The sequence below is a fragment of the Anopheles ziemanni genome, chromosome 2 (genome assembly GCF_943734765.1).
Source record: "Anopheles ziemanni chromosome 2, idAnoZiCoDA_A2_x.2, whole genome shotgun sequence".
NCBI classification, from domain to species: Eukaryota; Metazoa; Arthropoda; class Insecta; order Diptera; family Culicidae; genus Anopheles; species Anopheles ziemanni.
Window position 1 is genome coordinate 25,697,512 of NC_080705.1, and position 70,877 is coordinate 25,768,388.

At 43.5% G+C, this 70,877-nt stretch overlaps 6 protein-coding genes across 9 annotated transcripts; 4 read left to right on the plus strand and 2 right to left on the minus strand.

The window, feature by feature from the left end:
* Positions 1-3,447: 3,447 nt before the first annotated feature.
* Positions 3,448-4,467, plus strand: LOC131293282 (nucleosome assembly protein 1-like 1). Its single transcript, XM_058321363.1, has one exon. The coding sequence runs from the start codon at positions 3,448-3,450 to the stop codon at positions 4,465-4,467; it is 1,020 nt and encodes a 339-aa protein (XP_058177346.1).
* A 2,327-nt stretch (positions 4,468-6,794) lies between these two features.
* Positions 6,795-21,026, plus strand: LOC131282952 (kelch-like protein 17). Its single transcript, XM_058312504.1, has 8 exons — positions 6,795-6,820; positions 12,712-12,904; positions 13,336-13,432; positions 13,633-13,754; positions 15,019-15,133; positions 17,339-17,445; positions 19,765-20,753; positions 20,816-21,026. Exons 1-8 carry the CDS (start codon positions 6,795-6,797, stop codon positions 21,024-21,026), a joined length of 1,860 nt encoding a protein of 619 aa, XP_058168487.1.
* A 2,373-nt stretch (positions 21,027-23,399) lies between these two features.
* LOC131282743 (prohibitin-2) lies at positions 23,400-26,536 on the minus strand. 3 transcript variants are annotated; one of them, XM_058312278.1, is made up of 4 exons: positions 26,382-26,536; positions 25,390-26,048; positions 25,209-25,305; positions 23,400-23,800 (listed from the first exon to the last, which is right to left on the minus strand). In XM_058312278.1, the coding sequence occupies exons 1-4, from the start codon at positions 26,512-26,514 to the stop codon at positions 23,598-23,600; spliced, it is 1,092 nt and encodes a 363-aa protein (XP_058168261.1). In that variant the 5' UTR covers positions 26,515-26,536; the 3' UTR covers positions 23,400-23,597. The 3 variants fall into 3 exon arrangements, with proteins under 3 accessions (XP_058168261.1, XP_058168264.1, XP_058168263.1); XM_058312281.1 differs by lacking the exon at positions 23,400-23,800 and adding an exon at positions 24,036-24,689; XM_058312280.1 differs by lacking the exon at positions 23,400-23,800 and having other exon boundaries at positions 25,198-25,305.
* An 803-nt stretch (positions 26,537-27,339) lies between these two features.
* On the plus strand, positions 27,340-38,112 carry LOC131282676 (protein diaphanous). The gene is made up of 2 exons (XM_058312203.1): positions 27,340-27,799; positions 35,047-38,112. The coding sequence occupies exons 1-2, from the start codon at positions 27,436-27,438 to the stop codon at positions 38,025-38,027; spliced, it is 3,345 nt and encodes a 1,114-aa protein (XP_058168186.1). The 5' UTR covers positions 27,340-27,435; the 3' UTR covers positions 38,028-38,112.
* A 5,051-nt stretch (positions 38,113-43,163) lies between these two features.
* LOC131281376 (probable DNA-directed RNA polymerases I and III subunit RPAC2) lies at positions 43,164-43,621 on the plus strand. Its single transcript, XM_058310703.1, has 3 exons — positions 43,164-43,181; positions 43,256-43,356; positions 43,421-43,621. Exons 1-3 carry the CDS (start codon positions 43,164-43,166, stop codon positions 43,611-43,613), a joined length of 312 nt encoding a protein of 103 aa, XP_058166686.1. The 3' UTR covers positions 43,614-43,621.
* Positions 43,622-45,123: 1,502 nt separating this feature from the next.
* Positions 45,124-47,746, minus strand: LOC131286023 (apoptosis inhibitor 5 homolog). 2 transcript variants are annotated; one of them, XM_058314884.1, is made up of 9 exons: positions 47,618-47,746; positions 47,365-47,526; positions 47,124-47,276; positions 46,875-47,048; positions 46,602-46,805; positions 46,318-46,518; positions 46,055-46,251; positions 45,778-45,973; positions 45,124-45,697 (listed from the first exon to the last, which is right to left on the minus strand). In XM_058314884.1, exons 1-9 carry the CDS (start codon positions 47,696-47,698, stop codon positions 45,338-45,340), a joined length of 1,728 nt encoding a protein of 575 aa, XP_058170867.1. In that variant the 5' UTR covers positions 47,699-47,746; the 3' UTR covers positions 45,124-45,337. The 2 variants fall into 2 exon arrangements, with proteins under 2 accessions (XP_058170867.1, XP_058170875.1); XM_058314892.1 differs by having other exon boundaries at positions 45,124-45,666; positions 45,765-45,973.
* Positions 47,747-70,877: the final 23,131 nt, after the last annotated feature.

Sequence of the window (70,877 nt, forward strand, 5' to 3'; positions counted from 1 at the left end):
CAAAACGTTGGCTGCAATATACCGTTTTAGTCATTGATATAGCTGCAGCACGAAAGTTTAACGAATGTTTCATGGAAGCTAATCAACGAAGAGCATTAAACGATCACTCTACAGACCCGAACGTGACTTGTTATGTGGAGCAGTTTAATGAATATAACTATCTTATGCAAAGCAACAGTTAATTTGTGGATATATAGTAGATTTTAACGTAACATATTTTGGCATGCATCTAATGGTACTGTCTCGAAAAATGAACAATTTGTTATATAGTAGTTTTTGTGTACCAGTTTTTTGTATCCCGTAAGTTTAAACAGTGGTTTTAAACATTTTATGTGCCAAAAATTATTTATTCGTTATACTTTTTTTTGTCCAAATTTCTACATTTCTGTTACATACGTTGCAGAGGTATCCTCACATTGATGTAGGGGGTATCATTTTGATAATTCGATGATTATAAGAACATTTTCAATTTAAGTTATCCACAAAGGTGTTGTTATATAAGCGAAAATATGATAATGATAATAAATGAAAAAATAATCATCGGAGAATAATCACTTATCTTTACTTCAGCTTGGACTAATTTGGTCAACTCAGCATTTTATTAACCATCCATGAAATACAACGGTTTTAATAAATAAAAGTAACAATAAGGTAGCACAAGAAAACCTTTTTTCAAATCTATTTGTTTTACATCGTTCTTTTAAAATGCTTTTTATCTTTTAAACAATAAAAACAAACTACTTTTGTCATCCAAGTAAACCAAGTAATTTCTTTTGGCAAATTTCGTTGACATAAAAGCTATACCGACTATAAAAAAGTGGGTTCCGTTTTAGTTGGTTTGGGTAACGAAACAGAGTTGGACAACAAGTACGTGAGATAATAAAACCGAAGGAAAACTTAAAGCTTAATCACATTGCTGTGGGCACCGCGGGACTTCGTTTATGGTTAGGGAAAATCGCGAAATTAATTCCAACCCTCGGGGCAACACCTGCGTTCTGTTACGAAACGGTGCCAAGAACTGCAAGTACCATCCAGTTAGGTATTCATGGTTGGTATTGCCGACATATTTTCGTTTGTTTTCCCCGCACAATCCAAGTCCTCACTTGGTTGGCGAGCGTGGCGAATAAATTATAATTACGCCCCGGAAAGGGAAAACTTTCTCCGTGCATTTGCGCTTTTAGCGCGATGCACATTGCTCCGAAAGGTGAGGAATTCATAGTGCATTCAGTCATGCGAATGCTTGTTGCACGCCAAAACTCGTTAAATTAAGTGGAATTACTTGAGTGGACCCGTCTTTTGCTGTTGAGAAAGAGTTCTTTTCGTGCTTTAATTTTTAGTGGCTGTTAAAGTACAGTCTGCAAAATACCTTCGTTGAAAGAGTTTTCACAAGATATCCCTGGTGGTTAATTGATTTAACACTCTAAAAGAAAAGTTTGGTTTCAAATGTTTCACCTCACACTGAACCACGAAATCAATGCCCCCCTCTTCGATACATTGAACTACTTCCGTGCCCTCCTGCACGTGCTTCCTGAACACAGCGTTGCTCCAGGAGAAATCAATAGAAACTGACCCGATCCCTTTTGCCCAACTAGCGGTTAGCCCGAGCCCGTGCTCCGTGGCCTAACAAAACTTCCTCGGGAAAACCAGCCTCGAATGTGCGGGGGAAAACAATAAATAAAAGTGGCCCCGGGTTCTCCTATTACCTTCAGGCGGTGCTGCGAGGAAAATAGATGGTAGTTTGTTGCCAACCGAAAACCGACACTGGGAGGTTTTCCTGCCCTTTCTTTCATCCTTCCTTATGCTTTTCCGTCCCACCATCAGCCGTGAGGGTTCCCGAATTACGCCGAGCTTCGCATTAGGCCGCCGCTCATTACTCTATGACGATGTAAATACGGTCCCTTAAAGGGTGCGGGCGAGAGGTAAGGTTGGGGCAGTTGGTCGGGAATCGATAGGGACACGAAACGCATGAGCCACCCACCCACCGTTTTCCACCAGCTCACCAGCCGGCGCATTACATAATACCTCGCTGCGAGTATTACACCATGCTCCGGAACACGCCGGGTTTTCCACAGCACGTTGGTGGATGGAAAGGCCCGGACCCGAACGATGACGCCAATGGAACCACTCACACACACACACAGACAGCGTGGACAGGGAAAGTGAAAGTGAAAAACAAGGTGAAAATTACTCCATCCCGCCACGCAGTTCTTTTCCGGTTGGCGGCCAAAAGGATACCACCTTTCGTGCTGGGCCACTGGAAACCGGGGTCTGGTTCGGTGGTTAGAACGGAAATAGAACCACGGGGCGAATGTTGCCAGGGATGGATACACCTGGATCCATTGCAAAACTGGTTGGCCTTGGTCGGTTTGGACTCTCGCTCTCTTTTGCCTTACCTTACCCCACCGTCCTGGAAACAGGACGTCTGGGCTGCAAACCGCCAGCCTGGTCTCGAGGACGGACACTTTCGCTCCGTTTGCCCAGCCCGATACGGATCTCGCATTCATCTTCGCCGGGCAGACACCATTATCGGTGTGGTTGTCTCGTGGGTTTTCCATTCGATTTCCTTCGCGCCGCTGCGGAACCGTGTGCACGGAAAGAAGTTGCAAGAAACTCCCAGTGCGCGAGGGAAAAGTCGAAGCACGGCGGAAAAAAGACACCCTACCGTTTTGGGGAGGGTCGTTAAATTATACGACCGTTCGCCCGGAAACCGCAAATTCGGCAACATTGACCTACTTTCTGGAAGGATAAGGCGTTTTTTCTCGTTTTATAACAAAGTCCACCATGTACAGCTATTCTCCAGGACGCAGAAGGCTTCCTTATTCCTTTCCCACTCGCTTCCAGGAAAATGTATGTATGTATGTCAAACGGTGGTTTAAAGGGGAAGTTCTGCGATATCCTGCTGGAAACCGTGTCCCACACTCTCAGCATTCGTAACGCGCAAAAAAACCCGACAATTCTGATGCGTAGCTTGAGACGGCTCATTCATATTCCTGCTCCGTGCTGGCAAACAGGCACGCACGTGCGGAAAACATTCGAACCGGGCTTACTTCTTGCCGCTAGGTCCTTGAAATTGACGTGTTGCGCATCAAACCATCGTATCCATATTTGATGATCCTAATATTGTTGTTGGGGCGCAGGACGTTTAAGGGAAAATTGGACGAATTATGATAGGTTGTATCTAAGCATTTTCTATCGCCAAGTAACGGAGCGATTTTATTACCGAGGAACTTGTTTCTAGAAGTTAGTTTTAATTCAATATTTTACCTAAAATCTTAGTAAAGGGTGCCTAAACTTGTCAAATCGAATCGACAGCGTTGCTACATGTTTAACATATTCTACCCCAATTGATCATAGTAGTCCTGTAAGTTTATCGATACACCAGTTCACTAAAAGATTCTGTCAAGTCAAGTCCATTGTGGTACCTTCGATTAGAAGCACACTTCAGAGATGGATTCCGCAAGTGCTGCCGGGGACGAACTGAACGCGCCTTCCAAACCGGCGCCACCACAAGATTTAACCTCCGAAGCGACGCTGTTGGAGCAAATCTCGGACATCGAGCGTCGCATCAAGCAGATAGAGACGGGCCTGGACAAACCGGCCCCCATTCCCGCTGGCATCCGGGCCAAGGTGCACGCGTTGCGTAAATGGCAGATGCAGATTATCCACAAGGAGGCCGACTTCCACAAGAAGGCGCACGCGATGGAGGTCGCGTTCCAGGACGAGTTCAACCAGTGTCACGGTGCAATTTCGCGCCTTGTGAATGGGCTCGAGGTGCCCGAACCGGACGGCGGTGCCGGTGCCGATGCCGCCGACCAACCGTCGGGCATCCCGGAGTTCTGGCTGGCGGTGCTGAAGGCGAGCCTGTTGGAGGGTTTCATCCGAGAAGCGGACGAACCGGCACTGAAGTCGCTCACGGACATCCGGTGCGTGTTGAAAAACGAGCCCGAACCGAGCTTCTTGCTCGAGTTCCAATTCGCTAGCGACAATGCCTACTTTACCAACGAGGTGCTAACGAAGGAGTACATCCTGCGGTGCGCACCGGACGAGAGCGATCCGGCGAGTTTCGAAGGGTTCGTAATACACCGCAGCGTTGGGTGCGAGATCGATTGGAAGTCGGGACACAATCTCGTCGAGAAGGCAGCCTCGGAGCCGCCGGAGGACGATGCGGGTGGATCGTTTTTTGAGTTTTTCCAACCGGAAAAGCAGATGCGCGAGATCGACGATCCGGATCTGCAGTACGCGCTGGCGCATAATGACTTCCAGCAGGGGTACTACATCAAGGAGAAGATCATTCCGCGGGCAGTTTTCCTCTTCCTGGGTGAATACGTGAGCTTTCACGATTGCGATAACTGTTGCCTCTGGGCTCAGAACGACTGTGAACCTATGGAGCTGGATGACGAAGACACTAAACAGGAGGCAACAGAACCGGATGCAGTAGAAGAATCGAAAACCAATGCAGACGAATGAAGCTTTCTAAAAAAGTATTGTTTTTCTTTCGGTGACCATTTCCAAATTGGACGCTCCAAGAACTAACTAACTTCGGAGCGTAGATCTGTCGATAATATACTCAGGTGTCTTTCTTTTTAGAGCCAGATTTTATTTATCATTTATTGATATTCGACATAGCAATCACAAATAATTATCTTCACCCCTTCAGAAATAAACGTTGTGTTGACGATGAAATTGCAATCAAGCTGTGGGCAGCGAAGCATTCAGTCCCGCTGCCGGAGGTTCACACGCCACTGTTCGAGCACCGGCGTGACGTGCAACATGTGTTCGTGCCCTCCACCTCCCCTTCCGAAACATTCTACCGGTCGGTACCGGCTCGTGTGTGGAGGGGAAAACTGCACACACAATCGTCCCGAATGCAAATGTAGGCCATTGGGCCACACCGCGCCCTCCCGAATGCACCCGCCGTTTGAAGCTGAGCAACCATAATCCCATTTGTTGACAGTCCGATGCACATACCGGCATGGACAACGACCCGGCATGGGTGTGTCCGAAGACGCTTGTTGCTTCCTGGCCTAATTTGCCAGCCGGTCAAACCGGGAAGCCTCGGCGCACGCACTGCATAAGCGAGGCTTTTATTTTGCAATCGCCTCGGTACGGAAGCCAGAAGCCGCGGAGTGCAGCAGCCCAACCCACACGAAAGCCATTTGGATTCGACCTGGTTTAGTTCAGAAATCCGAAAGGTGTGGCTGCCTTGATTGTGGTATTTATGACCATGGTTGTGGAAAGCATTCTTTAAATACTATTTTGTAAAAAGCTAGTTAATGGCATTACGAGCAGGTTCATGGGATGAATTAAAATATTTAAAAATCGTTTATTCGCCAAACATAGTTTTAACCATCAACTTAAATCTAGGGAATAATTAATTTAAAAAAAGTTATATTTTCTTTTCGTTTGATTTTTCATGTTCGGAAATTTTTATCCTGTCCATTCACCGCTAAGATAAATCCATAAAACTCATTTAATTTGAAATCAGAAGAAATTGATAAAACAGAAACATTTTCCGCCTGGTTGAATTTCGTGTGCAAAAGAATCTCACGTAAACACAATGATTTCATTCAGTTTGCTATCTTTCTCGACATTTTATCGTACGAACGGTTCACCTCTGTTTAATTTAACTGATATTGCTGTGCTCCTATCCCACCCCGTTTACAAAGGGTCGTATGTTAAACATTTAATCAGTATCTTCAGCAACGGAATATATGTGTTTTCGGAGCCCAACATTCGTCCGTCGACAGTCGGACACGAATGTTTTGCGCCGGAGTGAGCTGAATAATTTATCGCGGTCGGTTCTCGGATAAGCCGTTTTAATGAACCATGTAGCGATGGGTTGGCGAGCAGTTTATCATTCCACCATCACGCACATGAACGATACTTAGTTATTCAGATGGTGCTGCCTTTCGCCGGACCGATGGTGTCTGGGAAATTTTATTCATTCTTTTCCTTTCGCTTGATTTTCTTTCCAGAATCCATCATTATACATCGTGAGGCGTTGGTGAATGTTGGCTTTATCTGGATGCATGCCAACGTAGGATAGATCCGGTTAACCACCGAGTGCAAGTCGAAAGGATATGTTAAACTGTGTCGTACGGATTTAAGCAAGGACTTCCGGTGCCAGTTGTGAGTGTTCAGAAAAATCCCCGCTCCTCTCGGGGAAAGTTGTGCCCGTGCGGGTAACTGTGGTAAAAGTGGATCGTTCCTGTGCACGATCGCCCACCGCGTCGGGTTCGTCCGCTTCCCTCAACAGCTGCGCGAAGTTGATCCGATGCTCGCGATCCGCCGAGCCGACGGACGAGCCGGACCAAGCCCTGCCGAAACCAGCCGCCTCATCGCAGCAGCCTAAGCTTGCCATCGCCCGGCTCGCGTCGCTTGCTTCGATCCATGCAACCACTCACTCCGCTGCTGCTGCCGCTGCTGCTGTTGCTGCCTCCGCCTCAGCCTCGCCACAGGTGATAACCACCACCGTAGCCGACATCAGCGACAGTGCGACCTTCGACTTGGGCGACCCAAGTGGGCCCAGCCATTTCGAGCTCCTCTCGTGTAACGCCAGTGCCGACGGTTCCGACGATCCGACGCCAGCAGGCCCCTCGAAGCAAGGCCATTCGGAGTGTTCAGATCCGACAGCTTCCGGCGGCCCGAACGCGCAGCGTGCCAACACTACCGGCTCCACCTCTGAAGAGCCCTCCACTTCGACGGCCGTCGCGGCGCCTCGCCGAATATGCACGCTGAAAGTGAAAATCTTTCTCATCAAGCATCTCTCTAAGCTGGTCGCGTGCAACAAAAAAATGTTCTTGCCCGTCAAATCCAACACGTAAGTTTAATGTGTCGTAAATAGGGTGAGGTGGAAGCGGACAGAAAACCGGGGATATGGTGTGAGCCTGTGGCGTTTCTCGACCTTAGGAGGTGGCGTCTAGACATACTGGAGTAGTTGTCGATGACGGGTACTAGAGCACTCGAAGGCAAGAGACTTCAAAGAGATTCGATGATAGTATGTCTGCTTTGCTTCACTTTTTTTTGCGCTTCAGCCACGATTTTGATACTGAATTCATTACAAGATACTCGACCATCGCCCATCGTTGAAGTTGATGATGGCTGGAGGCTGGCTGACATGGAGTATTATTTTTTATAAAATGTGATTCGTATGAATCCATGAAAAGATAACTACTTTGAACAATAGCAACATGAACTATTTGACCTTGTAATATGTTTATTTTTTCAAAAACTCTTATCAAACTAAATTCATTCAAATCTATACAAATTAATTCCATAATCAGTAGAATAAGTTCAGCTTTAAAGAACTACGGTTTAATTTACTATTACAAAAACAGAATTTTTTAAAAAAGCTATATCTTCTATGTTAATTTTAATAAATAAAAAAAATGTATTTCAATCTTTTATTTTAGATTATGAACCTCGATAATAAGCTCCAGATTGCTCTAAACGTCCACTGTTATTTGTTTATCAAAACACACTACCATTTTATTTCATTTAAATTAGGTATTTTATTTAAGTTGTATTTGTTTGTCTCTCAATCATCTTAGTGATTGGTTGCAAATTAATTGGACTTTTGTGGGATGATGCTGATTTAAAAAGCGTGAAAAAAACACCTTAGCGGTTGATTGCACAAAGACTACTTATATGAACTTTCGTAAACATCGCCATATAAACCAAACTCGTACCATACCATACAAGTTTAAATTATTACAACCTTGGAATCCTAAATTGATTTTCATCAGACTACTGAAAAGTATGAGTTCAGAGTTAAAAAATGTTACATAATAATATCAAACCTAGCTATTGAAATTAAAACTGCATCACCATATTAACTCCAAAATATACCATTAAACAAGAATTACAACAAAAAAGCATCCTAAGGAATAATAATTAAAAATAACTCAAGAAGATTTTGATGCCTTACTTTTTAACAGAGAATGGAAAATATAAAAAGAGATTAGATGAAAAACAATAAAGCCACTGTATTCTACTGGAAACCTGCTGGCAAGGAATCAATCAGGAATGCAGACTTTCATTTTGATTCCATACTCTGCAGCACGGCCAAATAGGAATAGGACAGCTTCATGATCTTGATAAATGAGATAGCAATTGTGATTTTTATAGTCAGGAATTAAGATAATCTCTTTTGAAACGATCGTTACCTGAAGAAAAGTGTGCAGGTTTAATGTGACTTTCAACACGGTTCCCACTTTAATGTGCACGTCCTTCATGGTCCTGTTCGAAATAAGAAAAACATTTATTCATCTTTCTCTCTCCCTCTCTCACTCTCTGTTGATTGCATACATTTGCATGAAAAATACAATTGCCTTGCCGGTCGCTTTATCAAACTTGAAGTAATCGGAAAATCCGACAAACTCCGTGAACTGATTGGTCTGTAAAAAAGAATGTTAGAATAACAATGAAAACGAATAAACCCTCCGATGTGTTCGCTCCGGAATCCGGTCCGCCGGTTGTACGGACCGCGTATGAAATTTCATTTCCGACGTAGCAGAAGATGAAAATCTGCGACGTCATCACCAGCAGATACAGCGCACAGGACAGCAGCTCTGCCATCGTCGTGTCGTCCCCCGTGGCCTGCAGCAGCGTCATGCAAAGTATTATAACGGAGGCGCACACTTGGGCAAAGATCGACGGGTGGAAAATGTCCTGCACCTCATCGATGAAGCTGTGCGGAAACGATGATAAAATTCAGACAACGATCTCTTTTAATCGGCCCCGAATGGGGGCAAATCTCGGGCGCTTTTCCTACCTCAGAATATTCTTGTGGAACAGCACACATTCGATTACCTCGGAGTATGTTTTTCCTTGCGTTTTCGAATGGTGTTCGATTCTCGCCCGTATTGCTTTCCACTCGTCATCACATTTGTACGGTTGGATCGCTCCTTCACGTTCCCTCGGCTCTTCGTGACCTAACTAAAGATGAAACACACGAAATGATATAGTCACACTTTATTACCTTGTTACGGCATTTCCCTAAACCACCGCGCACCTTCTGCACCATACTCCCGAGCCGCTCGATTTGTCCCTTCAGGTGCAGCATCAGACCGGAGAACATGGTGTCGGTGGAAAAGTTGTACGTGGCGCTCATGACGATGCCGATCGTTTGATACAGGAACAGCAGGGCGTACGTCGTGCTGGAGCGTTGATAGTCGAAGGGAAACCAGGCCGGCACCGGCAGCCGCCGCTCGTTGTCAAAGGCCGGCGATACCGTCCACCCGACGATGGTGAAAATGGCGAGGAACATCAGAAAGATCATCAACCAGAATACTTCGCTCATGGATTGAAGCGCGGGCCTTCGAGAGGGGGGAGGTGGAAGATATGGAAAAAGAGCAAAACCAGCTGTAAATTTCTCAACGTTCAAGTGCCCACGGCCATTTCCTTGTAGTACCTGTACTCCACTTGAGATTTAGGATGATAGAGCGTACAGTTGAGCTTCCTCAGGCACGCCTGAATCCGGCCGATATTATAGTTAAACTTCTCCAACTTGAAGGCCAGCGTCACTTGCGTCATCAGCACGAACAATGCGTTCGCGATGTCCTATAAAAAACCAAACAAACACGCACTAAATCCTGTCAGAGATTGATCCCTAATACCGCGTATATCGCGACTTACGTTTATATCCTTCACATCCTTGAAGTACAACACCTGGGTCACGACGTACATGTGAAGAAACACGACCCGCAACGCCCAACCGTACACGATGTAGCGTTGACGGGTTTGCTCGTCCGAATTTTCCGGTGGCCACAGGCCGAGATACTTCAGGCAAACGAGCTGCAACCGAAACGAATCACGCCGATCGTGCACGTTCCACCGGGGGCTCAGTTTTATCAGACTAAGCATGATCCCCAACCAGATGGCAACTCTAGCTGCCTCCGAAAGCCGACTGCAACTGTGGTCCAGCGATCACAGGGAACTTATTTTATAAATGCCCACCACGACTCTCGAATGAAAAATTTAAATCTATCATTAAAAGTTGAAAAAGCTTGCAATGGTTTATTTCCCCTTGGGTGTTGGAAACGGTTGATCGTACCAGAAAGGTTCGTTAGGCTAATGAGCATTCGGGTGCTCTGTTCTATAGTTGACCCGAAACAAGCCGCAAATTAAGACTAACTTTATAAGTACTGTCGAAGCTTCTGAATCGTAATTATAGTTCGTTTGAAAAGTTGAAACCCGCAAGGGAATCAAACCCGGTTGTATGACATGGGTTTCTAGGTTTAGATCAGGTTTAGATAAAATATGGTCTTATGAACTATTTCTAAAAATTTTATTTTCCAGTAGAACCAGTATAGCAAGGCAGACCATTATTATGCATCCATTTTTTCTAAAACTAACAAACCACTCCAGTTTACATTTTTTTTACTTACAAAAAAACCTTCTACGCTCTAACTTTTCTAAGGAATAACGAAGGACTATCTATTATGTCTAAAAACAAACCGGCAAGCTGGCATTTGCTTCCAGTAAACCAACCAGTCACTCCGTTTTGCGACGGACCTTTTTGGATTTTGTGCCAACGCAGGGCCCTCTCGAAAGTTAGCCTGATGGCGCCTACCAAGCGCCCATGACAAACAGATTTGAGGTTAGAGGCTCTGGCAAGGAATGAAAGGAATACAGCAAAAATCGCTCACGAAAGACAGAAAACCCCAATGTAAAACGGTGCTCCAAGCCAATGCTCCGCCGTATCCTATCTTTCGTCGGTTTTGCAGAGTGGTTTCCGGTGTCCTTTACAACACCCGCGCCTTATTGGATCATCCGACACGGGAAACATGCTATCGATTTGAAAAGGACACACGCTCTCTCCGCTCTGGTTGGCGCCCTATGTGTGCCTTCCTCAAGGCGACCGGAATTCCGCAGGGTGGTATACGTTTTACAACTGTCGCAGTTGATTTGGCATGCGGCAGTTTTTGTTTCCACTCGCACTCCGGCAATCCATCTTCGCAGTAAAGTTTCGAGTGGGATGGCTTTTATCTCGAGAGCTTTCCTACGGCGGTTCCAGCGGTGTATGCAAATAGGCAGGACGGGAAATGCTTGCTAATGGGAAAAAGAAAGTATGGTGGTCCACTAGATAATAGAAATTTACTGGCGACAGATGTTCTCGGGTGAATTACTGACGAAAAGGATAAACTATCTTCTTCAACTGATACTCTAAAAGTGTTCTTTTTCGTACGTCTGATTCTAAAGGATGAGTAATATCATACATGAGACAATCGTTTACATTTTGTAAAAATTAAAGGATGCAACTATCTAAAAAGGTTGAATTGTATGTTTGATTTTTGTATAAATACCTAAATAACGTTTGCATTAAAAAAATAGGCAAATTTTAACAACTTTCCATGAAAAACCGGAAAATGCTAGCAACTTTCTGTTAAAGGCAAATCAACGAGTAGCATTTCTCTTAAATTTAGATCAAGTTTGACAACTGTATCATTTCAATTGAATCCGCCGTGGTCATTAAACCATCTACGTTCGATTGTGTATTAAAACATCCAGATTTATCGCGGACCACGTGACCAAAGATTATTTAAAGCCAGATAGCAACAAGTGGTAAAAAAACACTGGTACTTTATGTTGCTTTTGAAGCTTGTTACAGTATATTTAAAATGTGTTGAGATCCCTTAACTCCCATAGAACGCCATATCGTGGCTGAAAACCAGCGAGAAGAATTTGCACAAAGTCGCTGTTCTTCTTATCAAGACTTCCAGCGTACGAAGAAGGAATTATGCAACTTTATCAGATAACATCATAAAGAGTACGATTCAGTGGGTCTGACATACCTGGTCACAATAAATCATGCGCAAAGAGCATCGGAGGAGTCGAACGGGTCAAATATAATTGAAATACCCCACACTACAAACCCTCCGTATGCCTATCAACTACAACCAAACAAAAAACATTTTAAAACCTTCAAAGCAGGACATATTCCAACATTTTAAAGTCCAAACGTAGTACCATTAGATTATGAATGCCTCACAATAACTGAAAAACTTTCTTACACGACTGGTTTTGTCGGCTATGGCTAAAGTTTCGGCCAAAGACCTTAAGGACGGCTGGCCGTCGCAATATTTTTTGGAAGTACTTCATAAATGTAACATTACAATAAAATTTACTTCATTCAATTAGCTTGGTTAACTTTTTTCCTATCACCGATGAAAATTTGTCTATTTTTTTTTAATACAAACGTTAGTAGAAAAAACGAGAATAAACGGTGTAATAGTGAGGCCAAACACTCCAAAAATTAGAACTTTCAATAAAAATTAATTTAAATATAAAAGATCATAAAAACGTTTAAAAGTGTGGGATAATTTACCAAATAATTGGCGACATTTAAGATACGTAAAGTATTTAAAATACATACCTAAATACTTGAGATATTCCATTCGAAAATGTCTTAGTTGTGAAAATATAAGCAGGATCTGGGAAAGACTGCACTTAAAATATCATGAAAGATATTCAAAAAGACCTTACTTAAGAACAGAATTCATTCTAGACCTAGGTCCTCTTTAACTGCTCAAACTTAAACCTTATATTTGGATCTCATTCGTATCAACAAATCCCACGATAAGCGTTTGTGTCAAACATATAACTCCATCAATTTGAAACAGAATTTGTGTTTCCCCCCACATTCCCAATACAACATAGTTGCATACATAACAAACTCTCCCCCCCTTTCGGTTCTCCCCATTCCGGCAGGTCCCCGGTAGGCACGGAAACGGCAAACGGGGAGGATGTCACCACTGTAACATGCAACTCTACGCAAACACCGAGCGATCTCAGCCCACCGAACATGTCGAACGACGACATACTGCCCCAGGCCCACCACCAGAACCCGGGCCACTGCATAGCGTCCTTTTCCGCCATCAACCGGATGCGCCAGAACACGCAGGTGAGAAACCAAAACCAATTCACAAAATCCCCAGCCCGGCCAGACATCGTTTGCACTTTGGTTGCCCGAAGCTTGGGTCGCAATCCCCCACGCAATGCCGGCCAACAGGTTCAACAGTCAAATTATGGCAATCAAATTTCCGTACCACCCTCCGGTAGGGGGGTGGGTGGTTGGGAGCCGCTAAACTGCACGCATACGCGGTGCTGCAATATTTGTCAAAGGTTTCGCCAGGCAACGCCCCGGTTGAGTTGGTGACGGTGGTCAGATGAAACATAAAACCCCACACGGAACCCGATCCTCAGCTCAACAGGATTTACCATTTCGGACAAACTCCGTCTCCTGCGTTGTTCGTTTTCGAGAATGTGTTGGGTCCACTCCATTGGTCCAGTGTTAACATTATCCTTTTTTTTCCCTCCCCTTGCTCGTTGCAGCTCTGCGATGTCACGCTCGAAGTTGGAGGCGAAACGATCAATGCACACAAAGTGATACTGGCCTCCGTTTCGCCGTACTTCTACGCCATGTTCAACGGTAGGTGTTCCCGGGCCTGAGCCGCCACCATGCGGGGCAACAACTCCACCTCTGGTCTTGTTACAGCCAGTGGACCGAAAAAGCGCTCCGGTACGGTGAAAATCACCGTCACCGGTAGTGAATTCAATTATCGGATTCCCCCGAACACGTTTCTCCGGCCGACTGTTAATGTTTGGAATATTGAATATCTTTCTCTCTAGATGACATGCTCGAACGGAACTGCGACGTGGTCACGCTGCACGACATTGACCCGTCCTCGCTGAAGCAGCTCATCGAGTATGCCTACAGCGGGGAGATTACCATTACCGAGGATAACGTTCAGGTGAGTCGAGTGGCGTATTCTAGTTAACACCCAGCGAGGGGAGATTAAGTAAGCTTAGGAACGAGGTTCTTGTCCTCGAAGAAATTAACTAAAGGCTTTCGAGGAAATCTAGCGAGAAAATAGTCGCTTTGAGTTAACACGTTGGCCGCACGTCATCCAATTATTGTGTGTCGGATATATATTCTGATTAGGCCACGTCATCCAAATAATGGGTGACATGTTTCCCACCGAACAGCAGAAGCGGATCATTCCGTTCGGGGGCCCCAAGCGGTTGGATAAACGGGGCCCTCCATACATTTCGATTGCTCTAAATGTTTCTATACCTATGGCCAAAATTGGATTCATTTTTTACAACAGCTTGCAATCCTTTATACATATTTTCAGCATATAGTCTCTATGAATTTTTATAGGTACAAATTCTATACATCTTTTCGTTATTATCCATAACTGCGTCACATATCTTATAGTAAATATTAATTCAAAGAATCTAAAATAAATCCACATCCTAACATCCTAAACCAAACCGACCTATTGAAAACTATTCATTTTAATATTTTTCTGCTGTAAATGTCATGTTTTTCTTTTTTTTTAAGTAAATGCAAATGTAGATCACTTTTCACAGATGTTTTTTATGTGTGCTAAATAGCAATAGGGTTTTTTTAAATCGCTCTCAAATTATCAAATCTTTTTATCAGTTTTAACAGCGACGACGAAAACAATTTAAAAGGGTAGCAATGGAGACTTTTATTAGTAGACCGTAAATTGAGAGCATTTTAAGTCAAACGGACATTATTAGATGAGAAAGAAGATTCATGAAAACATATTCTGGCAATAACTTTGATCAAATATGTATACCACTGCGAGAATAAATAAAATCGGTAGTTATTTTTGCGATCTGGGGTTTTCATCACGGGGCCCCCTTAAGCTCGGGGGCCCCGCGGCCGCTCAGTCCGCTCATAGGTAGATCCGCCTCTGCCGAACAGAACAACGTTGTATTTGTTAGCATTTGGAAGACTCTTTAAGGAAGATTAGAATCGCATCTAGCTCTCACAGAAATTTGCTGGAGACTTTCAAGAAAATCTGGATAGACTTATAACTTTCATTTCTTCAAATTGGTATGTGAAACAATCTTTCTATTAGAGGACTAAGAGATCTACTTGAATTCTTCATTTGGTTCATTAAGATATTTTTCCCTACATTACATTGAACTGTCATAACCAATTTAATCCTAATTTCCTTTTGTATACACGGTCCTTAATTACAGGTACTTCTGCCCGCTTCCAGCCTGCTTCAGATACAGTCCGTACGGGAGGCGTGCTGCAAGTTTTTGCTTCGCCAACTGCATCCCTCAAACTGTCTGGGAATCCGAAGTTTCGCAGGTGAGTCGAGCACACTTTCATGCTACGGCGCTCATCGGGTAGTTCAGTAGCCCTTGGCCACGGTTTGATTGGTTCGCAACCACAAACCTACCCACCGCCGGCCAAAATTAGGCAACGTCCAACCACCATCCCAATCCTATTTGTTCGCTGATCTGATCCGGTCAAAGCACCCATCGACGGACCGTTGGCCTGACCACCTTATGCTTCTCGAAACACCTTTACCACCGTTATCCAAGCAACCAGTGAGCAACCTTCTCTTTGGCGTTCTTGGGAAAGTACTTTCCCTTCCTTCCCCATCGGTGGCTTATCCTTCGTCGAAATGATTTACGAACGCGCGGTGCGTGTAGCCATGTGGGGCGGTCCTTTTTGTGGTACTTAATTGCCACTTTCCGTTGGCACCGAAGCGGCACAGCCGTAGACAGGGCGACGACATGTGTAGAACACGTGTTGCAAGTGCAACGTTCCTTATTGTTACCGTAATCGTCCATCGTCCGGCGCGAGTACGTTTGTACGTGACGCACTGCATTCGCGGTTTCGAAACGGGCACCACCGGTGCATCAATAAGCTTCCGGTATTTGTTATGCATCTTAATTGGTCTCCATTGGTGGGGAAGGGCACCGTTTGTCTGGTGCTTTGGTGGTGGAAGGGTGAGAAAACTGCAATCCCGTTGGGTTGATTGGATTTGCGTATTGTTTCAACGATTGACCACTGCTTTTGGATGCCGGCTCGCCAACGGGCAACTCCGTTAAATGGCCAATTTGATTATTATGGAACGACATGTGAATCATTGATCGGAATTGTTATCATTGATCGTAATTTAACGATTTCTCAAATCCAACATAATCCAACTTTGGAACCCAGAATTGTTTTTGCTAAAATGTTTCAAGACTATTTTAATTAAAAAATACAACAATTTTCTTACTAATCTAAAAATTATATTACTACGTTAGTAGTATATCGATTACAGTTATGTGGTAACTGTAACACGTTGATAGTGGAGAGAACCGTACCCCATTTTTTTGTTAGTACTCTCTGTAGTATTTTTTGCACTTGCATTTATAAATGGTTTACCAACTTATTTAGATTTCTAAATTTAGCCATAACTGTTGACCGAACTCTCAAGAATAAAATTATATTATTGCGTACATATTTAAAAGTAAAATTATTTCAACCTAGAACGATTTTTTTTATTTCCAATATGTTGAGTTCAATCGATGGGAAATGAGATAATTTTGAAAGCTAAATTAACAGATTTTATCTGACAAATTGTCAACTCAATAAATATTCAAAGCAAGGAATATTAGACAAAAAATTGTCTCTTTTGATACAAAAACGTAAGCAGGATCATAAGGTACAAGTTTTACCATATTGTGCCATCCTTTCGAATCATTTACGTTTCTCTTTTCGTCGCAATGGGCCGTCCGAAGATGTGAATTATGGTCAAAGTTTCGTTTACCCCAAAAAGTTTTCCCATGATCAAACGTAACCTATGCTTTCTATATTTTTTACGCATGACCGTCATGGATAAACCCTTGCTAATAAAATATACATAGCTAGAAAGAACCTTTGCTGGAGGTCAAGTTCCTACTATGACCGGGGAGAACCTTTCCAGCTCACTAATATTTTCAGTAAAAAAATATGAGAGTGCGAAGATGTACCGCTTTAAAAAGCAACATCGTGAAAAGAGTTAAAGAAGCATTGGAACAATGATGCCGGGATTGTAATCATTACTTCCATTCCTTCAGATATTTAATCAGCCGACAACTTTCACGGACAATTGAAAATTCACTCTCGCAAGAAACGTGCCAAATTAACGACTTTTGGAGCGAACGAATGGAAATTGAATTATGCATCCCCTTCTTTCCCGGTGCCCAAAGATGGCCACATTGAGATCCGAATGGTATTCCACACGCATACCAGGACACGCACCAACGCCAGCAAAGTGGTCAATTGGATGAAAACAATTTCATTTCCATAATCTCCATCGGAAAAGCGACATCGGGCCCCGGTATTATCGTACCGGACGGACGGGTTTTCCGTCCGTTCGAATCAGCCGTTCGAATTCGACCATCCTGGCGTACCCTGGGTGGCCTTGGCCCACGGGAGTTTGGGACGTTTCGGAGCGCGCCTACCGTTCATCGCACATAAACCCATTTTCTCTGTCTCATCTTGGGGTCGTCTCCCCCGTCTCCTTTCTCCTTTCAGATGCCCACTCGTGCAAGGAGCTACACTCCCGATCCCACCGCTACGCCCTGCAGAACTTCCAGCAAGTCGTCGGCACCGAGGAGTTTTTATTGCTGGGATTTAATGAGGTAAATAAACATTCACTTATACTCGACCGTCCTTTTCCGTCCAGAGGGCTGCCAACGGATTCCCGGTAGATATGGGGACACAGGAACCCGTTAGAGGGGGGTTATATGATACGGAGGGGTTCGTGTTGGCGCAAGTCATCCCGAAAAAACGATTATGGTTGCCTTCGCCGATGCGTGCCTGCGAGCTTTAAATAATACAACCATGAACAAAATGAAGGAGACAACGAACAAACAGGTCAACTGAACAAGCGCCAAGCGTGGCACGATGTATCCTTTTGGGGGGCCATCCCCAATCCATAGGCCCTTACGCGAAGGTGTATGAATCATCCACCTTCACGCCAATTTTGTGCGTGGCCAACAGTTAGGAAAATAGGTTTACGACTTTGCTCCTACTTTCGCGAGGTGTGCTCGGCACGGTGACATGTGCCGAGCCTTGCTTCCCGAAACAGGGAACCGCGATAAACAAACATACTTCTCAAAAAGGGAAGAAGGAAAAGCCACACGGAACTCGGTACGGGGAAAAGTTGCCCCAGAAAGTGTCGGCGAATGTCAACACGCTAGGCAACAGCGTGTGTGGTCTCCCCTTTCGGAAATGGAAGAGAAAACTGTGGGTTCCCGGAACGAAAGAAAAACAACTTATCGAGGATTGTTATGAGCCAACACTTGTTCAACCTGAATCCAGGCCCTGTGCCGTTCGTCAAACGCGGTTTCGCTTTCGGTCCGCCTAAGAACAACCCGAACACAACGAACGAGAACGATGCCTATAAATTAACTATCCCAACTCGATCCCAACAACCGGACGGCGGGTTGTTTGCTTGACGAGAAAACTTAATTAAGCCGTCCAGGCATCGTTAGTATTTGCTGGAAATCCCTCATCTTACAGTCGAATGCATTGCCAGCACCGACATAACGATCCTTTACACCAGAGCAGCTTGATTGGTAGCAAACTCGATTTTCAACTGATCCGTAAATCAAAGAGACATTTCATCATACCGACGACGATAACGGAAAGCATCATTAAGGCGCGTGTTATTGAAGTTCCATTCTTCGAACCGGACAATTACGGCTTAACGTTTTTGGGTAGTAATAATGGGACATAATTTTCCTTTCCTGGAAATACAATAAACAATTTTGCGGTACATTTCGATGGAAATCATTAAAGCGATAGATTTAGATGTTGCCTCCAAAGTGCTACAATCACCTTAATTACACTCTATTATTCTGCTAAATTGGATCGATCAACTATATTTTTGTACCAAACAAAAAGGACTTTATATAACAATAAATACGATACCGAGGGAGGTATAACAATTATATAAAACAAGCCAACGTACTATGGCAAACAAACTGAAGGGTTTTCATTCGATATATTTGCTCTCTTACCATTATATTTTATAGCAACACTAGATCCACTATGGGTGCACTTACCCTAGTTAAAAACCTATTCTCATACCTAAGGAACGTGTGTGCAAAGTTTGAGTTTGAATGGTTCAGTCGTTTAGGAGGAGTTTGAACACTAACACCGTGACACAAGAATTATATATATAGAGATTTATACACAAAAAAACAGTCCTAGAGAACTTCTTTCAAATCTAATGGTTAAAAAGTAGCATCATTTATCATTTGTAAATATATTTTAATTATTGATAGTTTTACTAAACATCTATTTGATAAAAGAACCATTAATCGAACGATTCTCTTGACTCTATTAGGAATTTTATCCATTTTACAAACGGATTTTATAAGGAACTGTAGGTCGTAGCTTTCATCGACGATGTTTAGTAAGTTTGGAACGTTTTAATCAATTTACGCTTAAAACGCTGCATTGCTGAAGAATCTTTAACAAACTTTAAGATGTGTCCATATAGCTTTAGAGAAAAAGAAGAAAACTGTTACTGTTTTCGCTAAATGGCTATTTGAAAGGCCTTTTTGAATATTTTATGCTAATCCTAGCTTTTATTTGTCGATTGGCCAATTTTATGACTTTGAAGTTGAAATCATAGAGAAAATCAAACTTCATTTTTTATGTTTTAAACGATGCTAAACGTTGTGCCGGAAAGGGTAATTAAAATATCCTTTTTGTTACTTTATCTATGGTTTTTAAATCCCAAAGTTACGCATTTCAATTAGGTCCGTAATTCGATCTATGTTGGGATTGTTCTCATGATCCCTGACCTCCTGACATAAGGTATAATTTTGCAAAATTAAAACTCTTCTACTTAAAAATATAGGCCATTTGTAGCTGGCTTAATTTCCTTTTACTTATAAAGGTTATTTCTGAAACGTCTTTTACTTTTCCTCTTTGCTAATCCTCGACAGGTGCAAGATTTAATTTCCAACAGCCAGCTAAACATCTGCTCCGAGGAAAAGGTGTTCGTGGCCGTGCTGAACTGGATCAAGCACGATCTCAGCGAGCGTAAGAAGCACATATCGGAGCTAATGTCGCACGTCCGGCTGCCGCTGGTCAGCCGCGAGTTCCTCATGAACTGCGTCGAAACGGAAGCGCTCGTGCGCGAAGAATCGCACTGCAAGGAGCTGCTCCTGGAGGCCATGAAGTACCATCTACTGCCGGAGCAGCGCAGTGCCCTTGTGAGCCAGCGTACGCTCGAGCGTCGACCGGAGGGGATGCGCTCGTACATCTTTGCCGTCGGCGGCGGCAGTCTGTTCGCGATCCACAACGAGTGCGAGTGCTACAATCCGAAAACGAACGCCTGGATGACGATCTCGCCGATGCTCTCGAGGAGATCGCGGGCCGGTGTCACCTCGCTCCGGAAGCTACTGTACGTGGTCGGCGGTTACGATGGCGAGAACGACCTGGCCACGGCCGAGTGCTACAATCCGCTGACGAACGAGTGGACCCACATCACGCCGATGGGCACGAAACGGTCCTGTCTCGGTACGTGCGCCTTCGATGGGTTGCTGTACGTGTGCGGCGGGTACGACGGTGCGTCCTGTCTGAGCAGCGTCGAACGGTACGATCCACTGACCGGCGTTTGGACGTCCTGTCCGGCGATGAGCACCCGCCGGCGGTACTGCCGTGTGGCGGTGCTGGACAATTGCATCTACTCACTCGGAGGGTTTGACTCGAGCAACTACCAATCGTCCGTGGAACGGTTCGATCCGCGCGTCGGCAGTTGGTCCTCCGTGCCGAGTATGACGTCCCGCAGAAGCAGCTGTGGTGTGGCCGCCCTAGACGGTTACCTTTACTGCATCGGCGGAAGTGACGGGACGATGTGTATGCAGACTGGGGAACGGTTTAATCTGCGAACCAACGCCTGGGAACCGATCAGCGCGATGCACTCGAGAAGGTCAGTTCCGTCTGTGGAAAATAAAATAAAACAGTATTAAAACACTTATCCTGTCCTTCCAGGTCAACTCACGAGGTAGTCGAAGCGAACGGATTCCTGTACGCCCTCGGTGGCAACGATGGTTCGTCGTCGCTCAACTCCGTCGAACGGTACGATCCGAAGGTGAACAAGTGGACCATCGTCACGTCGATGCTGACGCGCCGCAGCTCCATCGGTGCCTCGGTGCTGGAGTGTTTCAACCTCGAACGGGGTCTCCTGCAGACAAGCATTTGACCACTGACGAGCACCGGCGCCACGGCTACGGTGGTCGCATCGGGTGACAACGGAGCGGCCACCAACGGGAGCTCACCGTCTGCCCAGCAGACACAATGATGGGAGTAAATACCCTTGGAGTTGGACTCCAAATCAAACCTCCTATGCTATCCAACCACCCAAATGAAGGTGAACAAATTCGCTAGTTTCTAGATAATCAAACGTAAGGGCCAAGTATCGCTTGAAAGATGGCGTACCCGTATGTACCCGCGAAACTTACCCACATTTGCCACATTCATTATCGTTAGGAGCTTGGAAAACAAAAGTCATCATTACACTAGATAACAAATTTGCCGCTCTAGCTAGCCAAAACTAGTTTCAATAGCTATAAAATCAAAACATTATTATCCACCGGCTGTCGGAGTTGGGGTCTCCGAGCAGGAGAAAGCGTGCATTTGGATGTGCAGAACCAATTTATCAACTCACACCGATAGCAACACGGTAACGCCCGAGAATTTAGCAAGACTTTGGAATGTTGGCATGTTTGGAACAAATATTTGCGAAACTAACGGCCGCGGACGGAAAAGGTTGAGTTTAACAGTTAAGGCGCATTTAGCTATGATGAATCAAGATATAATTTAAAATAAGGAACCGGAAACGCAAGCAAACGGTTTCTCCCGCCCGCTTTCATGCCAGATTCTGCTGCCAGATGGAGGGCTAGGGTTTTAGTAAATTCAAGTCACTTAGAGTGTAGACGTGTACGCGGTATATATATATTTGGTGTAACTGTTTCAAGGAGTACTGTATTATTGTATTATTGGAGCAAACTTGATAGATATTCGTTCCAATTAGAAGAGTAGCACTTGTATTTATTATTAGATACGTTTTTGTATGGTTTTAAGAGGCTCAGTTCGTTCAATTAATCCACTGCCGACCATGGTTTTCTCTTTTTGTTCATTCTCACTATCTACCTCTTCGTTGCGTATATGTTTAAGTATTTTCGATTAATTATAGACCGGTTTTGTGCCAACCGGGTTTGGGGCTTACACTATTCCACTGAGTTTTGTAGTGCTAGTCATTCCACCTACAATGAATAACAAAACGTGTCGGAAATGTGTTACGCGTATGTGAATGTTTTAACGATGCTGCGATTATTTTCGATACCTGCGTTTTGCCTTTAACCAAATTAATCCTTCGGTGCACTGTAACGCTATTTTATCTATGTATACTTTTCATCTCACCAGACTTGCGTAGAAAGTATTTACCAAAAATATTTGTTGCTGGCAAATGCTACTTTCTTGCCGCCAACCGATAGGTGTCTGCTTTCTTCAACTTATTAAAAAAAAAATACTGTGATAAAATCTACTGTTAAGCTAAAGCAAAAGCTATTTGCCGTGCGAAAATTAAACAACGCTGTCCGAACTTTACAAACGAATCAAAAGAGCGAGTTTGTACCCTTTCTGGCTTATTATCTAATGTTTCTCCCGTTTGCAATGCACCACAACTTCGAAATGGAAGGAAGATTATTTTTCGCGAGTTAACCACGGGACAGTTTCCTTTCGAACATTTACTTTCCATTTGTTTTGTTATTTTCTTTTAACGCCAATCGGTGTTCTGGTAGAAATAGTTGTAAAGGGTGATAAAAATGTTTGGTGTAGTCAAAAATAAAAAAAATACTAAAATGAATGAAAAATGAGGTCCAATTGGAAGTGAAGTTGAAGGATCAGCAATCTATTACATCCCTTTTAGAGAACCAACGCAAACATCCAAATAGAGAACGAGTCGGCGAGAATCAACAAACAGAATACCCCGAAATTCGAATAAATGGCCCCATAATACGCTTTTGGTCTGCAGCCGTGTTCCGTAAATCTAACAAATCAGCCAATTAGAATGCACATAATGAATAACCAAGTAAAACCTAAATAAAGTAACGTTTTTCACAAGCTGATGCATTAATAGAAACTGGAAGCAACATAAAATAGCAAAAACTACGGGTCCCTGATGTGTGCTCGACGAAGAAAACAAAAACACTGCCAACAAAAACCCCGTCGAAACCATAGCGAACGGACAAATTAATAGATTAACTTGAAAACCGATTCTGCTACTCAACAAACTAATAAACTGTTCAGGGAAAGTTTTTATACAGTAACGGAACGAACAAACGAAACATACCAAAATGAACACTTTCCATAACGATCCCTTTACACAAAACAGAACAGGCAAAACTTAAGCAACACATTTTTCAGGTTTTCTACGGATTTATAAAACAGTTTATTCGTTTCAACACAAGAATGAATTTCATTGCATTTCTCGCAAGCTAACATAACACGATCATCATCGTCATTCGGTAATAAAAAGTAATAAGGAAAAATTGTGGACGCGTGTGTGTGCCACAGATGGCAACAAAATGGCTAGCTATGAACTTATACAACAAGATAAAGGTACCACATATAGACAGCAAAAAGAAATACAAATCAATCGTATTAATAGTGAATCGTACAACGAAGCAACCGTAACTGTATCAAATGCATTTTAACGATGAAAGAAAGCCCTAACTGGAAGATTCTCTTGTGGCATACATGAACTTTCCTACTACAGCACGTTGCCTTTCAATCGATCAACGGTTTCTCCGGCGACTATTTGAATCAAACTCTCGTCGTACTCCTTGGATTCAGATGTTACGGAATGCAGAGGCACCGGAGAAGCATTCGAAGGTGTTTTTTCTACGACATTTGAAGACGTCGTAGCAGGCGATGATGCTGGCGAGGAAAACCATCCGTCCTGCCGACGACCACCTGGTTGTTCAATTGTGAACGATTTAAGTTAGCCATGCCGAAATGGAAAGGTAACGTAAAATAATGAAAATAAACAAAAGAAGAAATAATAAACAATTTAATAAAATTAATAAAATTTCGAAACACAATTTTGAATATCCTCCGGCATGGCTAGGCGTAGAACGAAGCAGGCCAAGATCGATCGAAGACACGAAGCATGTTTCGGAAATGAACTCAAGTGATCTAACACCGGATATTCCGTTTTTTCCACCCCGTACGATGGTAGTGGTTTGGAGCAGGACATGATCACACAAATCCTTCTACTTTATTCGCTCACAAAATGCATCTTAATGACTAAACTAAACAAACATGCAACCTGCGCGCACTGTCCGGCGACCGTTTTCCCGACCGTGACGCACCTTTTTCTTCCACTTTGCTTAACATTTTCCGATTCCACCACCCGACCATTTCACAAACGATCTACTACTTGCCCCGAAACAAACACCCGGGGGACACACACTACCATGAAACATGTTATTGTTATTTCTCCTCTGGTGAATGCATCGCGGAAAACTGTTTGCAACGCACGCAACGAGAAGAATCTCCAATCGACGCGGGAATGAGAAATTCTTTTGTCAATCAAATCCGATACAATCACTGCACATAATCCATCTTGCCCAATTGCCGAACCGATCGCCATCGTGTCCCGTTCCCGCCGCCGTTCTTCCGCACACGCCGCCGGAGGAGGAGAATTTATGTAGGCTTCACTTTTGTAACAATATTTGTTTCGATTGTAGCTTGTTTTTTGTCTTGGTTTCTAATGAGCTATTATAGCTCTGTTTCGGGTATGGTCTAATCAGATTTTGGGAATTGGTTTCTTATTGCCGCTGGCTAGAGCGTGCTTATTTTCCTAAGGGAAATGAAACAGAAATAATAGATTGATTAGTGAAAAGCTAACGATCACCTAATCTGGATCAAAAACAGATGAAATAAAAGATTGAAGAAGTTTAGTTTATTATGAGTTATAGATGTTAGAGTTTTATTAATGTTTATTGCTAAGCGAAAAATATGCATCACATAAGTATTGGAAAAGGAACGCACTAGAAGAACTAGTGTAAAGTGAAAGCCCACCAAAATTTGTTTGGCTTTGATGATTCTATAAAATTTAAACTTTCTCTGACTACGTAGCATATTTTATAAGTTTCGAAGCCGCTACACAGGCGACAATGCGCCGAAATACTACAATCGATCAATTGATCGACAAATCACTAATGGAAAGGATTCCCATGAACGTTCGGAAATCCGGCAGCAGGGGGACTAAATTCAACCCCTATCACGGTTCCACCGTTAGTTGTTTTAGTGTTGGAATTATCAGACTTGATTAGTGGTGCCTCCACAACCGGAGGCGGAAGTAATTCTCATTTCTTACTTGAAACCTTCTTCGACATTTCGTCGAAGTTGTCGTCCTGGATGTTCAACATCAGACTGTTGGCAGAGAGGTAGACGCGGTTCTGCGAGTTGGCGATCTGTGAGTGGAAAGAGGAGGAGAAATGGTTAATTAGTCAAAAATGTTTCGTCATAAACGACGGTCGGTGTAGACGGTGTCCTACCGTTCGAGCAATGTTCTGTGCGGCACGAATCTTTCGCAGCTTAAGGTAGCCGGGATTTTCGCCAACTGCAATACCCAACATTTTGGCCGCTTCCGCCTCTCCCTCCGCCTGGACGATCTTCTGCTGGCGTTCTTGTTTCGCGCGTTCCACCAAGAAAGCAGCCCGTTGGGCTTCCTGTTGCGCGACCTGTTTGCTTTCGACGGCCGCCGTATATTCCTTGCCGAAGCTCAGCTCCGTCAGAGACACATCGTCCAGGATGATGTTGAAATCAGCCGCCCGCTCTACCAGCTCCCGACGAATCAGCAGCGACACCTGCTGACGCTGGGTGATTAGCTGCGAGGCGTTGAACTTGGCCACCACACTCTTCAGCACCTCGTTACAAATCGAGGGCAACACTTTTTCGTCGTAGTCCTGACCAAGCTGACGGTACATGACGGGCAGTTTGCGGGCATCGGGCCGTGAAAGCACACGCAGCGAAATGTTTACCATCTGCAGATCCTTCGAACCGGTCGGGGAGGAAATCTTGCGTGGGCGCGACCGAATGTCGTAGATGATCGGATACTGGAACCAGGGGACTCGGAAGTGCAATCCTTCTGCGAACACATCATCGCCGACACCGCCAATACGGTTGAATATGATCGCACGGTGGCCACCTTCAACTGAAATTCGAACGGGAGAAAACATGAAATTAGACAACATAAACATATACACTCGTCTAGTAACGGTACCGAATGTTATGTAATGGAACGCATTGTAGCTTTTGTGAAACAAAATGTGTCCAAGTGCTTTTGGGGGAGGTTTTAAAATTTAATGAAAAGTATATGGGTTGGATGTTACCATATGTATAGCATCAATAGACGGAATTTCATAAAATGTCTACAAACACTCCACCAAAACTAGTTCCCGGCACTCCGAAAGAGGTTAGGTTGCATCACTCCATGACATACTATCGCGGTGCCGGATTATTTCGTCATATTGTCATATATTCTTACCGGTGTACATGGAGTTTTTGATACCGTAGGCTGCTGCTCCGACCGCGGCCAGCACTTTCAGTCCGGTGGTCAGCCCCGGTGGTCCACCTTTGCCGAATTTTCCGGCCAAATCGTTCAATTTACTTTGTGCCATTTTCGCAACTTGTATTCCTATGTGAACCAAAATATAGTAAAACTCGGTTATTTACTGCAGGAGAGCCACAACGGCACAACGAAGAGTCCCAAATAGGCTGAACGTCTTTAAAAATAGATAATCTTACGAATTACACGCAATTTTTATCTCCGTAATGAATTACACACCTCGTCTTTACAAAGATCACGGAATTTGGTTTGACATCTTCGTACTAGAGTTGGCAAAATCGAGTATCGGAAGATCGAAGACTCAATCCTATGACTTTGGAGTATCGTATTGTTTGAATTTTCTATGTGAAGACAATATAAAGTGATAAAAATATAAAATGTTCAATGCATTCATGAAATGATAGAAACAATCGTATGGTTAGATATGCATGGATTATATGACGGATTGGGAATCGGATCTTAGGGCGGTCGAGTTCTCGATCCTGGAGTCGAGCAAGATCCATTTCTCGAATCTGCTCGACGATGAAACTACTCGATATTTCAGAAGGAATTGAAATTAATACTTTACTTTAGGTGCGTACTTGTTTTTTTATAGGCACTGAATAGTATTATTTGTATGCGAAATGACGAGCATATTGTTGTTCAATATGGAATTGTGATTAAATTATGCTCAAGGTATATATAGAAAGGTCAATATTTCGGGGGTAACGATGTGTCAAGTCGAGAAATGTGAATTTGTCCTAAGCGATACCTGGTACTGTGTATATACATCGTCAGAACGTCAAACACGCGAAATTGTAATGATGTCAGACAACGAGCATCACAGCTCTGTCGATCGAGAACTATTTTTTAACATATCTGTCGCAACGCATTATTGTTTGTCTTCAACGTAGGGTGCCGCGTTACTTAGAATACTTTTGCAACGTTTTGTGGTGTTTTGCACGTCGGTGCGCGCGTCGAAAGTGCGGGAAAAATGTCAAAACACGATCGAGTGAAATCGGGTGGCTTCCTGGATACGTTGCTCGGTCGGCCACACAAGAAGAGTGGACGACACGGGGGAAGTGCTAACTATGGAAATGGATCGAGCAGCGGTGGTGGCACCATCGGGCACAGTGGGAGCTACGGGAGCCTCAACGGGGGCCGACCCCTGTCCGGCCAGGACGCGGACCTAGCGTCCCTGATCGAGTCGAACGAGACGCGCAAAATGAGCGAAGCGGAAGTCAACCAACTGTTTCTCGAGATCCTCGAGGACATGAACATTCCTCAGGACAAGCGCGATCCGCTGCTGGAGAAACCGCTCGAGGAGAAGCGAAAGATGATCATGATGCACGTGAAAGGTACGTTGTTTCGTAAATCCGTCGTTGCTTGCTTGGGACGGAGGCATGGAAAGGCACATACCAACGCCAAAAACCAGTCGCGGGCTCGCGACACGTCGGGTCAACGAGCAAGAAAGAAAGGGAAGGTAGTGAAAAGATTGGTTCATATTTGATATCCGTTTGTTATGTGTTGTTACTTTTTTAAAACAAAAAATTTCTACGTTTCAACGCCTCCTACTACGAAAAATAGATAGACTTATCTTGAAAGTGCTTTGTGATTGTGTACACAACCTTTGGGTGAAACAAACGTGAAACCTTGAAGTAAATTACGCGCGCGGAATCGTCGTGACCCACTAAAGCGTCCTCAATGTCCCCCGTCTGCAGTCCGAGTGAAATCATCGACATGTTCTTGTGCGTGGTGGTGGATAGAGAGCAATGCGGTGACCTTCCTGCTTTGCTCGACACAGCCACTCGAAGAAGAGGAGGAGGCCACGCCAACCAAACCATGGTACTGGAAAGCGCACTATCGGTGCAGGAGTGCATTACTGCGATCAAGAAATTCACAGATCTCCGCAGTGTCTGCGTGTACCAACAAGACCTCGATCCGTCGACCAACTCAACGGATTGCATCTTTAATGCCACGATGGAAACGAACGGCGGTTGTGGCATTGGGACATTCTGTCACCTCCCGCTGCTGTTCGCTGGCAATGGATGGATCGGTGCAGCAAACATGCCAAAGCTGAAAATGTGCAAATTTTTACTACACAGCTGGTAATTCCGTAGATGTTATTTTTAGAATATATAAGCGATCCCGATGCCATTAATATGGAAAATTAAACCGTCCAAATGGAACGAAAAAGTGTGACTACAGGCGTCCCAGAGATCGTCCGGCCTCGAGTGGGTTCCAAAAATATATATTTACACCCCTCATTTCGGAAATGCAGACCTGTTCAGTCCGACCATCGTCTCTGTAGTCTCGCAAATGTCCAACATGTTAGTCGACCAAGACTTCTTTATCGTCTAGCGGTGAATCCCTTGTGGTGCCCTCCTTTACGTTTCGTTGGCTTGCGAAATCTTATCAGGCTTACGAGACTTCTGTTCAAACAAAGCCATCTCCCGACTCTAGATAGTTAGAATGCATGCATCGAACGCCACGAGTGCAAACGATTCGTCAAATAAGAAGCTAGTCGAAAAACCGTGGGACTGAAGTAACCACATACCGGGTTAGAGAGTAACTAATGCAGTACCGATCACGTAAACGGATTCGGGCTAGAAATCCAACTATTGTTTATGTTGATGATTGGTGGATGATAAGCCAAACATTTAATTTACTACCACCTTGTTAAAGAGACAGCCCTTTTAAACCCTTTCGAGATGATAACGAGTTTAAAGCCTGTCTTGTCTACCAAGAACATTTCAACCAGCATACTATCCGCATGAGCTCACGCCTGTGTATTCGCCTTATCGCGGAACTGCTTATCACGTAGCTCACCACGCCGAAAATTTACCACTATGCCAGCGTTCAGGGCATCCGGTTTTGTTGAGAGAGCGCCACATTTTCGTGCGGTTGCGGGTGCAGTCTGCAGTGGTGTACCCAGTCCAAGTAACCGCGATGAAAATCGCCAACTGGCGTGTGATAATCGCTATACAAATTGTCGTCATTACCAGCTGATGTTGCTGTGGTTACCGAGAAGTAAGAAGGAACCAGACCGAGCGACATACAACAGGCCACCGATATGGCAGCGCAACAGGTGTCCCCGCAGCGGTGTATGGTGCCGTGCGTGCGCGGGAACGAACGGTTCAGTGTTGACATTTTCAGGGGTGTATAAAAAGGGAGGAATCGGTTTACTCCTGTTTTGAAATTCCTATGGTAATAACAAGGCCCCTCGCTTACACGCTTCAGCGCATTTTTGTTTTCCGTCCAACTGTGTATTGGGCTTGACGTAATTCTCTTGGAGAATCATGGTTTCTGAATAGCTTTTCTTCAAGACGAAGGAATTTGATTAATTTTCTTCACCTTGATGTCAACACAGTTTGAGTCGTTAAACGTCCTTTGCTTTTTCGAAGCAAATCAATCATCCTTCATGCCATCACCAAGGTAACCCTTAAGAGTACCTTGATGATCTTAAACAATATACCGTTGAGTCGGGTTTATTGAAGTTGCAAATTAAAATACCGTCGATTTACCTTTCTTAGTTAGGGATTGTTACAAAATTTAATTTCTTTTTTAATTTACTCATACTTACTATTAGTTTAATTTTTACCAATAGTGTTTCATCATCCCCTGCCTTTAAGGGTTCCGCTGTGCAAAGTATCATTTTCCTTGCCACGCAAAAAGAACCAGCAGCGAACCCAAAATTGGCCACGGTGTCATAAGGAAAGTTTGATATATTATCTCCGACCTTATCAGCACGCGTTGTTAATCCCAACCCCCGGCGAAAGGAGTGAACACATGAGCAGGAGAAAATGAAGGCACACCTTCACGGTTCAAGGTTACCGCACGTTCCTCCACGTTCCAAGGTTGGTAGCGGTGAATGGCAGATACCTTTTGCGGGATAATCCGCGAAAACTCTCCCCCAATTCGTTCCCCGTTCTGCCCGCTTGTAAGGTACTAAAATTCTTTATCTTTACGACCGGCTCCGTGTTCCATGCTAAGAATCATTCTAACGTCGGCCAACTAATAGGCCCCAGTGTGTGTGTGTGTGAGTGTTTGTGGCGCTGGTGTAGAAAATTACCCCGAACGGCCATCAGGTTGCTCCGTTCTGACCAGTTCTTTTTAAGCGTTTGGCTGCTTCATCTGTCCGGAAACGAAAACCCCATCCGGCGGGTCCGTAAAATGCGTCTACAAGATTCTTTACGGCTGGTCCGAAACAGCGGACCTAACGGTTGGGAAAGTTTCAATCGATAAACCAGAGGCGACACCAGAGAGGAGGTTTTTTCATCGTTTTCGGATGGACGGTTCTTTGCGCGCCCGCGGACGTAAAAGTGGACCCCGATAAGGAGACCGGTCAACCGGTCCGGAGGGAACAGTTAAACCACCTCCGTAAGAAACACACACACAAACAGACACATCGACTATCCACCACGGGGGGAGAATATCTTTTGTGAGTGTGACCGGGGAACCCAACGGGAGAAGACACACATCGCATGTCGCGGTTGACTCATGGCCAGGTTCCTTATAAGTGCATACCAATCGAGGGTTTTTTTTCTTATACTCCTCATGTTATTTTCATTTGTTTCTTTTCACTTTTGGGGCCGTTGTCACCGTCCAAGCAAAGGTTGCAACTGTCATCTTACGCGCCATTACGGGCCGTGTCTTGTGGCCATGTCCGGTCCCGATGGGTGTCGCGCATCTTTGTCTGTCGGAGCCTAAGTAAACAACGCTATGCGAACCACCACCCCGATCATCATCGTCAAGGCAATCGGATGGATAATTCAACGGGCAAATGGCAACGTCATTCGGCTGAGGATGTGTCTGTTTTATTTCTCATTTCCAGCCGACAACGAATGTCACCGAGAAATTGTCGGTAATTTTATTCGAGAATATATGATGAATCTTGAGCGGGAAGGACAAAAATGGACGGGCGCGCCCAACGTTCACAGTAGAACGATATTCTGATGAGGTAACCATGCTTTCTTTCAACGTGTTTTCCTTTGCTGTTTCTTCAGTTCGGCTTGCTTTGTTCAGTTTAAATTAATTTTGCTTTATTTGCTGTTTTTCTTAACAAGCTATGAAACTAATATATTTTATTTTACTTCAACAAATCGTGTGCATGGCGTCGAAACAAGTGCAACCAATGGCTTTCTTTGAAGTTACAATTTTATAACACTTATTATATAGTTTATTGACCTAATGCCGAGCGCAATGGCTTGGACTAAACAACCATTTTCTTTGCTATGCCACATTAAAACCGAATTAAATTGCCCCCCAATAGCTTGGCAATTCTAAAACTCATTACACAAAATAAAAGAAAAAGACGTGCAGAGACGTGGAGGTAGAACTAGGCAAGCATAAACACGCCCGATCCCGATAGGGACGTGGCCGCCCATTTGGCCTACTTGTTCTGTTGCTTCAATTAAGCAGGGGTAGGCAAACCGTCGTTTATGTTTCTTTACCGGCTCGGTCCGAAGAATGTTTCCAAAGTGTTCAGTTTTAATAATTGATTATTGATTATTTGATTATTTTCTGTTTTCGATGCAACTTGATATGTAGTCGTATCAATTTGAATTAAAACTCAAAAAGACAATTCAGTTTTTGTAGGGAGGATTTTCTTTTATGCTCCTGAAATGTCGACCAAAGAACTTCATTTCAATCGTAACGTAAACGAGATCGTTTCCCATCAATCAAATCATATTGATTAACGAAATCTAACAATAAAGACGCCCAATTTTCAATTGTGGTAAATACATATGAGAAACAATGAATGGTTATCTGTTGACCAATCCTAAATTAAAAGAAAAAGAAAAGCAAAATAACTAAGAATATTTGAAGTCTTCAATAGATTGGTTTAGGTTTGAATTTGATATCTCTTCTGTTTATAAATTGAAATTAATTTCTTATATTTTCGTTCATTATTTTTAGGGCTATTCATTATTTAGTGTCAGGGTTATTCAATGAATTGTGTTTGGCGTTCTGTAAACATAAAAAAGCTTTACTAAAATGTAGTCAAACCTATGATTGCCTACCCCTGCCGTAAAGCAACCTGCAAGCTAATCGTTACTTCGTGGTTGCATTGCTTCTGCCAGCACCGTGGTGCGTTCTCTGCGGTCGAGTTTATCTAGGTGCGCCACGTGCGCCGTTCTCGACCGAAGCGCGAGAAAAGCGTGCTTGCATCACGTTACGTCAAGCGGCGCACAACAACAGCCAGCCAGTGCCACCGCTTCCTCCCCCCCCTTCGCACCCTTGCCCCACGCGGCAACGTATTTTTCTCGCTCGATCGCAAACAAACGCCTCACTTGAACCAACGCCTAACCGTCCCTGCGTTCCCCACCCAGGCTCCCTGGCCAAGCAGATCGCCGAGCGATGCGGTTTTCGTCTCAGCCACTATTCCTGCAATTCTGCACGTCCCTTCGCTATGGATGCACTTCTCTTGTTCGCTTCACGTGCGCACCAATTTCCGCTCCTTCCTTTGTCCCCACCACCGCCATTCCCTTTCCTATGTCCTTGCGTCATTCGTTCCCTCATCAGCTGTTCATTCTTGCGAATAGAATAAAACCACTTGACCACCCAAACGATCGTTCCGCCGCCGCTGGTCTAGTCGTTACGGATGATGGTTATTTCTTCTGCTTCCAGCGAGCGCTTTCTCGCACATCCCTTCCCCCGAAGTTCAAGGTCAGCTTCTTTGCCCAGAACCAGCCGCTTATGATGGCTGGAATGGCAGCATCCATACTCTCGCCATTCTGGAACGGGTGGTCCTCGGTGGATAACCCGTTTTTTCTCCCATTTGCATTACATCATCACGCTCGTCGGCAACGTCGGTGTCCGGTTAGCTTCGTCATATTTTTGCTTAGGCAACACGGTGAGGCTGGATCGTTGCCTGAGTTATGCGAGAGGCACGTGAAGAACAAATTTTTTGACTATTTCGAGCGACATTCTTCCTGCAATATGATCATCCTTGGGACAAGAGACGATGCACGACGTGTTTAACATGTTTGCCAATGCTAGCCGAATCCCCTCCGTCCGTCCGTGTTGTAAACTTTATTTCCATCGATCGATGATGCACCTGCATGTGCGCACGAGGATCACTCTTTTGGCACGTTGTTCGCTCGCTGGTCCACCGATCAGACAACAACAGACCAACGACGGTGACGGTTCTCGTCCGTCCATGACACCATCGTGCTAAAATTATCGCTTCACTAATGGTAGCTCAAAGAAGAAGTAGTGGGTAAAAAAAATACACTGCCTGTTTACATCCCCAGTCGAAATGGGGTACGGATCCGTAAGGAGGAGAACAGCAAAGAGATCACGGGTAAAGACATACGACGCGCATCCCAAAGCCACTCATCATCATCCTTTTCATCATAACGGAAATGATCTACCGGTCTGCCGAGCGCGTAATCAAACACAAGTTCTTCTTCGGTCCCGTAGGATGATGATTAACTATGCTCTACACGTAAATAAAAGTTATGTTCTAAACATCGCTAAAAATAGATTACCAGTTTGTTGCGAGCTCCAATGTGAACTCGTACCAACCATGTGCCCTTTCCGATATACGAAAGGGAGTGGAGAAGAGGGCACTTGGGCATCGAAAGCAATGTTTGACCGTATGTGGGTCATTGATAAATGTACTGCGATACAATGGGCCGCGCGATAATGAACATGTTTAACCATATTAGTTGATGGCTGTTGAAAACATAAATTAAATAATATGCTGTGCAGAAAGTTGCCACATACAACTGAAAATAGGAAATATTCATATTTTCTCCATTGTTTAAATCATATTAACGTTTGCTTCTTTCAGGCTCTTATCCAGGGTATCAATCAAAACTAGCCTGGAAAACATCGCATTTTTAAAGCACCATACTTATCCAAGCATTAGTTGGATTCTCTGTTTGTTTTTTCATTCTCTATATAATCTTGAATACATCCATTGGATCATGCCCAAGATAATATAATGCACCATATCAAACTCTCATGAACTACCACCATATTGCTTAAAGGTTTCAATTCAATCGATCTTTAAACAATAAGGTTTCGTTACTGTGAGTTTAAAAAGTAGTTAAGCAAATTAAACTTTAGTCCACACAAAACGATGCTCGAAATGGTTGCATACATTTTAAAACAAATGTAAAAATAAATCAATGTGCAGCGGAAAGGGCGTTGGAAATTAAGTTAAAGGTTAATGAAGTGTTTTGAATAAATCGATAAGGTGAAATAAATTCTACGTAAAGTAATGATCCAGCTTGAAGGCAAATACATTTCACTAAATATTCACTCTCCATGTTTCAGTCCATCTAGTTGCCCCTACATCAAAAGCAAAAAAAAGGGTAACTTCTTGTAAAACAAACATATTTGTGCCTTACTTTTAATCAAGTTTCATTCGTTTGATTAAAAATTACGACCTTAAAGCACTCCATTTGAATCCGTTTACAAAATAACGAGAAAACAAATGGAATCCATTTGAAGTTTGTGCTTAAAGACACGACGCATTTAAGACCGCTACGAAAAAAAAACCATTCTATCGGTCGCCACTAGCAACAGAAACAGTTTCAAAGCCAGCTACTAACGTACGTTCCCCCTACCAAACTTTCGCATTTTTATTTTGCAGGTAAAACCTCGACCGAGCATCGGGCCAACTCTCGTTTCGAAAAGCCGTCCGACTATGTGCAGTACCTGCGCGATGGTGATTACTCGAGTCGGTCGCAAAAGGTGCTGGCGTGCGTCGAAAGCCTGCGGGTATCGCTGACCAGCAACCCGATCAGCTGGATCAAGGACTTTGGCGAGGACGGCATCAACGAGATCGTTTCGCTACTGCGCTTCTGCAAGTCGGTCCCGCGCCGGATGCCGAAGATCGAGTACGAGTGCTTACGGTGCCTGAAGGCGATCATGAACAACTCCTGGGGCCTGAATGTGATCCTGTCGCCGGACCAGCACGCGGCCATCCTGCTCCTGGCACAGTGCATCGACGCGAGCCACCCGCAGACGATGTGCGAAGCGATCAAGCTGCTGTCCGCGGTGTCCCTCATCAAGGAGCGCAACGGTTACCAGAAGGTGCTGCGTGCGATCACGAACGCCACGATGATGATGAAGCCGGGATCGGAGCGGTTTCGACCGATCGTGGATGGGCTGTTTGTGGAACGGGACCGCAACCACGAGCTGACCTGCAGCACGATGATCTTCATCAACTGTATCATCAACACACCGGTTGATATCAACTTCCGGTTGCATCTGCGCTGCGAGATCATGCGTGCCGGCCTGTACGATCGGCTCACCGAGCTGTCGGAGGTGGTGGAGAAGAGCGGCAACGAGAATCTGGTGAACCACTTTAAGATCTTCAACGGGTACCGGGAGGACGACTTCGAGGAGTTCAGCAACCGGTTCGACAACGTGCGCCTCGAGCTGGACGACATGAACGACTGCTTCGAGCTGCTGAAGAACATTGTGGCCGAGACGAGCAGCGAACCGTACTTCCTTTCGATCCTGCAGCACCTGTTATTCATCCGCGACGACCACCAGTACCGGCCGGCGTACTTTAAGCTGATCGAGGAGTGCGTCTCACAGATCGTCCTGCACAAGAGTGGCTGCGATCCGAACTTTGACAGCCGAGACTTCCACATCGACACCAGCACACTTCTGGACGACATGGCGGAGAAGACGAAGCAGCTCGAGAGCAAAAAATCGGAAGACTTTGAGAAGCGCATGACCGAGCTGCAGACGGCACGGCAGGAAGCGGAAGCGCGTGCCGCCGCCCTCGAGGATCGGCTGAAGGAAATCGAAGCGTCGGGTGTCGTGTCGCCGAAGGGCAAAAGTAAACTACCTCAGATTAACATTCCAGCACCGCCAATGATGCCGGGTGGCATGCCGGCACCTCCCGGTGGTGCACCCCCACCTCCCCCACCACCCTTCCCGGGGATGATGATGGCCGTCGGTCCTCCACCTCCGCCCCCACCGATGCCCGGTGCCGTGCGCATGCCACCACCTCCTCCGATGCCGGGCATGGGACCACCGCCACCGCCACCTCCCATGATGATGGGTGGAGGTATGAGACCGCCCGGAATGGCTCCACCGTTCCCCGGGGCCGCACCACAACCCCTACCGTACGGCTTGAAGCCGAAGAAGAAATGGGACACCGATGGGCCAATGAAGCGTGCCAACTGGAACGGGATCGATCCGAAGAACCTCTCGGAGAACTCGTTCTGGGTGCAGGTGCAGGAGGAGAAGCTGGCCGACAACGACATGCTCGCCCGGTTGGCCATGAAATTTTCCTCCAAGCCGGCGGCCAAGCAGATGGACCGAGACAACTCGGACCGGCCGCAGTCGTCGAAGAAGAACATCGATCTGCGTGTGCTCGACGGAAAGGCGGCCCAGAATCTGCTCATCCTGCTTGGGGGCTCACTGAAACATCTCAGCCACGAGCAGATTCGTGTGTGCCTGCTCCGCTGCGACACAACCATCCTCAGCCCGAGCGTGCTACAGCAGCTCATCCAGTATCTGCCACCACCGGACCAGCTGAAGCGCCTACAGGAGATCCGAGCACGGGGCGAGGAGCTTGCCGGTGCGGAAAGTTTCGCGGCCACAATCGGCGACATCAAGCGGCTCGGTGCGCGGCTTCAAAGTCTCAGCTTCCGGATCAACCTGCCCGACATGGTGGCCGACTGCAAGCCGGACATTGTGGCAGGTACGGCCGCCTGCGAGGAGGTGAAGACAAGCAAAAAGTTCGCCAAGGTGCTCGAGTTGATACTGCTGCTCGGGAACTACATGAACTCCGGCTCGAAGAAGGATCTCGCGTTCGGCTTCGAGATCAGCTTCCTACCGAAGCTCTCCAACACCAAGGACTACGAGAACAAGCAGACGCTGCTGCACTACCTGGCCGAGGTGATCGAGAGCAAGTTCCCGGAGGCGCTGACCTTCTACGAGGATCTCTCGCACGTCGACAAAGCGTCCCGCGTCAGCCTGGACATCATCAAGAAGACGATGACGCAGATGAAAAACTCGCTCAAGAACCTCGAGTCGGATCTGAACAACAACAAGGTGCCGCAGAACGAGGACGATCGGTTCCACGAGGTGATGGGCCAGTTCGCGGTGGAGTGCCGGGGGCAGGTGGAGGTGCTGATGCGCATGCTGGCCCAGATGGAAACGCTGTTCAACAGCCTCTCCGAGTACTACTGCTTCGATCCGGCCAAGTACACGATGGAGGAGTTCTTCTGCGACATCAAGGCGTTCAAGGATGCGTTCATCCAAGCGCATGCCGACAATCTGCGGTTGCGCGAGGAGGAGGAAAAGAAGCGGCGCGCGCTGGAGGCGAAAGAGCGCGCCCAGCGGGAAATGCTCGAGCGCCAGCAGCGTAAAGCGGTCGAGCTGGTCAACATTGACGCGGTGCAAACGCAGGAAGGTGTCATGGATAGTTTACTGGAGGCGCTACAGACCGGGTCGGCGTTTGGAAATCGGGAACAGCGGCGCCGTCGTGGGCCCCGGCCAGCCGGTGCCGAACGGAGGGCGCAACTTAATCGGAGTCGATCGCGCACGGGCATAACGGCGAACGCGTTTTCGAGCCGAGAAATGCTCTCCGAGCTGCTTGGGCCCGCGTAGTAGTTAGTTGGTGCCTTTCGTACCTGCTTGAAATGCTAGCTTTGCAATACTTTTACATGTTGAAATATGTGTGCGGTATGTAAAGATTGACAAGGGAAATATCTACTACGTACAGATTTTTCTTCTGTTATTTTATTAGCATTGGAAACATTGGTAGAACTTTCATCAATTACCGGAAGAAGTTCAGATAAGCGAACTTCCTAGAAGACGTGAATTGTTCATTAGATGGAAGTAAAATGAAAACGAACCGTAACCATGGAAACTGGTATCACCTAGCAACAGAAACGCCAAGAATGAGAAAATGAAAGACATGTGGCAAAACATATGTAACTTTTAAGATATGATTGACATTCAAATAACAGAGGACGACAAAAAACGAGACAAGGAAAAATCAGTATTTCAATTAATCTGAAAATAAAAAAAACAACAACAATTGTGGTGGTTCATTAAAATAAGTACGATGGTTAAAGCAAACTTTTTGTTATAAGTTAGAATCGGTCACATTTTGTATACAGTCAGTTAGGAATCGCGCCATCAGATAAATGTTTAGACCGAACTATCCTCTCCAACGAGAACAAATTGTATAAAGCAATGCAGACTCTTCCTCTTCCAATCCACAACGACGATGCCCCCCTTGCATTGTTAGCTAATAGCAGTGGCATTATTCCATTAGACATATTTCAGTTGTCTTGTTGCATATTCACACCGAATATCCTTCGAGAAGTAGAAAAATAAACACAAAAATTACAATTGCCAAATCTTGACAAACTAATGCAGGCCCAATGTGTGCTGCTGCGTTTTGTTGCCCCACTGGAGGAGGAAAACGAACCGTCACCACCCCAAGCGCCTTAATAAAACATGGAAGTGAAAAGTGATAGCAATTCCGCCAACGCCACACGACGCGCACAACACGCAAAATGCGAATGCACAAACCGCACCACACTTAAGCCGTACGAAAAGGAAGGATATGAGTTATGAAAGGCTTTGCCATAGCATTAGAAGACGGATGGGTAAAAGAGTAAATGAGGCCCCGGCCGCCATGTTTTCGATCGTGGCTACACCTCTTGTGGACGTTTAAACTGAATGTATGCAATTGGTGATACATTAATTCGTTGAATTCAACCTACGAATATTTGAACCGTAGTGTGTACCGTTAATTTCGGCTACGCAATCAACCTAAGGGTGCGGTATGAGGGGGGCCCACGGGCCCCCCTTATTTCTCAAAACTATAACAAACTCTCTTTTTCGGTAGACCTAGCGCAGTCCGCTCGCTTCGCTCGCTGCGGGCGCGCCGCCGTTTCCAAATCATTTCTTCGGCTAAACTCATTGTTTCATGCTGTCCATCATGTGTGGTATAGTTTACTTACTAGTAACTTAACATGTAAAAGTATGTTAACCCGCATTCAACCTCCACTGCGTGATTAGTTTAAACCGTTATGTTCTTTTAAGCGAACCGTTAGCGTTCAAAAATCGAAACGAATGCATGCTTCGCGCTTTGCATAGCTTCAGGCGCTTAATGTGAACCAGCAGGAAGAGGAGAATCTAGCCCGGGGCCTCATTTACTCTTTTACCGACGGATGTAATACGTGTCGTAGGTGCATCCTTTAGCGAAAGGAAAAATATGTGTATATGCCCCTTGAATAAATAATAATAATGATACATCTTAAATGAACGCGCGTCCGGACCGACGAGGTCTGCGAAACTGCAAAAGACAACAAGGCCAGAGGGAAGAGATAAATGGGAAGATTTGTAAAATCGACATTTATGAAACCAGCCTGGACGCTTATAGGGACGAACCGAACGACGTGTCAAATACAGAACGTTCAAAATATCATCGAAACGAATGAAATTATACGTATTTTTGCTAGCATGTTTACAATTAAACATTAAAACGCGCCCCTAAAGAGCCAACCCCACGCGGCAAACGGTCGGAGATTTTTACAGCATTTCTTTTTTTACTGTGTTTAAGCTATTTTGTTGCTAAACAATTAAAGTTTTTTTCTTGTTAGCTGGTAGCCTAAGTGTACAGTTTTATTTTTTTGTTAAGAAAATAAATATTATCTTTTCTTGAGAAAAAGAAAACAAATTACTTGGTCTTCATGTTTATATAAACTCCTCATTAAGCATTACATTAAATTGCAATCCAACTATAAAATAATCGTGTGATTATATTTAAAGCATTCAAATTTAAGCGTAAACTAAACTAAACAAAAAAAACAAAAATTCTTTTCGAAAGTTTTCTAATCGTTTTTGAGAAAACTCCATTGTTAAATCCCTCATTAACTCCAAAATTCCTATACTCCACGTTACTCTCATAATTTTGATGCAAATCACATTTCGTTTTTTATTTCATAAAAGGAAATCATCGCTATTTAATTTCTAGGTCACGTTTCAAGCGCTTAAGAATTCTCAATTCGTCAACTGATCTACTATTATAAAATAATTAATTAAATTGGTTATGCAAGATTATTGTAAGTAAGCTCAGACGGTTAACAACATATATTAATTTAAAAAAGGTAATTTAAATAATAAAAATCCATAAACATAAATAATTAAGCAATATAAATATGTTCAGCAAAAGCTACCATCTACTAAATCTGTGGGAAAATTGGTTCTAACTCCTAGTATGGAGTTATCCTCGGCCCTGGATACAACAAGCAAACGTGCTTGTTGGAGGAGAATAACGTTTATTATTAATTTCGCTTTACGGATACGTGTCGTAATTCGAAGTAATTGAATCAATCGCTGTATCGGAACGAAATCTTCATCCGTCTTGTGCAGGCACATTTCGCATTGAACAATAATGAAAATGTCAAGAAACTGAAAAATTGAGTAATGAACAGATTAGACATTGGGAGACGAGTTACTAGAGACAATTCAGGCTTACTTACCATCGAATCTATGTGTGGGGGGCTCGCTGAGCTGTCTTGAATCGTGTCAGGATTAACCACTTCAGTAGGGATTCCAACACCTGAATCAAACCCAATAGTTGGCTCCTGCGGCTGAAAATATTTCCGTAATATTGTAATATGTGCACGACATGCGGACATGTAATTTACATTGTATTTTTCACTCAACTGTCATCAATTCCGTGGCAGCCCCTTGTACAACATGCGCTCCGATCCTTATTGGAGCATCTATGGCAACATTGGGTTCATCTGTAACTGGTGTATCCTGGCAAGAAACGAAGGAAAACCGTGAATCAATAGTAACTTCCCTATTTTCTCAGACTCAAACAAAGCATACCGTGATTAAAGATGGCAATCTGTATTGATCCGATACCTCTAAAATTTTTCCATCGATAGTTGACAACGTGTTCATCAAAGTCGATACATTTGCAACAACAGCCGATGTTAGTGCTAATCCTTGTGAGTCTAGTACTTGTGACAACTCAGCGGGCTGTGCTTTTCTTTGTGTCGGATCGGATACCTCGATGCCTGGCGTTGTAAGTGGGTCACGTGATCCTTGATCGTTACTTCGGTATGCGATTGAAGTATCACCTGTTGCAGTAGGAACTTCAGCTGCACGCATCACCAGCTGATCAACTAGAGGCGTCGGAAACTGCTGTCGTAGCTGAGCCAATTGGTTGAGAACATTGTCGATCATCGGAAACAGGTTGGATTCATTATGATAGCTGAAAATATCGAAATTTCTTCGTGGAGGTGGCCAAACATCCACCAACCGTGGTAATCGACGAGTAAAATCTGTCACACGTCGACCCCGTGGCACTCGAACCGGCGCTTCGACCGTAGAGCCGGATGAGGAACTACCCGAGCGTGTGAGTACACCTCTGGCCTGGACAGTAGGCTGGGGATGGATTATTTCTTCTGCTGGAGGAGTTGGAACTCCATGTGGGATATCTGCAGCAGGTAGTCCGACATTCGAGACGTTATTTGGCATTGCTACCGGCGCCAAATCTACGGAACATGCTCTCTCAGGTAGTGCATTTAGCAACTGTCCGTCTCCTGACATACCGGACGGATCCGCGATCGGACCTACAGCTTGTGTCGCTAGTGCCGGCGGCTCAGTCCGTCGTGGAACTGTTGTTTCAACAAGCGGCGTGCTAGCTGACAACGGCCTCGATAAGAAGGGCATGTTAATGCCTCGTAAGTCAATCTCCTGAAAGTTGTCGTTCAACGGTAGCCTTGGAATGCCCAACTCAGCTAGTACTAGCTCCTGCGTGGATGCATCCGTGAGCGACATCGGTGGGTGATCGGTCCCGGTGCAAAGTTCCAAAAATTCCCGAGCACCGTCGGCGTCCTTGCTGCCAAAATGTTCATCCCCATCAAGCGCCATGGTCGATGGGTTTGGGATGAGCATTTTCTCTGCCAACTGGTATGGGTCTTGCAATTGGCCCCTGGATTCAGTTGGCGAAGATTCACGGATCGCATCAATAGCTTCGTGTGGTGAAAGAGTAGCAACAGTTCTATCCGAGGCATTTTCTACTACTGGTTGTTCGACTAGGGCGGGAGTAGGCGCTGGAGTAGACACAACTACTTCTACTTCTACGATGGGGGGGAGCGTTGGTTTCTCTTTCACTTTACGATTAATTTTCGCAACATATCGATGGTATTTTTCTAGAACGGTAGAGCGCCATGTTAAGCAAACCGAACACACAAACGCAGGAGAAAAACTTACTCTCTTGCTGATCATAATATTCAACAGTAAGACATTTTTCTCCCTCGCAAATTTCCTCCAAAATTGACGCAGTCGATGCAATATCGATCAAATCTTTGAGGTTACAATCACTGCAAAAAGAAGCGTCGTTTGGTAGAGAACACTTTGCACAATTACGGGCATCATACGCAACCAATTACCTCACATGTTGGTATTCACTATCAGTAGGTAGATCAATATTCTTCGAATTTTTATTAATGCCCAAGTATTTCTTTCGGAGAATTGACTGCAACGAACTCATTTTCGGTCAGCTTGCACATCGATCCAGTTACAACGGATTTACGTTTTTTTTCAACTAGCGACCGACAACGGTTTGCTTTGACAGTTCAACAAAAACTGGCAACACTTCCAAACTGCCATCAATGTCTGATGTGATGTTTGACGAACCAAAACAAACGTGTTGGAATATTGCCGGTAGCAGGGGAAACATTTTAGTGGATAGGAATTTATTTCATCACCATGCCGAAGCTAGCTGAGGTAAGAACAAAACTATTACACAAAACACTTTGCTTTGAATATATAAAGAAACATTACTCTATCTTACTCGGCAGCTTGCAGGGGACGAGAACTCTGGGGAAAGTTCGCGCACGTTTGTGTTCGAAGACGAGGGCCATACGCTGGGAAATGTGCTCAAGAGTATCATCTGCAAATAGTAAGTACAACGGCGACCAAAAATGTTAACGCTTCTTGCTTAAACGTGTCGTTTGATCTTGCAGCCCGGACGTGAATTTTTGTGGATACACCGTTCCCCACCCGGCGGAAAATAAAATGCACTTTCGGATACAGGCCGTCGGTAAAGTGCGCGCGATCGACGTTTTGCGTCGTGGGTTAGCGGACTTGGAACGCGTATGTGATCACACGATAGAAACGTTTGAGAAGGCGGTAGCAGAGTACAATGAAAATGTTTAAATAAATCGTTAAATCAATCAATTCATATAATAAAGACACGCGGGCACATTGTTTTCGGATTTATAAAATAAGACGTTTTTTTCATGTCAAACCACGATATATTTATTCATGAGAAATGTAGTTCAAGAGTTAGGTGGACTTATACCGACAGTCGAAGTCTGCTAGCATGTTTCAACACAGCATTTGCCACTAATAAAAATGATGGAGAAAAAATAGTTCAAGGATAAATTTGTCAGTTTCATACACCATATTTTCGAATAAATTCGAATGATGTAAAAACCGTGTAATAATTTCACTGTAATTATCCTTATCTGCACCCGCGTATAAGGATGCGCTAATAAGTGTTTGATAGTGAATATAATTGATCCACCAATAAAAGTTCGATTGTGCAAATAAAACCATTTCTTTTAATGTCTAGTCACTAATAGCTACATACGTACGAATAATGTTGCGCTCAAGTGATGGTTTTGTTGTTTTCAAAATCCGGACATTGATAGGTTAGCGGCTAAAAAGTATTGGATTAAAACCACACTACGGACAGTTTTCCTTTTCAGCAAGGAAAAAATTGGAGATTGATTTCAATCTGAAAATAGATTTAAGGAACCATGCTAACCCGGTTCCAGCATCCAATAAATCCTACCGAAACAGATCGGTGTGAATTTCATCATCCAAATTGATTTTGGTTGTCCATTGAAGATATCGAGTGGACAACGTGACAAGCCACATTGCATCGGAATCGGGAACACGGCAAGAAAATTTGCAGTCGGCCGTTACGAGTCGCGGTAGGCAACAAAGCACTGTTTTTCACTGTACAAAACGGTATACGTTCCGTGGCGACCGGTTTCACTTACACGCCTGGAGGAAGGAGTTATCCAGCTGCTTTGCTCGATGGATGGGTGGTTTTGATGGTTGGTGAGGTTAGCTTGGCGGAAAAACTGGACGCATGTAGTACGAATTCAGGGAAACGGAAACGAAGGTGCGAATGTGGAGTGTAAAAAGTAAAAGGCCTTAGAAAGGATAGACCAGGTGAACGCAGACGAGCCAGAGAAACGTCCCGAAACCCTACAGTTGGAGGATATCTGTGCTATCTGCCCCTATGAAACATAGTTAATGCTGGGATTGACCAGTGATGAATGAAGTTTGAAGAAAAGTAGATCAGGCCCAACGGTGAACGAAGTGCTGGATCAAACGCCTTCCGATGCTGTTATTATCCCGATGCTCGCTGAATCCACTGGAACTGATGAAGAGACCCCGCATGCTAAAACATTCATTATTGTATATTCCCTAAGAGGTTGGAAGAACACCTAACTCTAGCTAAACTATCTCTAACTAGGGAACGGGGAGAGAATTTTGAATCGCAAAGACAATGGATTAAAATTGTAATGGGCTAAAACCAATCGAATATTAGTGGAATATTAAGCGTTTCGCGATGTTTTCTACGTAGTGTATGAATTAACAAGATTTTTGAGCAAAACGTAAAATACATGACTTATTTTCATTACTCGAAAGAAAGGGATCGACTAAGACACACGACAGTGTCATGTTTCATGGTAGAAATTCGTTTTAAGTCACACTTCCTCTATGCAAGCTGATAAATAAACTTCTCCTAATAGTTAGAAAAGAACTAAAAAGGGAGGAAACAAGAACTGAACAACGAACAGGTGTTATCGGATGAAACGAAACTGGATATTCGTACACTTCGAATCCGTTCCCTTTGAAACCACCTACCAGGATTGTCCAAACTTCCTTTTACCTCCGCTCTTACGGCCACCACCACCACCGCCCCCATTGCCGCCGAAATTGCCGCGACGGCCACCACCACTTCCACCACCATTGCCACCACCACCACCACCACCGCCGGACGAACGACGGCCACCACCTCCGTTCTTTGACTGATAGTTATTTTGCAGCTTTCCGGAATATTTGCCCGACGGTGGGGTGTACATTTTCTGCGAACCAGTAGGGCTCGGCTTTGGCTGTTTGGGGCCATTGCTATCGCCCGTCGACTTGCCATTGCTGTCGAACGTGATTGGCGCGTGCCGCTTGGTGCTGGCTCTGGTGGTTTCTTCGGGTTTTTGTTTTTGCTGAAAAAGATTTGTTAATTGATACATAAATTGAGCGCTCCAACGGTACCACCAGTGAGTGATTTGCTGTCGATTCTTACCACTTTCTTTTCTTTCGGCACAACCCAAGACAGATGGACGACCGATTTGAAGCTTGGCGGCGAGTGGAATAGATCCCTGATCAATGTACTGATATTTGAAGTCGTCTTCAACGCCGTGGCTTTGATTTGGTTCTCTTCCGATTTCATTTCTTCCGCGGTTTTACCCTTGACAGCTTCTTGCAATTTCTTGATGTATCTGGGAATGCAAAGGGAGAAGGAGGGTGAAATTTAAAATTTAATCACATTTAAATGGGCGATTATAATCGAATAAACCTACCCTTGCGTACCCCGTGCGAGGTACTGGAGTCTTGAGCGGAAATCCTTCAGTTTGGCCGGATCTTCCGGGAATGTGAGAAATTCGACTGCCTGCTTGCCAAGAATGTGGAGCGCGTACAGCAGACATTCGGCATGGGAAAACTGGAACGAAGGTGTTTCGTTCATGTCGGCATCCAGGGGTGGCAATGGCATGTACTCCTAAAGGAAATAAAAAGCGAATAACAGTGAATACTAGTTTTATGCGATCGAAAACTTTTCACTTACCAAAAGTACATCGTAGATGGCTTCTACCTTTTCCGAGGGCTTCTCGAGTGTTCCACAGAAAGCACACATTTCTGCAAACACCTTCAACAGTCGCAGTTGGGTTTGATGTTGATCGTCGGTTGCTCCGATCAGGTTCCACACGTTCGGACGAAGGAACTTCTCGCACATGAATTTCACGAACTGGGTCGACTCTACCTGCGACTGTACAGCATCGTAAGGGTAAGTCAAATTAGTTTAGCGTGTTTCAACAATAAAAAAAGGTACAAATGTTCTGTAATACTTACGGAAAAATACGGCATTGCCTCAGTGGAACATTGAATGAAACGTTCCACATTTTCATCGTCAGAAGCCAGCGCACCTGGGTCACTTTCCAAGTCAGCTTGCTCGGCCGCAATCGTTACAAGCTCCACGTGTCCCGGGAGCGTCTTGCTGAGTTTCGTCTGGTTCAGAATGGACATACACTGATGGAACTCGTCAGAAGTCACATCCTGTAATCCAAAACAACCTAATTAAATATTGCTCAAACCAACGAGGTCAGTCAGTTCAATAAAACGTACCAAAGTAATTTTCTTCACTTCGGTAATGACGAAATCCTCCACTGCTTTTGTAAGGATTTCAGGTTCCATTTTCATTAACTTGTTGTTGATGAACTGGAAGCTCCGGAACCGGGTCGTTTCATCTCCAGCCACGATTTGACTGAAAATTCCAGTAAGCGTGCCCACGGCGTCATACTGAAGGGTAAATAACCGCAAAAGGTACAATTTATTTTGGAGTTTGCAACAGAAAAAAACCCTTTAGGACAATACCTTTGCCAATGTAAGCAGCGATTGATGGACCTGCAGCAGCTCAGCGGCATCTTCGGTGATGAGCAATTGTGCCAGAATGTCGCCTATGCGGGGCGTATGTTCGGTTGTATCACGGCACAGCAGCGGCAAGTCCTTGATAGCCTGGCGTCTTATCTAGATGGTGGAAAAGGACAAAAACGAAAGTTAAAAAAATGGACGGCATCGACATTTTTTTCCACCGTAACCTCAATCCGCTGCCTACCTGCGTGTCCTCGTCTTCGCACAGGTCCAGTTGACAATCGATGGCATGGTCCGCAAGGGAGGGGAAGTGCTTGAAAAACTTCCCGATAAATTGGGACGCCAGCCGTTTTTCCTTGGCCGAACCCTTCACCGCATCGAGGATCTCCTTGTATTCGGCTTCATGCTGTGGATACGTAGTTTAAAATGTATTTTCATCGAACAAACGTAAACAATCACCAAGCTAACTCCCGGCCGACGCCATCATTGCCACGAACCTCCGCAATTTTTTCCTTAGCGTCACTAAGAATCTCGTAGTTTTTGTACAGCTTTTCTATTCGGTCACCGAACTCGTCCATGGTCACGCACTAGTTTAAGATAACTTTTATAAAAAGTAAACGTTGATAAAATGCTGAAATTTCGGCATACTAGATAGTCTTGCAATCGGCACTTGACTGCTTCAGTCACTTTTTCTTTCGAAGCTACTTGACAGTAGTGATGTGAAAATCGGCTCCGACCAACTCCGGAAAATTTTGGAACCGGCTCCGGAACTGGTTACAAATTAACGGCACCGGAGCCGGATCTGAACAAACTAACTAATCTCCACGATTCTTTCATTGGCGCTTTCAAAAATCATGCGAACAAAAAATAAAGAGGTTCCTAAGATTACAGCCGTCAGTTCGGAGCCGGAGCAGCCTTAGTTCGGAACCGCTAGTTCGGAACCAGTAGTTCGGAACCGGTTCCGAGCTAATGCCGGAATATTACGGGACCCCTTGTTAGGCCCGTGAACCGTTGGTGTGGAGTCGGCTCCGGAGCTATTAGTGCGTTCCGGAGTGCCCATCACTACTTGACAGTTTTCTACATGACATTGAACAAGGTGGCGAGAATAAGCTGTTTCAAGTACGAACCTTAAGTCAATTAATAATTTGAACGAGCAGTTGCATTTGAGCAGTTTTTGGCTCAGTTTTTCTACTATTCCCCTCGTTGTTTTCACTTGTGTAATGTTAACAAGTTATCATTTGTTGTTGCTATTTATTTATACATATTTTACCAAAAGAACCATAAGTCATGAAAATTGTGTAGTAGCCTTGATCACTGGTTGAAAATAATTTCATCGTATGGACAAAATTCCCCAATTTTCATATGTTTGAATGTGCGTGAAACATTGATGAAAAATGTTGCATTCGTCTGGCAGGGCCTTATGAGATTTTATCGCATTCAAACCCGAAATTGAGTCTTTTATCTAGCAAAAACAATTAAATTAACTTAACTTTCTTATAATTTTAAACATAACACAAACGCTATCGAATCTGACGTCCACTGCCACCAGCCGCATTATTCTGTAAGTTATAAAACGCTTAAGCAGAAAAATGAAAATGGAAATGGTTTTAGAAAACAAAAAATGCAGATAAATGTGATATGATATATTCAAAATATTTGTTTTGTCACAGTAAGAACACAGCCGGAGAGCTTTATTTGCAAAATTAAATGTAACGGTAAAAGATTAAATCAGGCTCCAGCGCTCATTCGGATTGTAGATCATCGGTCGTATCGTGAATCGATTCAAAATCAATTCGAAGCACATGATGTTTTCGTTTGAAAAGTTTATCATGTCGCGCAGAAATCCATAAACCAAATACAACTGATACATGATGTATGTGGTAAAACAATTATGAGCTTTCGAGAATTTACACAAATATTACCCGTCCCTTACTGAATACGACTTTGTAATGATTACGTATGATTTTCAAGACTTATCCTGTGCATTTAACAAGCATAAGCTACTTTTATTATTACTATACTTTTAACTATTGATGACTATACTAGTACCATTTATATCAATTTTTTGATCCAGTTTGAGCTTACTTTCATCTTGACGCACACTAATGTATAAGTGAGCTCAAATATTCCATCCATCTGCTGCGAAAGTTGTACTTTTACTGTGAAATCTTCGTTTTCGCCCACTCCCTCTATTTCTATGGTGATCCATGCGCATTTCTATCCGCTTCGCTTAATTTTCTCCGGCTCGCTTCATCATTTTATTTCGCTGCCTTCTGCCTCATAAAAAGTGGACGAAAATTTTATGCCTTTATTTTTATTCCTATATTAATTTACCATCCATCCATCCACTTCGCTACGGTTGCGGGCCAGCGGAGGCACGGATGGCGACTGCCCGCGCCTAGGAAAAGGCTACCACCGGACAACGGCGCGTAACGCCCGTGCGCCTCCCCAAAAGTGGAGTGTGCTGCTGGTGGCGCATTGGAGCATGGGCTGGAGATATTTTTCTATGATCGCTATTAGCACCAGCATTCGACCGTTTGCCGAGCTCATCAAAACAATAATCATTAGAATAATGTCGATGGTTATTGCGAGTATTTGTTGATTAATTTGATTTTTATGCCCGCTTGCGGACGTTTGTCACCCAGCTGGATCGAACGGTTGTTGCCGTAGGTCCTGTTTCACTTTCCCGCTGGGAGGGGGGGCCCGTTATGAGAAAACATTTTATTGGAATTTAACGAAAAAGGAAATTTGTATATTTGGAAAAAAGCATGTGATAAAACGGTTCGCTAATGTGTCGAAATCCACACCACCGGGAGGAAAAAAAATGGAATGTACACAGATGCAGTTACACCTGACTTGGGAGAAAAGAGACATTCCGGTCCCATATGCCACGTTGGCAGAGCCTATAAAACCATCAAAATCAGAACACCACTTCAATCGTGAAGTACAAACTGTTGCCCGTGCATGAGATATGTGTCGCTCTAAGATTGCGCTCACCTTAAGCCTCTGGATTGTCAATTTTAAGCCCCTTTGGAGCAATTTATGATCCTTGCTCCCTGTCCTTTTTCATCCCGCAAGGAAAACGTACATACCTAGCTTGGTGTATCGTGACGTGAAAACCTATTTTTTCACCCGCCTTCTACTTGCCTGGCCACTTGTTTGTCTACACACTCGTCGTGGCTCAACCATCTAGTTCAACGTAATTTATTCTTCTAAACATTTTCTTACCGCCGATGGTGACGATAAACACAGACATCAGCTTTTAGCCCTTGGCATACACCGCGGGCCAAACGTGTAAACATCGGTGTGGGACGAAAACGGAACTGATTGTTCGGTATCATTTCCTTGCCGGCCATAAAAACCGTGAGCTCATACAACGGCGGCACATTTCAATCAAGCTGCATGGAAACTGCACGATCGTCTGCTGATAAGACGATGGCTAGAGCAAATCGATGGAAGCCGAATCCATCCGACATACCAACCTTGACGCACGTTTACCTAGACGGTTTAAACTGTTGATCTTTTTTTTTTGGTAAAAATGGGAAGACCAGCAAATTTGGCCAAAATTTGGGTCTATTTTCAGTTTGAGTGAGCTACTGCTAATTTCTTTCGATTTAAATTAAATTTCATGTTTCACGGTTCCCAATTAAACTGGGAAGTTGTCCTTAGTTTTAAAAAATGAATCGTTGACAATTTTTTTAATATCCATCGATATTCACCAGTTTTATTCCTTCTGCTATGCATTGTATGGAGTTTACATGGCAGCATAGTACTAGCTTAGAATACTACATAAAGAAATGAGTCTATCTTTCCGCTCATTTGTTTGACGAGGCCAAATTTTACATGTGAATTTTGTCTTCAATACAAACTGTATGTTTTCCACTACAATGGCTCGCCGCTGCTTGATTAAATCTACAAAAGTCCAAAGTAAAACTTACTTCAAATTAGCTCGATCCTTAAACCATCCTTGACCGAGGCAATGTTTGTCTGGCGACAGGTTTAAAAAGCAAATAGCCCAACAGCAAACGTAACCAATTTTTTTTAGCACTTCGAAAACAAATTTGTTTTCATCTATTTAGTGCAGCTTTTTAACGAAGAACTTTAGAAGTTTAACTTTTGATTGCTATACCGTATGCGGGCAGATTTCTTCAAGGAATTAATTTAGCGTTTTGGCCTGTACCTTTTCAAACAATTATAAACAACTAACAAACAATCAATTTTAAGATGATATTTACCGCCTACAAGATCAGGAAATACTCACGAGATTCACGATACACATGCAATTGAATAAGAACAAAATCTTTATTCTTTCCTTGAAGTTATCGTTTTTCTTCGGACGAGTTGTACATTTTCATTTTCCCCGTCCGTAAGCTCCAGAGCGCCACCATGACGATCGTATTACGTAGCATTGCGCTGCCGTTGCGATAACGTGCGCCATTTTGCGCGCGCGTCTCCCTGTTGAAACGGCTTCAAATGGCCGCCATCAGAAAATACAAGACAACACAGGGACAGGCAGGTGGCAGATACGGAGCAGCAGCCTTACTCGACCAAGACTTCCCCCGCTTTTCTTGCCGCTTGTGAACGCTTTCCACTTTCCTGGGCCTTTTTTAAGATCGATCGTTGTTCGCCCGACGTTCGTTATCACCTTGCCCCGAGGCACACGGCAAACGGCGATCGGTCGTAAATTATTTAAAGAAAAGAAAACGCTTCTTTTCCCTCCCTCTCATCCAGCCGGCCAGGGGGGGCTGGGGAAGGAAATTTCTCGTTAATTGGACCAAACCCGCGATCGGCGCGAGTCGGTGTAGAGGTGAAAAAACGTGTCCGTCCAAAGGGATCGTCCATGCGACTGGTCGCTGCTGAACCGGTGGACGTTTCCAAATGGATATAAACAATCCGGGGGGAAAAAATAAACTCAACAATGAAGAAGAAGAGCGACACGTTCTTGGGAAAGTGTTCTTGAGAAGCGACTCCGGGCAGCTTCTGTCGGCCATGCTCAATTATCGGTCCGCACCGTTTCACGTGTATCGAAACGGAACGATCATAAATTCCATGATCGCGATGGTGTTTTCTTCCTTTCCAAGTCCTTGGTATATGTTGGTTAAAGTGAATCATTTCAGACGCTGTTTGAGGTGCTTGCATACCATAATACCCTTCTCGGGATTAATTTAAAAATAATTTAGTAGAATGATTTTGAACTGAAAAAGTTTTTCACTAAAAATAAGTGTTGAATGTATAAATGCTTAATTCTCGTAAAGATTGCTCTTGCCTTTTGAGGATAAGTTATTATAATCAGTACTTTATAATTCCTCATTGCACCATTTTATAACTCCACTTTTTACAATTGAAAATCTTGTTGAAAACAATTATATACATCTTCCCTTTAGGTGGATAGAACACCGTCCACTTGCTCATCATCTTAATGCCGTCACCTTCATCCATTTGCTTCGACATTCTCGGGGAAATCGCTTCGAATTGAAAGAAGTTGTAAATTACGAAACATTTTATCTACCTCCTTCACCATCCCTCCACTAGGGAAAGGTTCCAAAAGAATGGCTCTCGCTAGCCTTTCGGCGTTCCGATCATTGGGAACTCCGGCATCCACCCAAATGGCCGGCTGGATAAACGGCATCCTGACGCACGGTTTTATCGGCCATCAACAATTAGTGGAAAAACGGAGAACCTGCTCGTGGGTCCAGCTTCCCGAACCGTTGGACTGTAGGCGAAGCTGAAAGCAAACGGGCCAGCCCCCGCTCGGACAACCGTGTGTGTGTCGTAAAATGGAAGCCTTCAAAACCATGACACTGGAGGGTAAGAAAAGCAGCCGGTTGAAAGAAAAAGAGAGGGAAAAAAAACAAGCAAACCAAAAAGAAATAAATCGAAGGAGGGGAGAAAAGTGTGCAACAGAAAATCGGAAAACCGACACCATATTTCTTGGGCCCTTTTTTATGTCTTCATTTGCTCGGACGCTATCCGAAATCGGACGAGGGCCAATCGGTCGGCTGGATGTCCAAAGCCATGCTATTTTATTTTATTCATTTTTTTTTTGCTTTTGTTTTTCGTAGCGATCGGATCAACCCTGACGATGGTTTCGCTGCAAGCCGGGTAACGGAGGCTAGCTTTTAGTTTTTGGTGTCTTTCTCTCGCTCCCTCTTGTTTCGACCGAACGTTTTCTTGCCGACATTGGATGCGGATTTCTAAATTCCTGCACCCCGAGCAGGCACTTTGCTCAATGCCGGACTGCCGGCACCAATCAGGCTTTTTGTGTCTTAATTAGCTGGATTCCCGTTTTCTTCTGTCCGTTCGCTTGGCAACGCTGTCCGATCGGACTGGCCCCGTTTGAGCTTAATCAGGCTGTGATCGAGGGCGGATTGACGAACGGGAGGTACTGACACGATTAAAGGACGCAGCGAGTGGCCTCGGTTCGGCTCGAGATAATTGGTTGAGCAAACTTTTCAAATGAGGAGGAGAAGTTAACAAGCAATATGAGTAGTTGATTGTTGATGAATTAATTCGTGTCACTCCTCAGCGCTAGTAACTATATTTCTATGTTGTATCTGAAAAGAATCTTACTTTAGTGCTTCGATAAAACATTTGCTCTTAGTTTTACGCTACAACTATTGTTGTACTTTGGTTTTCCCCAGCATGCATGGTTCGTGACTGGATCTAGGCTTCCTGTTGATGCTTTAACCTTTTGCCATGAGCCAGAATAGTAAAAATAATCCATATTAGCTAAGTTCGACGGACACGAAATGCCTCACAACATTCAACTTGTTCACTCCGGGATAAAAGCGGTAATCGAACCAACTATCAAACGTAGTTGGTTTACTGTTCAATTTCAATGGTTATCACATTGGGACATCACTGAATGAGAAATTGAGGAAATTAATCCTCTTTTTAATGCATTCGTAAGATGACTTATAAGATAGTACGATAATTGCATTTGTAAGATAATTGTTTCAGAACATTCTAATCAGTAGCGGCTCATCGAGTTTATTGATGATGATTTTTTCTGGGAAATCCTGCGAGAAATCTCTTTAAAAAAGCCTTTTTTAGAAATGTTCATGGATTTACAACAGATTAAATATTTTTCGATTATATTATTATTTTTTCTTATATTTAGTTTAATACCCTGTAATACCCCCCCCCCCCCCCCCCCCCCCCCCCCTGTATTAAACAAAAACACAAGCGCTTGAGCTTGGCAAATTTATTTACCACCGTAAATGTTATTAGGTACATGTTATAATGTTTACACTCTTCGTTTAATACCAAAATATTAAACATTATCCTGCCAGTAAGTAGTAGCATTTTTAAAAGTGCTTAAACCAATGCCCCTGATCAGATTACATTGTTTCATATGACGGTATCACTCCCATAAAATAATCAATCACACCTGCTATTGCCCAATTGGCCGCTACGCTCCTGCCTATACTGCAATTGTTTCGTAGGCCAATGTTATAACCACTCAACTAGCTTCGAAGAACTCACTATTTGTATTGCCAAGTAACTAATTCACATATCAGGACTAGTATAAACGGAGGCTTTTTATTTAATTTTAAACGTTTCTAATAAAGCACTCGGGACTAATGGGACACTCCTAAACGCTTCTCGTCCAACCGATGCGTTCCCGTCACAAATAGACTCACACTGCCGGAAGTAATTTGGAGCAGTCACCGTAGTGGCTCAATTGACGCCACCAGCCATTTATGGACCCGGGTGTTTAGGGCGTATAAAAAAAAAGAAGTGGCAAGTGTGATGTGCGTTGCAGTGCGGCTACGAAAAAAACGGATGGGAACCGATGTTAACCAAACGGTAAAATATAAACGGGAGCATAAATCTACCGCGGGAAGGCGCGAACACCATGCGCCTGGCTAGAGTGTACTAAATAAATCACAAATTGAACGAAAATACCACACACTCAATCGAACGGGCCGCCGACGGGAGGGACTGAGCGGTCGGATTGTTTATAATATGCATGTTAGTATGAATGAATATTGGGTGCCATTAGAGGCCTCTACCATTAGCTTCGTCGTACCCCTTTTTCAACTCCCCCGGGGAGTGCCCGGAGGGAACCAAAAGAATTAAAGCCGAGTAAAAAACCGCACCAGCGAGAGGTAAGCTTTGGAACTAATTGTTATATGATTATTTGTTTATATTGGTATATTACATTTCGCTTTCGTTGGCCGAACGAAACCGAAGATCACTTGTTGATCGACGAGAAGCGTAAATGATTGGTGGTTAGAGCCCTGTTTAGAGAGAACACAGGTTTTTCTGACGCTTTTTCATTGAACAGATCAACGGGAAAACTTCCGCCTCGTTCTGATTGGGTTTGGATTGGGTTTGGTTTGGGTAGGGAATGAAGAGTAACGAATAATATTTGTGACATTCAGCATTTGTCCATAAAGTAGAAAAAACCCCATAAATATAGAATGTAAATCCAACGACGCACATCGAAAGTCTTAATGTTGTTGGCCCATCATTCGTTTCTTGCAAAAGCTAATAAAATTTTATTTTTAGACGAATTTATCAGCGCTTTCTAGATGCAAAAATTAAAATATAAAAAATGTGTTACATTATTCATAAACCTTTTTGGAAATGCACTTTTTTGGGTGTCTTGAACCGCTTTGGCATTCAACCAGGTAAATTATGGATCTTTTCTCTGAAACTAACCTTTCGCTAACCAGAAGAAAACCAAAGTGCAGTTTTGCATAGTCTCGCCATGTTGTTTCCCTCAGCCGTTTTATGGTCTCGGCGAATTGGAACGAATCTCTCAAACAAACACACAAAAACACTAACACCCCAAAAAAGTGCAACTTTTCTAAGTTTTTAGCCTACACTTGACGGCACACATGTGCCAAAGGAAAAAAAAAAAAACTCAACATGGGAACAGAAACAAAGCCACTCGCTAAAATGTATTCCATCGACAACAAACGGCTTTTCATAGCAAAACAGAACTGCATCAATGCCCTCTTTTTTTGGTTTTTGACTGTGCCACGATGCGAATGGCATACAAAAACCAGAACCTCTGGAAAACAAAAAAATAACCCGGATAGGACAAAAAAAAATAGCAACAGTTTTTGGAAAACTAAAAACGGACCGTAAAACGCCACTTTATGGCGGGGCAATTTCGTCCAACCGGTCCAACCAGGGGACGCATCTATCCGTAGCGGGCCGATCGGTCGAAAACGGCCGACTCGATCGTTTCTCGGCCCCGATCCAGCAGCCGCTTTCAAGTTCCTCGAAAAACAAAAACCGTACCTCTCGGTTTGGGGTGGTGGCTGGAATGGGTAGCGGACACCCGGGAGGAAAAACGTCGCCCGGAAAAATGTTTTCGACTGGTTGTGACCTTATGCATCCTTCCGTCGCAGCGCGGACGGCGTTGGTTCACATACATCAAACCCAAGACACCGCACACGCTTTTCGGATCGCCGTTTTCTTCTTTTATTTTGTATTTGTGCCGGCCGAGAGGTGACCTTCAGCCCCCGTAATGGAATGCACAAGCGGCGAGGGCGGACCCACGGTGTTCGTGGGATCGGTTCGGAAAGCTTGAAAGGGTTCCGGTCAGTTCGCGGCTTCGGGACAACCGACCGATGTCCTCGGCCCTGCGAACGTCCGGTTGGCCGGTTGCGGAGGCTGCTTCTGACCTTATACGGCACGTAGCTTTGGCCGGCGTTTGTTTGCGTTTGAGCGATAGAAGTCGGCAAAATGTTGTTTTCCATTCTGTTTTCTAGTTCGCATGCTTTGGGTCAAACCTGGCAGTTAACTGGTGTAATAAACTCGATCGTTTTTACCAAATGTCCACTCACGTATTGATTGAATGTTCTGGGAAGGAAAAGAATACTCGATGGTTCTACGTGCGTATTACATACATTGAAATTAGGTTAAATTGAAAATTGGTCTGTCCATATTATACCATAATTAATAAAATTTATTTAAATTAATTTTATTTCATATTATATACTACAAACCTGCAAGAGTTCCTTTGACGTGATATGAATGGAAAATGACAACTCACTTCTATTGGATTGATTTGGATTGATTCGATTGGATTCCTTGCTAAGGCTGTTTATTTCTTCATTATGGTGGATAATTTATCCAGCCTTGTATGTCCCATAAACTGTTTTTGGTGAGCATTAAAATTAAAATCATTCACACAAGATTTGATATAATTGATATCCTAGTGGTGATCCAAAAGCGAAAAATATAAATTTTCTCTCGAACAAAACTCGGCCAATAACTTAGAAAGGGATCACACTTTTTTGCGGATGCTTGAAATACCCCTTAGGCAAATAGCATTTCATGAGATTATGTTTTGTTTAAACAATCACAATGTTTATATAAACATCCAATGGAGTGGGAAGTATATGCACAAAGTACAATCCCAGTCAAAATTTAAAAAAAATGATACATGGTAAGGTACAACTCGTCCTGGTGAACGAGGTAATTAAGCCGGTTGGTTTGATAATCTGCTGAAATCCAAAAATTGTTTAAGTCCCCTTACCGCTGAAGCCCTTGGAATCGTTTTCAATGGCAAAAGTTTCCAATTACAAACGCACCTCAACAAACGCTCCCACACTTTGATGGTCTTATAAACTGGATGGATGGATGGAAAGTCGTCCGTTGGGCCGGGAAGTTGCCACAAGGGCAGGTGCACCGAGCGGTGGAAGGTGGATATCGCAATTTAAAGTGAAGGAAAACAGCCGTGGATGGAAAAACACTCACGCTGGCGCAGGCGGTATTCGTCTTTAACTTGTGCCGCCCCAATGAGCGGCGCACATGTAATCAATTGCGCGGGGCAATAAAAGTCTTCAAGTCGGCCATTTTTTCGTTGCCTTTCTGTCCATCACGCATCCCTCCTGGCCCCGAACGCCCCCTTTGGATGGTCCCATTTCCATTCCTGGGGCTTGTGAAGCGCAGCAGGCGGTTTTATCCACACGCGATTCCCGACGATGGCGCGATTCGCAAAAAAGTTATGGTAACCGGCATACGGCAACACTCTTCGGCACTTCAGCTCATTGGATGATAAACGCAGCTAATCGAAAGGCGCCTTGCCTGCTGTGATGAAGCAATTGTTTGTGAAGCTTTTCGAATGCTTCCACCACGCACGTGCAACTGGAGTTGTGAGTGGTGAGCCTTTCGCTGAAGGCTCGTGGCGAGTGTGGCTTTCTTTTTCGCAAGTGGGCACAAGTCATTTCTTCGATAGACCAGCACTTAAGGGGGTCCGTTCATTAAGAGTAAGGTTAATTAAAAACGTGAAAAAATTGGAGTTCACAAAGCAGGCTATGGGAAGCTTTACGATATCTTTGTTTTAATTTTACTTGGCTGAACATAATTGTCTGCAAAAATATGCATTACAAACGCACCTAAAGGACTAATTTTAATTGTGTAATCATTTAGCCGAAACAAATCTAGTCTAGCAAAGTCCCTTTTATTGTAAAAAAAATGTTAAAATGTGCTCCTGCGAGGAACAAAAGGATTTACAGGGCTTATTGCAGTTAAAGAAGAGATGAGCATTGATTGCACAACTAGCTGTGACAAGAATTATTTTGTTTATTTATTTATTGATTCAAGAAGGACGACCTAGCCGTATTGCTCAAATGGATGAATGGATGGCCGTATTGGAAGATTTTAAAATTAATTAAATTTGGTTGAATATTCTCTGTACTACGTACAAAAAATTATAAAAAAGAAAAATTCTTATCAAAATCTGGTTTTAGTCAAACGGGTCATATTTGGGTGGTGTTATACAAGATTGGTATTTTAAACGCGAATATCCAGTACTCAATTTAATGTTAATAGCTCCTGCCATTATTTACTTGTTCCAAGAGTTGATAGAGAGAAAGATTATTTAGGAGTGTCACTTTAACCATATTTTAGACAATAGTCTTTTAGTAGCTTTTACTTAGCTTCTCCACGAAAAGTTACTTTTTATCAACCTTATTGTTATTTATGGACTCCGAACGAAAAATCTGAATGATTCTAACAATAACATACCCAAAGGAAAACCCCATACAAAGACAATCAACCAAATTACTATTTACATAAAAAGGCTCCTTCCCTACGCGCGTCCGCTTCGTTCGGCGTTGCGATCCTGGAAGATTTATTTGTTCGTAACAAGCCATCGGCTACCTCATCAAATGATGCTTTGTTTTAGCACGCCCGTTTATAGCGCCGTAAAACACCGAGAGTAGTGTGTGTGTGTGTACGACATGCGGCTGTAAAAAAGGAACCGAAATGATTGGGTGATCGTAAAAAATTAAATATGACTACGCATGTTGAACTATTTGGTGCGTGGAGAAAAAAAAACTAGCCTGCCACTACCTAATGCGTCGGTGGCAATAGAATTGGATTTGTTTTCTTCATTTAAGCTTGTTGGAACATGTTTTCCAAGCTTGAGCGTATGCTGTTTCATTACCACTATAGGGGCCGTAATAACTGCTTTTAGATGGCTAAAAATGGTTTCTTTATTTTTTAAAAGAGAAATGTACAAGAGTAGCTCTCTTTGGCTGTAAAAAGTTCAATTTTACTATAAATCGTTTATTATGAGGAAATTCATAACTAATCTATAGAATACGTTTCAGAATGACAATGACGAATGTTATACTTCTATTGACGGAAACATAAAAATTGAATGGAAAACTTTTAATCAAACAACTGGTAACGCCCTCAATAACATACCATTTAAAACATCAGCATATTGTCTCACATTACTAAAACAAAGCAACGCATTCTGGAAAGAACCAAACCCGTCTTTGCACAAAATTGGTATACAAATGAAGGTACAAACAGCTTCGTAATATCTTCCCGACCGTTTTCTTCACTTACGTTTCTCGGTTTTGGTAGCTTCGGTAGATTTGGAGAAGAAAGCCAGACGATCGCCGGTAACAATGGAGCTTTATCACATTTCCATAAATTCCGTCTGCGTTCAATTGCTCAAACGTTAGCATAATTACAACATAACGAGTAACACGTCGGACGATTCTTTGTAAGGTTTAAATTTTACTACACTCCTGGTGCGATGCAATTGATGTTTCTGTTTTGTTTTTGTTTTTCCATGTGTTTCTGTCCTCCGAGGATCCTCCGAAAGCTCCGAACTTCAAAATTGTTGTCGTAAACACGCACAATAAATGCAACGCGGCGAGGAAAGTACGATACTATTTTAATAGGGAAAACAACCATCCCAACCATTCATAACCTTTTCCTTTGGGTCCTTGGGACTCGATCTTCATCCATAAATGGCAAAATCGTCAAACAAATAAAACGTAACCGGCCCTGAAGGGAACGTTACCGATCACGTGTGCTGAACTTTCCGCTTGTTCAGGAGCGCTGTATTTCAGCATGGTGTCCTTTTCTCAGGTGTCCCCGGCTCATAACGAGCATATCCTACACTTGGTGCTATTCCCTTCGCTCCAGGATCGGATGCTTTTACGACCTACACAGAGGAGCTGCAGTTTGGTTGCAATTGCACTCGGGGTTCGGCAATAATGGTGTGCAATTGTGCGCCGTCGTCCTGCGTAATAACGCACAGCATAATCGGGATCGATGTGGGGTGCTTAAACAGCCCGTAATAACAATCATAAGGTGCATCTTATTGTTGACCCTATTTTCTTACCATCGTCCTTTCTTTAAGTTTTACCTCTTGAAAACAATTTCACTAAACAAACCCGCTGTGCGCGTTCATTGTCAACTGGTACCACCGAAGCCACAACTCATCCCCGGAACGATCTCATCAGAGATCATCATAATTCATGTGTAAAATATGTCTTTATTGTCTGCTCGGTTTGCCAGCCAAGGACTACTTTCACTCGGTCCGCCATCCTGAGCCTGTTCAATGCCGCGGAAAGTTTGAGTTCTATCAAAGTGAAAGGTTACCCAGAGGCCGCTCCCCATTCGCGGCGGACCATTTTCCCTGGAACATAGGGAGCAGTTTTTCACGCGAACAGCATTTTCACATTATTACACCGCATTTGCGTGGACCAAGGTTTCCACTTTCCCTCCCCGTGGACATCACAAATCATGACCCCATTAGCTGAAGCCTGGTTTGAGGTGGGTTGAGGTTCATCCGAACCGCCCAGTGCTATTTGATGCCAATATTTACGATCGACCAGCGTACCATAGCGTTGGGATGGTCATTTTTGCGCTCACCCGGTTTATTATCCCGGTCATGTAAATACTGGGACTGAAGAGAGTCGGTTATTAAATCACAAGATAATGGAAGGATCATATTTCAACGCTAAACGCGTGTTTTTTAGGTTACCGATTCCATCCCGCGTTTCCATTTGGATAATGGAGTGCTTTCCCTGCGGGGGGAGGACGCTTACCGGGACGGAGGTGGGCCGAAAAATATGACCAACGGTGATCTACGCACGATCCGGAAGTGGAAAACCTCACCGTCTGCCCAAAAGGCCATGTAATCTGTTTTCCACGCTTCCAAGCTACGCAACCTGGCACCAATTTTTTGTCATTTTCATTCGCGCTTCCGTTCGGCGCTACCACTCGTCGCTAGTTTTTCGACCGATCTGCAATCATTTTCCCATTCAGCACGTCCCCTTCCATCCCACCTTAACGGGTTGGGGACGGGAGCACACGCAGGCCAATCGGTGGAAAGAAATACGATCGCCAGCTCCAACCGTCCGTTCGTCCATTCCGACGCCATTTCTGCTAATTAAGTTAATGAAATTAAAATTTTCTGAAAATAAAAATTACGCTCATAATTTATAACGGGTGGGTCGAGCGGGTGGCAAGGTGGTGCCATAAAAGGTGGAATGGAAAGAGTAGATGGAAAAACGCAACCGCGGGTCGGGTCACTGCAGTGGACGTTGGTTGGCTTACGATTGAGCAACTGCCGAGGGAGGGGGAAAGGTGAAAAACTCCATTCCCTCTCCCCCCTCTCAATCCCCTCCACCCGCCCCGTGGTGAACTGTTTTGCACGGTCTTGTTTCATTTTTTTTTCTTTCTCCAACCCGTTTGCGTGCTCGCCTTTTTGTTTTTGCGCGGAGAGTGTTTCCACACGGCACGCCGAGTGGATAATCCGTCAAGGCGGGGAAAAACAACTGGCCGGCTTCAAAAGGCTTGAAAAAGGGAACGTCAGGGGGCAGCTGGCAGCTGCGACCATGAGGCGAGGGGGGCTACCATTGCCACTGAGCGAGCCGCCTCCGGTTGGACGCCATTGTTGCTGGCGATGGCCTTTCCACTCCGCTTTCGCACCGCGGCTGGCTGGCTGAAGTGAAGGATGCGAGCCAGTTCGTGACCATTTACATTTTATGATCCTTGTGGTTGGTGCGTGGAGAAAAAACTGAAACTCCAGTTGGCCAGGCTTGGACTCCCGATGCGCCTTCGCTCGACGGTTGGAACGTTTTCCTTCGGTTTGCTTTTCTACTTGTGTTTTGTTTTCAGTTTCAGCTGGGGTTGGAAATACATTTGCACTCGAACAATCACGCAAGGTGTTACCGTGAGGTGTGTATACGAGTGGTTCGGTTTATATACACTTCTTGTTGTTCATTTTAGCTATATATTTAGGTGCCACGAAGCAAAAGGGATGAAAATGGAAGATAACTCCGTTTCGGTGGAGCTGAACTTGCCTTTCCCCAGGTCGAGTAGGCTGACGTTGGTGGAAAGCCTTGGCATGAACGGAATGACCAGTAACAGAGGACTAAAACGACTTAAGCGACTAAATTTAGATATGCTTGAAGAAAGAGTTTTCCTAGAAATGGTAGATTGGGAAATATGATAACAACTACATACATGCTCGTGGAAGCAACAGTTTTAGCTGTTTTAAAGTCACAATTGCTTCTGTTGTGAGACTTTTTACTGGATACAACAATTCTGAATAACCTCGAATATCAGTGAATCCTGACAGAGTTGTTGGTCAAGTAAATGGACATGAAATTTAAGCCACTTTTCACTCTCAAGAGTCACTTACGCATTAAGTCAATAGATGAACAAAATAAGCTGAAAGCATAGGATATATTAGACGAATGGAATACATTCGATAGATTTTATTTTCTCATTTGAAATCCTTGGCAAAGTACTCCAAATTTTATTTACTTGTGTAGTAAAATGTATTTGTTGACTTCGAATTGTTTGTAATAATATACACAGCGTGGGTTCGAATCCCAACCGAGACCGGACCCTCCTCTGTACGAGAGAACTGACTATCCACGTACTCAAAGGGGAAAAGTTTTGTAAGCCCTTCATGGGGCAGGCATGACCAAATACGGTCGTTACGCCAAGAAGAAGAAGAAGACTATACACAAGAATGTATTTTGGTCGTTGACTGAAACATTTTATTTACTGTATTAGAATAATAATTTTATCATTATATGTTTTCCAACTGTATTGATATATGTAATGACATCCTTCCTACAAAAAGATTTAAAAAAAATGAAATGACTGGAGTATATTCTTATATATCAAGCAGAATATAGAAAAACGTGTATGCCTAGTTCATGTGATCGAACAGGCTAGAACATCTTTAATTTACTCTACGTTTCATCATATAAAACTGGAATCAGATTCCCCATTTGTAAAATATGATATTTGTATAGTGTACCGAAATGTAAAAAAGGAATGAAGCGTCTTTAAAATTCCGGCAAATAACCTAACGGCATATTTCATGGTATAAGTGAGTTGAAATGTAAGCTATCAGTTGTCAAACATAAAATTTAAACTTTTGGTTCATTTGACCAACAATCACTTGGAATTAAAAGTCCTTTGTTGTGTTTGGTACAAAGCTAATGTTTAAAGTCAAGAATTAAAGTATCTTAAGCGTCAATATTCGCTTAATTCGCTGTTTCATGAAAACACCGTAATGATGTAATCCTTCGAGACTGGAAATGCTAATGGAGCGTGTCTTTTACTTTTACTGATATCGTCACGCAACCATTCAGGTGGAAATATTTTACGGCCATCAAATGTTTTCGCAACTTCCCACTAAAGTAACTTTTATCAATCTCGGTACTGCGCCTTGTGGCACGACGGCAGACCGTCACCTTCACGCACCATTTTTCAGCGCAGAACAAGTGAATCCTCAAAATAGAAAATGTTGAAGTTGAACAGCAATAAACTGAAAATATGAAGAAAAGAAAAGTAAATTTATAGTCTTATCACCCTGACCTAATGCGAGCAAACACGCGTTAATTGTGTGTGCTTAGCGATTGTGTGTTGTCCCTCCCGCTTTCGGTTCTGTTTGACTGTTTGCCCAACAACACGAATTTTCAGATACGGCCGTGATGCTGTGTGCGTCGCAACTAACGCCAACCTTAGCCAGCATGGCGGAGGAAATCTGGCGAATACTGGGCGGTTCGAAAAATACAACACGGAAAAAAATCCCCGCAAGAAAGGAACTCGTATGGTTCAACAACAGGTGCGCATCTGAGCGATAATGGCGCGGGCAGGGAATATGTTGCAATAAGCAGCCAAGTACAAAGGTCGCATGATTTTAATGCGTCGTTTTGCATGTTTTATGGTTTGTGCGCTCAAACATAATCAACGCCAAATTCTATATTCTATGACGACAGCTTGACCACCATTTTCTAGTTTACCTCCCTGAGCAATGGCTTACGGAATTGATGACTCAACCCAACCTGGTATGCGCATAAACGCATCAAACGAACACATGAAACCGTAGCTGTCATGGCTAACCAAGATCCCACCCACGGTTAATGACTACGGTTATGGAATAGGGGATTTCATGTCCACCATATTGATTAAACTCAACTGTCAAATATTGTTTATAAACAAAGGGAAAACGACCAGCATTGACGAAATGGAGCACAATTGTAAGTGATACACAAGGAAAAGGAATATCCCAACGAGATCTAACCATTTTTATCCCACAGCAGTTCCGTTATCGCAAAATGTAATATTTCCCGATGGTCCTGAACTGGTCTACGCTGGGCAAAGCCGAATAAGCAGTCTAGGGGCCCTGAGCAGCTAATTGCTGGAGACCCAAAAAAACATACACTACATACACCATACATTTTTTCGTTTGGAAATTTATAAAACTTCAATAAACGTTAAGCCATGAAAAGCAATCAAACCAAGATTTAACTACATTTTCAATTTCAACGGCACCCTGCCTTGCCGGGCTAGTTAGTCTTACGATCGGGCAGTTTCGATCCGTTACACACATCTGATCAATGCCGATGCATCGAACATATTACATAAAGTCTACCAGAGAAACTTTCTTTTTTTATTAAAAACAATGTACACTTTTAATTTAGATATAAAATAAAAAATTATTTATTTAAATACAATATAAGTTTAAGTATGTTTATTTGTAATAATTCGCTAATTGGATACTATGACTGTGACGATAAATTAATTCGCTATGACTGTGACGATAGATCCAACACCAATTGGTTCTATTGGATGTCCAGGGGCCCTCGGAAAGAAAACATATCTGAAAAACGCAAGTTGAACTACGATCAACCAGCTTATTCTCATTGATCACAACGTTTGCGTCGCTGCAAACGGCCGAACTGCGGAATTTCGTCTTGTTGAACTGTAACTAATGTTTTCAATATTTACATACTATCATTTACTGAAAGATTCTTCTTCTTCTTCTTGGCGTAACGATCTTGTTGGTTATGCCTGCCCTTAAAAGGCTCACAAGACTTGTTCCATTAGTGTACGTGGATAGTCAGTCCTCTCGTACAGGGGAAGGTCCGGTTTCGGTTGGGACTCAAACCCACGCCGTCGAGGTGGTGAGCCCCGCTCGGCTATCGCGGACCTCTAAACTTACTGAAAGAATATAATTATTTACTAATATTTATATCCTAACTAATATTTACTACTAATATTTACATAAACTCTTTAGTAATATTTAATCCTAACAGCCTAGGAGATCCGCCCTGGTTTTTGTTACCTAGAAAACAGTTATAAGGAAAGTTATTAAAAAATTGTTCTAAAAGGGATAGTAAGGAGTGATTTCGAAGTAATGGTACTTACTCAAACTTGGTGTAGTATTTTAGGAAATTTACAAACAAGGAGCTCAGTGTATCATCGTTATCTGTGAAAAGGCCTCGACACGCTAGAATATTTCAGGAGGTCAGTATGGACAGGTCCCTGAGATGAAGCATGACATGAATAAAATTGACTCGATTTACTTTGTTCTTTGAAAATGCTACTTACCGAACTTTTCTGGATAAAGTTGGTCAAATGGGAGGACTGACACCACACTGGAGAGAATTGATAACCTTCAGCACAAGTGAGTAAGAGGAAAATGTAGTTTTTTCGGATCATTCTAACTATTTTGTTCAAACTAATTGGCCCAAAGTTTTCCAATTATTACCAAGAGGCAATCGCGCCAGTCCACTGCAAAGATAATAGGAAAATAATATAGGTCAAGGTCAGTGGGTAGTTAAACGAAACTTTGTCGAATTTAGTCGGGTAATATACTTACGTTGAGCGCAGCACTGCAATAGTTGAGTGTTCCTTATTCCCACATAGTTGTTAAAACTGATTTCAATGTCGAAATCATCTGTTTGTGTACAAAGTGTGATTTACTAGCTAGGAAGTGTGCCATGTTAGAGTTTAAGTATAACGAAAGTTCCATCCAAAAAGAACAGATTATTAAAGTCAATCAAGGTTTGATTCAAAAGCTTCAGGAAATAACAAGAAAATCTAAAGAACTAGAAAAAGAAATATCTATTCTTAAACGCGATGCAGAAAAAATAAAAAAATCTAGTTTTTCGTCCGATGAATTACCGGATAAAATTAAACAGGCACTAAAAGGAACGCTATTAGAAAATCAAATAGATGTAATTTTAAAGAAAAAACGACGCGTTCGGTGGACAAAGGCTGAATTACGCTTGGGTACTTTGGAATCAGATCCTATAAATATCTAGCGACTGATTTGAAAAACCCACTCCCAGCCATCTCGATATTGCAGAAATAAGCTCAACGGCTTAATTTGCGGCAGGGAGTATTGGAAGACGTATTGACTTTTATAGAAGACCTAGCCAACACGCTTCTACCGAAAGACCGTGAATGCGTCCTTTCATTTGATGAAATGAAAGTTAAAAAAATTCTAGAATACGATCCAGCAGCAGATCAAATTATCGGCCCCCATAACTACCTACAAGTAGTGATGGCGCGTGGCCTATTTAAAAACTGGAAGCAACCCGTATATATAGGATTCGATCAGCAGATGACGAAGGCAATTATTTTGAAGCTTGTAGAAAAATTGCACGATAGAAATGTTAACGTTGTGGCTATTGTGAGCGATAACTGCCAGTCAAACATTGGTTGCTGGAAAGATTTAGGTGCACATAATTACGAAAAACCATGTTTTGCCCATCCCGTCACGGGAAAAAATATTTATGTTTTTCCTGATGCACCTCACCTTATCAAATTGCTAAGAAACTGGTTCCTTGATCACGGTTTCGCATATAATGGAAAAACTATAACTGCTGCTGCAGTGGACAAGCTCATACACGCCAGACATCATGTTGAAATGACTCCAGCATTTAAGTTGACTAAAGATCACTTAATTATGAGCCCACAGGAGCGTCAAAACGTAAGGCGAGCCGTGCAACTGCTGTCGCGTACCACTGCAGTCTGCTTGAGACAATATTTTCCTGACGACGGTGCAGCGAATGACTTGGCAGAATTCATTGAAAAAGTCGATCGCTGGTTCAGTATATCGAACTCGTATTCTCCAGTTGCAAAACATGACTTTAAGAAAGCTTATGTCGCTAATGAACACCAGAAGAAAGCACTCAAGGAGATGTTTGATTTAGTGCTAACCATGAGGGTCACTGGAAGATCAACACTGCAGGTGTTTCAAAAATCCATCCTTATGCACATAACATCGGTGCAAATGCTGTTCGACGACATGAAGCTGAAGCATAAAATTAATTTTATGTGCACCTATAAGGTAAATCAAGACGTGTTAGAAAATTTTTTCTCTCAAATTCGGCAAATAGGAGGAGTTTATGACCACCCGTCCCCTCTGAGCTGCATTTACCGAATTCGCATGATGATACTGGGGAAAACGCCGACTATCTTGCGGAACCAAACCTATACAGGAGAAGAACACGAGGAAAGCCATGAGGAATTTGTTTCGGCGACAGTATTTGCAAAGGCAGCTATTGTACCTTCCCTGCCGGACATTTCGGAGATGGAGGAAATCAATGACACCTCGTCTGTAGAACATACAGAATCAACATGTGCTATAGACATAGAATCGCAACAAGAAAGTGACGGCCTAACCTATATCATGGGATTCTTAGCCAAAAAGTACAAACAGAAATACCCGACCCTGGACTTAGGTGAGCAAACGTTTAAGATGACTCCAGAGCATTCGTATTGCCAGCCGTTATCTTTTATGCATCATATTTCTATGGGGGGATTGTATGAGCCTTCACCATTTTTTTTGAATCAAGGGTTGAAAATGGAGGAAATTTTTTTGAGCATGAATCCGGAAGGAAGTTTGTTGAAGAGTTTTGGAATTGTACGCAGAATAGCTACTGTGACTCAAGCGAGAATCCCAGACATACCTGCCGACATCGTCAAATCTTTCGTCAAGCAGCGTGTGATTGTCCGTATGCGTTACTTAAATTTAAAGAGTTCTACCGAAAAATGATCATAGTGCAACATGGAATTCTTCCATGAAATTCAACATGGAGCCAGGGATCAAATTTTGAGTCTGGCATCCCCTATTATTACGAACGGCTGATCACAGATCTATAATATACCGTCTTTCGGTCACAGTACCTTTCCTCTGAGGGAGGCCTAGTCTCAAAAAGTGGTTTTGTATTTCCAGCACAAGATGAGCAACCTAGAGACACGTTACGCTAAGAGAATACAAAATTCACGTCGGTGAACAATTCACTTTAGTTATTACCGCTGAGTTGTCGCAGATCCCGGGGAATTCAAGTAACTAAAATTGTAATATAATAAAATAGATTTGGTGCGTACACAGTGTGATTTACTTATTGCTATTTAGTGTGCCCATTGCGCATCGGAGGCGCGAGGAAACACCACGCCATAGGGGTGGGATCGAATCTCGAGTGTGGCACCCTCCGGTATTACGAACGGTTGACCACCGAACTATAATATACCGTCTTTCGATCACAGTAACTCTTCTCGGAGAGAGGCCTTGTCCCACTTGGGGATGTAGAGCCACATAATAGGAGGAATCGGAGGATGATTTGTTTAATTTTAACCATGGTTTAAAATGAACGATCGCATATTTTCATAGAACGATCGTTTGTACTGATTATAACGACCATTAATTTTGACGAAAACGATTAACAAATGCATCCGATTCGTTGAAAATGGACGCAAGACGGCAAATTGATGATGATGAGTCCCACAGCTTACCCCTACATAGGTTTGAGAGGGACGAAAGTATCTTGCGATATTGAATATAAATCATCAAACGAGAGGGGGCATTGGGGCATTACTCTCCAGAACAATCGCATCCATCTCTGCTCCATTCATACAACGGTCGCCATCAATTGCACAAAGAGGTACATCTTAGATTTCCCAACTTGGCCAATTAAACGATGGTTAAATAAACAAATCCGTAAGCGATTCCACCTAATAATAATAAATTATTTAGTGTGCAATGTTAGAGAATATCTATCCAAAAAAAACAAATTAAATAATAAATAAGTGGTTTGAACCTTCATCTCTAAACTACTCCAAATATTGATCCCTAATTTGTACAACGTTAATTAGTTATTTTTTTCATTTTTTTTACATGTTTTATGTTCGTTTGTTGTATTTTTCTTTTCTTTCCCACCGTTTTCTCAGAAGAACTCTTTAAATTTAAGTAACGCATACGGACAATCACACGCTGCTTTACGAACGATTTGACGATGTCGGCAGGTATGTCTGGGATTCTCGCTTGAGTCACAGTAGCTATTCTGCGTACAATTCCAAAACTCTTCAACAAACTTCCTTCCGGATTCATGCTCAAAAAAATTTCCTCCATTTTCAACCCTTGATTCAAAAAAAATGGTGAAGGCTCATACAATCCCCCCATAGAAATATGATGCATAAAAGATAACGGCTGGCAATACGAATGCTCTGGAGTCATCTTAAACGTTTGCTCACCTAAGTCCAGGGTCGGGTATTTCTGTTTGTACTTTTTGGCTAAGAATCCCATGATATAGGTTAGGCCGTCACTTTCTTGTTGCGATTCTATGTCTATAGCACATGTTGATTCTGTATGTTCTACAGACGAGGTGTCATTGATTTCCTCCATCTCCGAAATGTCCGGCAGGGAAGGTACAATAGCTGCCTTTGCAAATACTGTCGCCGAAACAAATTCCTCATGGCTTTCCTCGTGTTCTTCTCCTGTATAGGTTTGGTTCCGCAAGATAGTCGGCGTTTTCCCCAGTATCATCATGCGAATTCGGTAAATGCAGCTCAGAGGGGACGGGTGGTCATAAACTCCTCCTATTTGCCGAATTTGAGAGAAAAAATTTTCTAACACGTCTTGATTTACCTTATAGGTGCACATAAAATTAATTTTATGCTTCAGCTTCATGTCGTCGAACAGCATTTGCACCAATGTTATGTGCATAAGGATGGATTTTTGAAACACCTGCAGTGTTGATCTTCCAGTGACCCTCATGGTTAGCACTAAATCAAACATCTCCTTGAGTGCTTTCTTCTGGTGTTCATTAGCGACATAAGCTTTCTTAAAGTCATGTTTTGCAACTGGAGAATACGAGTTCGATATACTGAACCAGCGATCGACTTTTTCAATGAATTCTGCCAAGTCATTCGCTGCACCGTCGTCAG

Excerpts from the sequence above, each read along its gene's own strand:
- LOC131293282 (XM_058321363.1), top strand. The coding sequence starts at position 3,448 with ATGGATTCCGCAAGTGCTGCCGGGGACGAACTGAACGCGCCTTCCAAA.
- LOC131282952 (XM_058312504.1), top strand. The coding sequence starts at position 6,795 with ATGTTCTTGCCCGTCAAATCCAACAC. Across the intron at positions 12,905-13,335 it reads GGATGCGCCAGAACACGCAG|CTCTGCGATGTCACGCTCGA; the intron begins GTGAGAAACCAA and ends TGCTCGTTGCAG. Across the intron at positions 17,446-19,764 it reads TATTGCTGGGATTTAATGAG|GTGCAAGATTTAATTTCCAA; the intron begins GTAAATAAACAT and ends AATCCTCGACAG.
- LOC131282743 (XM_058312278.1), bottom strand. The coding sequence starts at position 26,514 with ATGGCACAAAGTAAATTGAACGATTTGGCCGGAAAATTCGGCAAAGGT. Across the intron at positions 25,306-25,389 it reads CACAGAACATTGCTCGAACG|ATCGCCAACTCGCAGAACCG; the intron begins GTAGGACACCGT and ends TTCCACTCACAG. Across the intron at positions 23,801-25,208 it reads AATGTCGAAGAAGGTTTCAA|GTGGTCGTCGGCAGGACGGA; the intron begins GTAAGAAATGAG and ends TTGAACAACCAG.
- LOC131282676 (XM_058312203.1), top strand. The coding sequence starts at position 27,436 with ATGTCAAAACACGATCGAGTGAAATCGGGTGGCTTCCTGGATACGTTG. Across the intron at positions 27,800-35,046 it reads GATCATGATGCACGTGAAAG|GTAAAACCTCGACCGAGCAT; the intron begins GTACGTTGTTTC and ends TTTATTTTGCAG.
- LOC131281376 (XM_058310703.1), top strand. Across the intron at positions 43,357-43,420 it reads AAGAGTATCATCTGCAAATA|CCCGGACGTGAATTTTTGTG; the intron begins GTAAGTACAACG and ends TTGATCTTGCAG.
- LOC131286023 (XM_058314884.1), bottom strand. The coding sequence starts at position 47,698 with ATGGACGAGTTCGGTGACCGAATAGAAAAGCTGTACAAAAACTACGAG. Across the intron at positions 47,527-47,617 it reads CTAAGGAAAAAATTGCGGAG|CATGAAGCCGAATACAAGGA; the intron begins GTTCGTGGCAAT and ends ACGTATCCACAG. Across the intron at positions 47,049-47,123 it reads CGCTGCTTACATTGGCAAAG|TATGACGCCGTGGGCACGCT; the intron begins GTATTGTCCTAA and ends TTTACCCTTCAG.